The 72,089-nt window shown below is 43.7% G+C and overlaps 1 protein-coding gene across 1 annotated transcript; it reads right to left on the bottom strand.

Moving 5' to 3' along the window:
* Positions 1-20,392: 20,392 nt before the first annotated feature.
* LOC147606638 (NAD(P)-binding Rossmann-fold superfamily protein) lies at positions 20,393-66,481 on the bottom strand. Its single transcript, XM_086791665.1, has 9 exons — positions 66,175-66,481; positions 44,835-44,924; positions 44,673-44,740; positions 44,469-44,564; positions 44,268-44,348; positions 30,370-30,432; positions 30,073-30,246; positions 29,198-29,293; positions 20,393-20,781 (listed from the first exon to the last, which is right to left on the bottom strand). Exons 1-9 carry the CDS (start codon positions 66,401-66,403, stop codon positions 20,710-20,712), a joined length of 969 nt encoding a protein of 322 aa, XP_086647791.1. The 5' UTR covers positions 66,404-66,481; the 3' UTR covers positions 20,393-20,709.
* Between the last annotated feature and the right edge of the window lie 5,608 nt (positions 66,482-72,089).

Genomic DNA, 72,089 nt, shown 5'->3' with positions numbered 1-72,089 from the left:
TCCCTGTGCATGTTCACATCATCACTACATGGGGGGATTTGTGGTCATTTTTATGGTAGTGATATGTGAACGTAGGCTAATAATGGGCCAGTGCACTTTTTCCCTCCTTAGGAGGTTTATTCTCCCATGTGTATGTACACACTCTTATGAGTGTGTGTAAGTGACCTTATCATGTCACTTCACTTGTATTTACTTATTCTCATCAATATACTTTGAGTGTTGTGATTCTCTCTATCTATTCTTTCTTGTTGCATCTCTCTGTGTGTGTTGCTGCCTTTATCTCCACTCCAATATGAATATCCTTAGCTACCAATGTTGTGCAAGAATTAATGACCATCATCATATGTGAGATGAAAGAGGAAGATGCTAAAATCCATGTTTTATTTTGGGAATTGCCACAATGAAACAATGTGGATATTCCCCTATAGATTTTCATGGTTTCATAGCTGATGAAGCTAAGGAAAATTGGATTGATGTGAGAATTAATTTCAATGGGGTTCCTGACAACGTAATGATTTGGGAGAGAATGCTCATGTCTCTTCCATTCAAAGTAAAGATTCCATAAGCACACAAGGAAATTTGTTAAAGAGGATATGAGAAATGAGCATATCACCATGTGTGAGAATTAGACATTATGTAAGACAAAGCAATAATATGCCAATCAAGATCAGCTTATTCGAAAGTGGTGGCATGAAGGAAACATCCTTGAGGAAAACATTCCTTCAAAGGATATATGGTCTAGTTAGTAGGGGATGTGTGGATATTTCTCAATGGGGGAATCTCATGAGCGTAGTATAAATAGAATTTTCTAGATCAATGTAATAAGCCAATTTTAATTAACTCCTTTTCTTCCATAGTAGGTAACAAAGAGTTTCTTGGATGATGAGACATATAGACTCCAAGATCAAACGTGACTGAAAGCATGCATGGTAGTTAGCTTGCTAGAGAAGGGTTAAGAAGACAAAGATACACCCTTGTATGATTATTATGTGCACTTATGCATTGGCATGCATGTTTGGGATGCCCCTAACTTGGAAGCTTTGATTTAGAGAGTAGTCTCAAGGAGTACATCTTAAGTTTCATATGAACAAAGCATGAACTGATTGCAAGGACACCAAAGTATAAAGAGCCAAGACCATTACATGGGGAAAAAGTAATAGTCCAAAGGAAAAAAGGCAAATTAAGCATTCATTTTTCCAATTGATCACATAGGCTAGAGCTCCTAATGGAGACTAGAGAGCTTAAGAAAAGAGGAAAATCAAGAAAAATGAGATTTCAGACACAAGGTGGGGGTTTGGGTTGAACGGAGCAGTAAGACATTTGATGCCCATCAAGCAGATGATAGGGGTTTCATAATGGAGAAAGGTAGGGCATAAAAAATGGGAAAAGGTGGTGTTAAAGCGGAAGCTAGGGCTTCAACATTGGGGTAATGTGGTGTTCTGAATGAGAGCATGCCCACTAGGAAGCAAGGATTTCTTCCTAGCGGCCCCTCTATTGTCAAGGTTCCTATCCAATGTACCTTTTGGCGATTTTAAGGACTCCAAAGAACTCTCAAGTGAAGTGTCTTGGATTAATAGATGGAAAGGTTAAGTGTAACCAATATATATACAAAGCAGTTCATGAGGATTAGTGTGGACACACCCTATTTCTACTCCAAAAGAAGGTGGCATCTAGGGACAGAAGGACCAAAAGCACAACGAATATGGTTTTTTCATGATGATATCACTTATACATGGCACTCAGATTATAATCTAATGCATGTTCCTGAACGTCCATTAGTGTGGGTGGTGGATGTGGAAATAAACATCACTAGTGAGAAGATAGGTAATCTCCTCAAGGTTGGTTTTCGATTATAGACAATGGATCAAGCCCATGTGAACTAGCAGACTAAATGCACCTCAAGGATTAGCACCAATGCCAACCAATGAAGTGCATGGAGGATCAACACCACCAATACCAACCCAATTTTTGTGGAGTGCATGGAGGATCGGTATTAACTCCATAATATGGTATGGGCCTTTGTATTGAAAGTATTACATAGCTAGCTATATGTATTATATTTTTGAGGACTCTTGCTCTTTGTTGCACCATGGCTTCAAATAGAGAGGCATAGTCTATGGTTGAAGCTTGTTCAGGATACCCATAGGGATTATATTACTATTGTCTTGCTATTCATAAGACTTATAGATATCTTGTTCTTTTGTTCTTATTTTTTTCATTAGCGTCACTGAGTATTGTTGTATTGGTGTGTAGTTCTCGAAGGAACTAGTTGAGGTGGTAGTACCAAAGGTGAATATGGTAATTTTGGGGATCTATACATAGCTCTTGTTGGTAAGGGGTTTTGGTAGACATGCATTGGATCTTGTGCCAGCAATTGGGGAGCGACTAATGGGGTTGGCAAAGCTAATGGTTGCCTTATTATATGGGGAGAATCTGTGGTGGTGGCGGTGGTAGAGTCCATCACCACCCTACTAGGTAACAAGCTATGTCATGGTTCCTATGGTGTTGGCAAATGAGCACAAAACTGTTATTGTCTAGGCCTTAACAATAGACACTCTATACTTATATGATTTCAATGGAAAATCGCACCAACCTCAAGGCCATCCCAACCCCATCCCATTCCTAATTCTAGTTCCTTAAGCTAGAAACCCACACTTATTTCCATGGAGAAATATGGTTTGGTGTTGTGCCTGCCTTGGGACACCTTGGGGTTGGTCATTGCTAGCCCAATCAATTAGGAAACATTTTTGCCAACTCTTGTCTATGCTCATGTCCTTGACTAGGAGTTTAGCTCGTGCTTGCAGAGGGCACCCTCGGCTATTAAGGCTTTGGATGATACATCCTCTATCTCTTGGTTTAGGTGGATGACTTCTATATCCTTATCTTGTAGATTGTATACTAGCAACAATCATCAAATATGTAGTGTCCTGTCTAGAATAGTCATTAAGCCTCTTACTCTTGAAACTAATCATAACTTGACTGATGAACAAGAAGACATCTAGTATCTCATGGGGAAAAATGCATCTCATGTGGAGATACTTGGCTCTAGCAATAATAGTCATATGTTATGTCTCTATCCTTTTGCTTGAGGTTATAGATTTGTGTAATGGGGCTCCATCTCGTTTCATTAGGTGAGAATCCCACAATACATGTATATCTCAAGACCTCAAAGCTGACCTTTTAAAGTGGGTTTAGAGACTTAAACAACTAGCCTTATTTTCTATGCTATCAACTCATCATCAAAAGTATTATATCAAAGAATTTAGCCATTCATCACAGCATTGTGCATAAGTATTATTTTTTCTTAATATATGCGATGAACTATGTTATTCATGTATCACCTCGTGGTGGTATAGGCACATATTTCAAGAAAGGCCGGGTGAAGGGAATGAGATTATAGGACAAGATAGGAACGAGATAGATGAGCATATCTTGGATGCAAATCTGGAACCTCTCAACGTCAATCAAGAAATTATTATAGCTGATGAAGACATAGGCCTACCTACTAGAGAACTACATGATATTGACATATTATTACATGTAGGATAGGAAAATCACCTTTTTCATGGGTCTTGAGCATGTTGTAAGCCCTAGTCCAAGGATGTTTTTCTAGGCGTCATCTAGGTCTAGGGTCTATGTAACCCTCTTTGCAACTTATAGGCTTGTCCGCTTGCAAGAAAGTGGTCTTGTGGACTTACTTATATAAGTACTTTCCACATTGTAGGCTTACTCGCTTGTGGGCTTAATGACCTGCCTGCTTGTGAGATTGTTTATTTGCTAGCTTGCGGGCTTTTAGACTTGCTGGCTTTTATCAACACGTTAACAAGTGGGCAAGTCGGATTGGGTGGTTACTTTTACAAGCTTGCAGGCTTACTCACATGCAGACTTGGCAGTTTGCAGTCTTGTGATAGGCAAACGGACTTACGATACAAACTTGTAGACTTGTGGGTTTGTCATTATATGGGTGAATGGGTTTGTAGATTTATAAATTTACATTCTTTTAAGCTTATTTTCATGTAAACTCATTGGCTTCTTGGATTGTAAGCTTGTAGACTTGTAAACTTACTCTTCTCTAGGATTACCAGCTTGCTAAAAGGTGATCTTAGAGAGTTACTCACTTCTAGGCTGGCTTACTTCTCAATACATCAGCTTTCACACTTATTGGCTTTTGTGGGCTTGCAAACTTTGAGATTCTGAGCCATGCAGTTGGGGTTCCACTGCCCAAAAGCTCAACTTGCAAAAATTGAGGTGGTCCCCACAAAGTAGGAAGTGTTACAAAGAGAGCTGATGAAGAAAACAACCATCCTAGAAGATACAAGGTGGTTGGTGGCCCAGATTGGTATCAACTCTCCACCAAAGCAACCCCCAAAGAAGAGAGTTAGGAAGATACCTCACTGGCCTCTCTTTGCTTCCGCGTCCACATTCACACATAATGAAACACAAGAGCACCACGAAAGAATCCCCATCTCCCCACCCCCATCTTCTCCAATTAAACAAGATCCGACTATTCTCGAGGTGCACAAAGAGGCCCCACTAGGCCAAGCTTGCCACTCCAAGAGCCTGCCACCACCATAGTAGGTGAAGCCCAAGGCCAACCACCCAACATCTCTCTTTGTGTCCTCCAGACAAGAAAGAGCCGCTACAAAGAATATCTAGGCCAACAAGCCCTACAGCAATAGATTCCACGGATGGAATCTATATAAATTAAGGGGGGATGTTAACCCCATTTTGGGTTAACTTATCATCTCTCCATTACATATATGAGAGATGGCGCAATAAGTGTCATGAAACGGCACACTAAACTTTGTAATTATGTGAATAGTTGGCTATTCCACAAAACTATGTAACTTGTAAGCTTCTAATTCATCTTTCATTAAGTTTTAGGCACCCAAGTGTGAATAAGAGCCAGTTGTATAAATAACATTATTCTAATAATGCAAGACACAATCCCTCTTTTTGACAATTGAGTCTAGTCTTGTTGCTCTTTTGTGTGCGTGCGCGTGCCTTGTTGCTCTTTTGTGTGTGTATGTGTGTATGTGTGCGTGTGCGTGCCTTGTTGCTCTTTTGTGTGTGTATGTGTGCGTGCACGTGCATGCACGCGCATGTGTGTGTGTGTGTGTGTGTGTGTGTGTGTGTGAGCGAGAGAGAGAGAGAGAGAGAGAGAGAGAGAGAGAGAGAGAGAGAGGAGAGAGAGCTACATTCTTGGTGCATGTTTCTCTTATGCTTGTATTCTTGAGTGTGAGAGTAGAGAGGAGTGAATGTCCTTGTATGGATAATGATGACAACGTCATGGTGACAGCTTGAGGAGGAAGCAAGAGAGTGGTGCTACCTACCACTAGCAAAGCTTGGAGTCTACTAAGATACCAACTGAGATTCGGCAAGTTTCCTTGAGAAGTTAAGGTGAGCATTGTCCATTGCACTAGGAGAGGGACGGTGTAGCCTATAACACCATCCATAGAGGAAAGAAAAAGAGCAAAGTTTCAGTGCTCTCTAAAGGAAAATTAGATCCATGTGTCCATCCTCTCAAAGTGAAAGGACTCAATTGGTTGGAAGGAGTGGAGGATGATGATAAAGAAATGATCCTTGAGGAGAATCCAAATCTGGTTTCCCTATTGATGTAGATGTTGGATCAAAATCTATAGTGTTCCAATATGATATGGATCTTATGTTAATATAGCTAGTTATTGAAGTACCAATCATAGAATTGGGCACTAACAAACCCAGGGGACACGGTTAAGCAAGCTATCTAAGAAAAAGAGGAAGTTGAGATTCTGGTAGAGATTAAAGAACTGATTGCTATACAGAAGAAGCACATGAGAAGGTTATGCAAAAAAGTGGTCAAGCTCAGTGAAACTTTTTAACATGAACTTAGGGGATGAACAGAACCCTCAGATGGTCCATGTAAGTGCTAAACTTATAGAAGTATGGAGGAAAAAATTAGAGGAATCGTTGTCCACCATATAAGGATGTATTTGCCTAGAGCTATACAAATATGAAGGGCATTAACCCTAGTTTCTATCACACAAGATCAATATCAAAGAGAATGCAGTACCAATCTGACAATATTGGAATTATGCATGACAAGTCAAAGAAGAAATAGAAGGCATTAACCCTACTTTCTATCACACTATGTGATCAATATCAAACAAGGATGCAGTACCAAAGGTACCAAAAAAATTTGAATTATGCCCAACAAGTCAAAGAATAAATTGGCAAGATGGTAAAAGTGGGTTTTATCTATCCAATTATAAATAGACATTAGGGGAAATTTAAGCTCATTTTAGGACCCTCTAAGGAATGCCATGACATCTTTACTTTGAAAAAATGGGGAGCATGGTGAACCCTAGCAAGCTTTTATTAAAACCCCCTAATGTGACATATCGTTTTGGAAAGCTCTTGACATAGATCAACAAACTCTGACAAATTTGGAGTTAAGATATGGCTATCCTGCCAAAAAGTAAATTCAAAACTACTGACAGTAGATTCATCCTCATTTTTTAAATGAAATATTCCAAGAATCATAAAGGGCCCTAAAAGGCCCCAAAATGAGCTCAAATGTCCCCTAAATGAAATATTCCAAGAATCATAAAGGGCCCTAAAAGGCCCCAAAATGAGCTCAAATGTCCCCTAAATGAGCTCGAATTTCCCCTAATGAGCTAATTGGGTCTCACCAGTTATGATAGTCCCCAAGAAGAATGGGAGGTTAAGAGTGTAGATTACAGAAAATCAAATGTGGCTACAGTTACAAATCCATTTTCCACTACCTTTCACAGATTCAGATGAAATCGTAGCTTGATTTTGGACATGGAGGGAATCTGTGAAAAGATTTGTAGCTAGTCCAAAAGGCCATCTCCATCATATCTTTGAATGTTTGGAGATGCCCGGGGGGCATCCACCACTGGATGCACTCATAGTAGCCAAAGAGCTGCTTGAGGGTGGAGCCTTTGTTGATGTCGAAGGCAAGGCCTTGAGCTAGTAGTGGTGCCACTGTGGAAAGGCCTCCATAAGTGTGATAATAAGGTTGGAAAAATGTATGGTGGCCACGATTGCTAGGATCGAGAACCTAATCATATTTGGTAATGAATGCATGCATCTTAGAGAGTATGCTGGCCTCTGTGCATGGGCTCTGGGACGTAGGAGGAGCAAACCATGGCAAGTTGAAGTGTAATTTGGGGTTCTCCTTTTGCTCAGTTCAAAACAGTTCCTAGGCCCACCATCGGCAGATGGGGAGGTAAGTGGGATTAATCCGGAGTGCTTGGGGGGGCTTATAGTACTCCATCCAAAGTAGGGTTTAATGAGAGGAATGGGCGTCACCCCAAACCAAACTGCTCACCCATGAGTTCGAAGGTGATAGGCCGAGCATCGGAGGGGGGCCTGAGGTAACCTTCATGTTGGTGGTGCGAATGTTGGCGCTTCCAGGTGTCGTGTTTGGCATCGAGGTAGGGCCGGAGGACATGGATGTCCAAGCTGAGCTTGGTGATGGGTGCCTACTACTAGAGTTGTCGGAGGAAGATTTGGATGGCCTGCTCAAACTCTGTGTGGTCCAAAGGATTGCACCAACTGAGTGGGTTGAGGGGGGGATCCACCTCTTTTGTGCTCCTCTGGGGGTTGTGGTGCGATCTCGCCTTCCTCCAAGGGGTAGGTGAAGGGAAGTTGGTAGGGAGATGTGGTGGACGTGGAGGAGCAACTAAGGAAGAGGGAGCGGTGTCGAGGGAGGCATCGATGAGGAAAGGAGTTGGGCATGCCAATGTAGAGGGAAGAGGCGGTGGAAGAGGTGGAAGGAGGGAAACTGGTTCCCGAGAGGAGCTTGGTGTGGAGGGTGGGGGGTTCCAAGGAGCGTCGGTGGACACCAATGTGGGGTGGGTTGGGCGGGGGTTGAGAACTAGGGTTGGATTGGGAGTGGGGATGTGGTGGAGGGTGATGAGGAGGAGAGTGGGAGGTGGGGAGATCGGTTCCTACTCTACAGGTGGCTCATTGGTGTCTTCCTCGCTATCGTTGTCCTCCTCCTCCTCCTCCTCGGGTTCGCAGCATGAGCCAGCCATTTGGAGAAGAAGTTTCTAGCCTCTCGTGCCTTGTCGGTGGAGATGCCACATGGTAAGGCAACGTGGGAGTCATCAAACTACATGATGATGACTTACAGTTGATGGTAGCAACGATGGTAGAGAACTAGAAGACCATAGGGGGTGTAAGGTGGGAGGGCTCTGTGGCGAAGTGCATTGCAGACATAGAAGATTGTCGACCAACCAAGCCTTTCCAGGAAGCCAAGGGCAGCGAGGGATTTGGAAGAGCCGTATGGCTACGGGAAGAGTCCATGTGGAACAAAAAGATCAATAGTGGCATCATTGTCAATGGGGTGTATGGGAAGCGTAAAGAGGGTAGTGGGTCGGCAAAGGAAATCTGGTTATGGAAAAAAAGTGTGACAAGGAGGTTGATGGAGGGGCGGGGGAGTTTGTTGAGGAGGTAGGAGAGTGTAGAGGAGAGGGGGTCATTCAATGAAGATATTATGTTGTAGAAGGTTTAAGTGGAGGGCATGGTATTGGAGGTCAAGGAGTTGGGGGGAGTTTGCGGTGGGGTGGAGAGGGTAGGCAACTCTATGGAAATGTCCATGAGAGTGTCGACCTTTGGTTCCATGGCACTGGACATTTTCCTCATGGGTGCTAATGGGGGCTGGAGAGTTCACTCTTCTGCTACGCGCTTCTGCTACGCGTCCTTCTGAAGTAGTGTTTCTTCTGCCACTTGTTTGTAATTGTCAAAGGAGGCACACACGTAGTTACAACCATCCTCAGCAGCTTGGACTCTGCGGAGGTCCTGAGCTTCGTTTTGGGAAAGGGATAGGGCATGACTGGCTGTGTGGGCTTCTTACTTGGCCACTTGGAGTTGGTATTGGAGTTGGGTAGCCACCCACCAGGGCAGTGGCAAGGGTAGTCTCGCAATCTTCTAGGGTCAATTGCAAGCGTGTGTTAGAGAGGATGTCTTCCTGGAGATCTTTATTTGTTTATTTGTTGATCTGCTTTGGCCAGGAGCATGGCATGTTGGGCGACTGTCACATGTTCATGTTGCCGGTGTATGTAGTTGGTCATTGAAGTGACCAGCTCATGGGCGAGGTTTGAAAAGCCTTCCGCAAAGTTGGGAATGGCACTGTGGGAGGACCTAATTCCTTCTTAATAGGCTTGTTAGGAGAGGAAGCACCCCACGCGGGCCCAGCGTAGGGTGTCCACCATGGTGTGCCTCTGGGATGTAGAGGGTGATCCTGATGGGCATTCCTTAGGAAAAACAGGGAGCAGAAAAGGTAGGTGTTGGCTCCCAAGGCTAGGAATTTGGATGAGGTTTTCTTTGAAAACCTCAGTTGTGCAGTGAAGGTCCTCCTCCTATTCATCTTTGCGATTGGCTTCTTTTGCCTGCTATACGGTATCCACATGGTGGTGTTTGGAGGATGGCAAGGTTGGGGAGGGCTTGGGATCTGGGATAGCAAGCAGAATGGAGGTGGTGCTGTATAGGCATACAGGGTGTGGAAGGTCCTCCCAGCCTACCACGTGGTAGAGGACTTTGATGAGCAAGGATGATGCTGCGAGCTTGCCCTAGGAGTTTGAGAAAATGGCATGGTGCTCTTTATGGAGGTATTCTTTCCAATTGACTTGGACTCCTTGGTGGATGCGAGCGAGGGTTGAAAGATTGCACCAATTAAACCTGTCTAACCAGTGGATGGTGAGGCGGAACGAGAGGGCACGGGCAGGCATCACGATCTTCGGGTGAGTGATGTTTTGCCATTCAACTTCATCCTCAGTGGTGGGTCCCTAGAAAGCATTGCGCACATAGTGCATGACATGCTTGTACCTAATATAAGGTTGCTTAACTTTTGGGAGGTGGAGTGCATCCCTAACAAGATTGAGGCTAAGATGAAATGTATGTAGAGCACCCTCATTATCCAGCACTTGCCTCATGGCTTGGTTGGTGTCGTAGGTTTCAAGGAAATATAGGTAGTTAAGGAGGTCCGAGCCCCAGGGTTGTAGTGTGGGCAATCCGTCGAGCCCTATTTGCTCTAGGCAGGTGACTAGAGAAAGGTCTGTGATGGCCCAAACAAGGCTCTATGTAATAGAGCAGCTTGTGCTCAACCTTTTGGTTATTTTTCATGAGGCTATGGATGGCATGGCCTGCTTCATGAGTGCCTCACCCAAGTGGGAAAGTTGGGTGGGATGCTTCCCATATTCCTTAAAGCGGCATGCCTCCTCTTCTTTTAAGGGGTATGGGCAATCACCTCATAGGAGGAGTCAGAGTGTGTTGGTTCTACCATGAGAGCTGCGGGTGAGCAAGCAGGTAGGAAATTGTGAAAAATTGGGGGGGGGAAACTGCAATAGTTCGGCTAGAGGGAACGAAGAAAAGTGAGTGAAATGAATTGGGGTGGGCCCTTTTATAGATTTTCAAGGAAGGTAAGTGTGTGGCTTCACAGACGAACAAGAGTTCCTTCCTAGAGGAATGGTCGTGGCTTTGGAAAGGTATAGCCATGGGGGAGGAACAACCATGGCTACAGGAATTCAAACTAGTGAATGGCCGTGGCTTGATCAAGGAACGGTTGCGGCTCTAAGAATGAACGGCCATACATTTTGTGAGGGAACGACCGTGGGTTTCTAAAGGAATGGCCATACGATTTCTGAGAGAACAGCCATACTTTTAGACCTAAGTTTTTTTTTGGTCACCCTGTGAATGGGTTTTGTACCCTAAGACTACATTGTCAGCACCCGATAGTACGAGTTTTATACTAACCCCTTGCCGAATTGTTGGCAAGAGCAAGAAGATGGATCCAATTAAGTTTGGGCAAGGTTGGCAGCTCATCTCGTGAAGCTCTGGTGCTTCACAGGAGCTGAGATAAGGGGTTGCAGAGGCAAGAGGTTGAGTAGGGATGCAACAAGGGAGTCGGATGATAAGGGTAGATGGGGTAGCCGAGGTTGATGGGATATCACTGGTGGAGACAATGAGAGCAGGGGTTGCATGGCCTTGGTTGTGGCCTTGGCTTCTTGCTAGATCTTTGTTTTCCCCTTATCCTACAGAGTACTATAGTGGCAACACTGGGGTTAGCTTTGGATTCCATTGGAATTGTGCTGGAAGCTTAGGATCAGGGAGGGTGGACATCGGTTGTCGTGGTAACCAAATTTGCCAATTGCCTTCATAGAACTTATGGGCTGTTAGAAGAGGTTTAGGTACCCACTTGTAAGTAGGTGTGGGTTTGACGAGGTGGGTGGTGACAACTGTTTTGAGATGGCTAGGGTTTTCGCCAGATGTTCTCCCTGATTTTGTGGGCTTGTGGCTGCCATATTGGAGGCCGGCATGAGGTTCGGCCAACATGATGAGGGGAATAGGAGTTTTTGGTTTTGCCAAAGCTTTGGGTTTTTTGAGGGTTTTAAGGGAGAGATTGGGTCTTTGGGGAATCCATTGAGTTTGAGCACTTTCATTAATAACCCTGGGCAATGAGGATCTTCTTGGGTACCCAACAACAAGAATCAATGGGTTGGGTGGTATGGGGTGAGTTGGTATCTATTGGCAATTAGTAGTGTTAGTACAGTGAGCAGTGTTAGTGGGCTCACTTGGCGAGGTTCGAGTTGTGACGGAGCTAGGGATGCATGAGGCTTGTTGAGTGGATGGGGTATTCTAGTGAAGGAGAGGCCTCTTTTTGGGTGGCATAGTTCTATATTGGTTGGTAAGCAGGGTGATTGGGGTTGGTGACAGGGGAGGGATGACTTTGTGGAGGTGAGTTGGGTGGCTCTGGTTCTCCGTTTCCAACCACGTCCCATCCATCCATGTCCCATACGGATCTCTTTCTGCATTGTTCCTGCAAGCATGACATAGAACTTACCTTCCAAGGGGTTATTCCCAATGTGAAACAGAATTGTAATAACAACACCTAAACATTAGATTGAATGTGAAGCCATAGTAGTGACAGTGGGGCAGGGGTGTTTAATAAGGTTGGCCTCCTGAGAGAGTGCCATGTTTCATAAGACATTAAGTTTTAGTTAGCACCCATATCAACAAGTGCTAGTTTTTGTGTGAAACTTGTCACAGTGGTCATTCCTAATTAGGCGGACAAGTTTCACTTCCCAATCCTCTTCCTCGAGGTCAACTACTTTGGCCATATTTACTATGATTTGTTTGCCCCTAATATTTGCTTGTCATTCCCTGACTACCTGTTGTGATGTTTTCTTCATTTCATCATGTTTACATTTTTTCTCTTTTAGAGGTGTATTCCTCGTAGGGTGGTCTGCGTGAGTGGGCCATAGTAGCGTTTTAGTTTGCTACCATTGCAATAACCGGCCATCTCGACACCACCGCAAGAGTTTTAATGCGCACTATGCCTTATGGCGTTATTTAAATCACTAGGAAAGGTTCTAGCCCTCTGTATTTGAGTTTCTTTTTATGATTTTTTGGTGCTGTAGAGGAGGACCATGTCCCCCTCATTCATCTCCTTGTCCTTGAGCTGGTCATGAGACCATCGCTTGTTACGGCGTAGTTTTTTTGAATATCATACAATACACAGCTCTTAGACGTGTTTCATTAAGCTTCTCAAACTCAAAAAGCCAGTTGGTCAGGACATTGCCAGTGAACCTTCCCTATACAGCAACTCGTAAGCTTGGCACCAAGAATTCCATAGGCATAAGTGCTTTGGTGCCGTATGTTAAGTTGACGGGTGTTACGTTAATGGCCACTTTATATGTGGTGCGATAAGCCCAGAGTGTAGCCGGCAACTTCTGTTCCCACTCATTAGGACTTGCCTCTACGGTCTTAATCAAGATAGCGCATAGGGTCTTGTTTGTGCTTTTGGCTTGGCCATTGGCTTGGTGGTAATAGGGTGAAGATTTTTGGTGCATGACCAAGAATTCTTGTAACAAGAATTGTATCACTTCATTAATGAAGTGGGTGCCATTGTCACTCACAATCCCAAGAGGGCACCCAAAGCGAGTGATCATGCACTCGTAAAGGAATTATGTCGTGGACCTTGCATCGGCCTTTCTTGTGACCCAAGCTTCAACCCATTTTGTGTAATAGTCCGTGGGGCCACTATGATGAACCGGGCTTGGGTGTGTTGAGCAGCTGGACTAATGGGTCCCACAAAATCGATGCCCCATTTCTCAAACAGTTGTAAGGACATGACAGGGCTTAGGGGCATTCTATCCTTATTGTGTGGAATCGCTATCCGTTGGCATTCGTCAAATCGTTTGACATATTCATTTGCATCTCCAAGCAAGGTTGACCACCACAGGCTTACCAGTAGGATCTTCCTAGTAGTGGTATCTCTGTTGGCGAAGTGCCCTCCTATAGTTGTAGAGTGGGCTTGCTCTAAAATACATATGTATTCATCCTCATGGACACAACATCGTATGATTCCATCCTTTCCTTGTTTGTAGAGTTATCTTGCAATCAACTGATAGTAGGGAGGAGCTTTCTTGATGAGGCATCTTGCTCGGTCCTTGTTGATTGTTGGTGCTTCTTCGGTGGGTAGGCCATTAGCAAGGAAGTGTGCGACTTCCTCCCCCTATTCATGAAATCAAACATAGTTGGAACAGGGGGGCATCTGGTAGGTTATCATCAACACCCACCGGCGGCTCTCCATTAGGTATGCGCGACATATGGTCAGCCAATACATGCTAAGAGCCTTTACATACCATGACTATAGTCAAATTCTAGTAGAATTAGGAGCCATCTGGTGATTTTGCCTGTGGTACAAGGTTTGTTTACTAGATAGAGAAAAATCTTGATGGTCTATGAAGAAAATGAATTTGGCCACCAAAAGGTAATGGTGAAACTTCCTGATGGTATAGACTATGGCCAACCCTTCTCTTTCCGTGGTGGTATAGTTTTGTTTTGCTTTGTTTAATTGGAAGCTGGCAAAGCTAATAGGGAAATCCCTATTGTGTTCTCTCGGTTGAGCCAGCACACAACCAATTTTGCAAAGGCAAAGGCATCTATGTGGATGTGGAATATGATTTCCCAAGTAGGAGATCTCAAGATGGGAGCACTTGTTTTGCTAATGCCTTTTTTAGGGTATCATATGCTTGTTGGCACTCCTCTGACCACTCAAAAATCACCAAGAGTCCATAAAGGGGACGAGCAATGTCAGGATACATGAAGATGAAACGTCCGTAAAATAACCAACATGTCCCATGAATCGTTGGACTCTTTTGAAGTTGGTCGGGGGTGACAGCTCAAGAATGAGTCGCACCTTGCCGTCATTTGTGGAGATACCATGTTCTGAGATAATGTGTCCCACGATAACTCCATGCATAACCCAGATTTGGTATTTTAGAGGGTTCAGAGAGATCCTATAAAGTCGGCATCTCTCTAGCACTTTTCTCAAACACCACAGATGTGCTTTCCATGTAGAGTTGACACAAAGGTCATCCATGAAGACTTCAAGGAATTTTCGTAGATATTCCTTATAGGTTGTGCACATTAGGCGTTAGAAGGTGCTTGGGGCATTGGTCAACCCAAATGGCATGACTCAATATGCATATGTGCCCCATTCGGTGGTGAAAGCCGTTTTATATTGATCTTTTGGGCGATCAACACTTGATTATAACCAAAAAATCCGTCAAGGAAGTTGTGGGCTTCCTTTCATGCGACTCGCTCGAGCACATGCTCTCAGTATGTGGTGACACATCGTAGATTTCCATGTTGCATGATAATGTGTCAAACCGAAACCTTGAATGAGGTATTTACACGTAAGCATAATAGTATGCCACATGTTCACTCCTACACATGATATGTGAAATGTGGCCTGCTATTCTGAATTTTTTTTAAAAAAAACCACGAAATTGCATGCGTTCCTCTAGTACATTGTTCGCATCATCCACCACGACCTCAAGTATTACAAAAAGATTATTAACCGAAATTGGAGAAACTAGTATCACAAGATATATTCAACATTATGGGTAACATTCCGGTGGACAGCTTATAAGGTTACAACAAGCTACACTCCTTTCTCATTAATGTATGGCCTAGAAGCTTTGGTGGTGCCTATGGAATTTATTATTCTCCTTTCTCATTAGTGTATGGCCTAGAAGCTTTGGTGGTGCCTATGGAATTTATTATTCTCCTTCCTCATTAGTGTACACTCCTTTCTCATTAATGTATGGCCTAGAAGCTTTGGTGGTGCCTATGGAATTTATTATTCTCCTTTCTCATTAGTGTATTCCTAGTTTTTGACTTGCGGTGACTTCCAAACTCTACCTTGAAGAGTCGGTCAGCCATGGCTTAGAGCAGTTTACTCGTGGTGTTGAGGGAGAAGAGACTTCAGAGTAGCTAGATTGTTGATGTTGTCTAGAATCACGGGAAGCTCTTTGTGGATCAAAACACTAAGTTCAAGATTTTTGATGTGGGGATCCAGTTTTACTGTCCAACAATTGGATGGGTGTGCATCCAGGTAAGCTCAAGGTGCAGTGGATCAAACCCTGCCAAATTTCCATAAAATTTGGCACTAATACATTCGAATCGACATCATTGGATGGTGTGAAGTTACCAAAGCCCATGAATGGGTTCCGGATACCCTATTTTGAAAAACTTTCAAATACCATTTTTGACACCTCTACTTGACAATAATGTGAACCCATCTGGTGTGCATGCATCAAGTAATATGCAATATCCCATATGCATAAATGCTTTATTATGCTATGGGATTTGCTTTGGTTACTTTAGTCACCCTGTCATCTCAATTCACATAATTCTGGATTTAAGTAATCATAACTCAGCATGTAATCTTTTTGCTCTCATCCCTTTTTCTTAGTGTCAAGGGTTTTCTCCCATCCTCATTTTGCATTCTCACCATTTCCCTCGAGAAAGTTCTCACCCTTCACTTCCTTGCTTAATCACATACCCCTCTCATAGCTTACATTCATCTCAAGTTCTTTTAGCAACCATGGTGGAGTTTGAAAAACTCACAACGGTTCTTGATGTCAACACATGACCTTCAACAATAGATGGTTGGAAAAAGTTGGGTTGCTGCAATTTGCATCTCTAAAGACTGATGATTTCTTGGTCCTCTGTAAACCACACTAGTTACATATGTAAACCAGCTCTGGGCACTTAGATTCGTATGTTTTAGTGCATTTCTAATCTTAAGTGGCCTTTCCTTTAAATTTAAGTTTTTCTATCAATTTATTATTTTATAATTTCAACTCACTTTTATTTTTCATGTGAACATTATTTTTAGTTTTAATATTAAATTTATCCATATTAGGTTGTTGGTATGTAAATTTAAGTTTAATTTTAACCTTACACAGTGTAGGTGTTAATGCATGTGAATTTAAGCTAGTTGTACGTACTCTTGCACCCTTATGGGGATATTGTGAACACTCTAGCCCGTTTATCTTTTGTATGTTTCTATTTGACTAGATGTGTGCACTCTCATCACATATGCGGACCAATTGTGACAACTCTAGCTATATTCAGGTTGTTTTATTTAAACTACTTATGTGCACTCTCATCACATATGTGGACCAATTGTGACTACTATAGCTCTATCAAGCTTGTTTTACTTAAACTAGTTATGTGCACTCTCGTCACATGTGGACCAACTGTGACTACTATAGCTATATTCAGCTTGTTTCATTTAAACTTAGTTATGTGCACTCTAGTCATAAATGTGCGCCAATTGTGAACACTTAGTTTCCTCTATTAGCTTCATTTTAGCTGGATGTGTACACTTTGGTTACGCATATGTACACTCTAGTTACGCATGTGGGCCTTTGTGAATAATATGGTCCTCTACATCTATTTTCCTTTGGCTAGATGTGTACACTCTGGTCATGCATGTGGGCCTTTATAAACATTCTCATCCTCAACATTTGTCTTATTAAGAATACTTGTGCACACTCTAATCACCTATGTGGCCTAGTTGTGAACACTGTAATCTTTTGGTATTAGAGATAATTCTGCACACTTTAGGCATGTATGTGGGCTAGTTATGAATACTCTAACTCTTGTCCCTTATGCTTGATACCTTTATCCGAAGTACATATTTGAGCCTTCATTTGTTCATTGTTTCTCACTAGAAGAAGTGCACAAATTCGGATCAAGGAAATCCTAAGTGCTTTGTTTGATAAAATGCCCCTCAGTTATCATGTTTTTCACCACATATGCATACATCTTAGAAAATGCCTACATTAGGTTAAATATTGCACATAGAAGTATAATGTTATGTTATATAATCCAATGTTTTGTTTTGAAATGCTTACTTTGCTATTGAAATTTGATATTAATTACGATTACAATTTTGATTTGACTTATTTATTTATTATGGTGTGTATTTGTAGATCATGGCATAGTCTTGAGTACTAAAGAAAGAGTTAAACAAGGTTAAAAGATGTCATTTAATAGAAACAATTATGTTATACTCAGCAAGCATGCCTGAAGAACTTTTGATGCCTTTCCCCATCAAAAGAATCTAGTTCCTTTGATTGAAGGCTTGGAATAAAAATCTTTTAAAGGTCTTTGTGAAAAGTGGCCCCAAGCTCTTAGACCAAACATCCCTTCTATTAGTGTGGAGTGCTTGAGACGCTTGGGACAACTTCATGTGGCTGCAAAGCACTACGATCCCAAGGTAAACAACCAATTTCATGTGGCTACAAAGCACTACGATTCCAAGGTTAAGAGCCAACTTGGGTTTAGAGAGAGAGTTGCTTTGACAATGAAATTGCACACAACTTTTAAAGCTAACTCCCCAAGTCTCCACGGTTGTGCCTCCTCTCAAGAGAGATGGATTCCTCACAAAAGAGATGCATCCAATGAACGCATTTCCCATCGTGGTATCAACCTATCATTATCTACAAGTACTTGAATGGAAATCTTGATACATGGTTATATTTGATGCATGTACATAGCAAATATCCCACACAAAAAGTCTTCCAATATATTCCAAGTGAGCTAAAGGATGCTTTTTTTCTATGTTATCATGTCCAAACATCTGTTGTTGACAATGTAAAGGTTCATGAAAAATGTGATATAAAAGAAATGCAAACAATGTTGACAATGTAAAGGTTGGTGAAAAATGTGATATAAAAGAGACGCATACAATGTTGACAATGTAAAGGTTGATGAAAATTGTGATATAAAAGAGATGCATACAATGAATGAGGCAACTCGACTACACATTTTCCATCACGACGCAAGGAGCGACCTATCATTATCTACAAGTATTTGAATGGATGTCATCTTGATAGGTTGTTACATTTGATGCATGCAAATGGAAAATATCCCACCTAGAGAATTCCAAGATATTCCAAGTGAGCTAAAGGATATTTATTTTCTATGTTATCATGTCAACATATATTGACAATGTAAAGGTTGATGATAAAAGTGATATTCCTTACTTGGTCCACAATATTTATAAGACTTGTTGATAAAGGGCTTTCTATTTATCATAAAAAAGACCCCAGGACCATGAAATCTATTTATAAGACTTGTAATAAAGGGCTTTCTATTTATCCTACAAAAAGATCCCAAGACCATGAAATTTTAGGATCCCTAGTTGGTGCCCAATGCTTTGGTGTAGCTATTTCTAGGATGAATACGCTTATTCTCTATTGTAATTTTGAGATCTATAATGATGCAATTTTGAAGCCTTTGAATCTTTGAAACTTTCAATGTCCAGTGAATTTTTGAAACTTTGCTTTCATTCAATGTCAAGTGTGAATCTATAAATCTTTCATATTAAGTGTGAGTCTTTGGATCTTTCAACGTAGTTGCCGATAATGTTATGGTATCTTTGAAATGCATAATAGCTTGAAATTATTATGTGCACTGAATTTGTAACACATTAATATATGATGTTCATAATTTGTCACCTCTCTAATATTATTCTTGTTTGAAATATATACATCGTGAACATATTGATATCTGATGTTCATAATCTATCACACCTCTTATATTATTCTTGTTTGAAATATGCATGTAGTGACAATATGGCACAAGACCAAGCAAAATGTAGGAGTATCACTACTAGTGCCATCACCACAAGCCAAATACATGGATATTACACATAGGAGGGCCCACTAAGGGAAGAGAAGAACCTTCATCCAAATGATTTTATTTGTGACATATTGCAAGTCTTTGGAGGCATAGGCAAGCTACCTATTTCATAGAGAGTTCTCCTGAAGTAATAATACAACTTGAGGCACGGATTAGTGAACCTGAATAGCATCAACTTGAAAGCTTAGGGCTGCTTTCAGACAGGTCTAATTAACATTAATGACAATATAGAAAATGCATCTCAAAATCCTATTAAATCTCAAGCACCAGTAGAGAATGTAACCAAGTAATAGACAACCAAATGTAATCTTTTTAACATGTGACCTTCCAAAGATACCATGATCTTTTGGCATTATACTCATGATGTAATTTCTTTGACATCACACTCATGATGTAAGAATATTTTTCATCTAATACTATTTTTAACATGATATTTTTGGTGTAACTAATTTCCATAAAGTGTTATATTCATTGTCAAGTCTATTATCAACTCTCTGTCCATAAATAAAAATACAAATACAAAGACATTTATAGTCTGAACTACAATTTGAAACGTTCTAATGAACTTTAATACAAACATTATTCTTCAACTAGTATAAGCACCAAGCTGTTAGCTTCTTCCATCTCATATGAATTTGAAGTTATTTCCCACTCATCCTCATTTTTCTTTGCCTCTACCTTCTGCTACTACATTGTGTATCCATCTAGAAGACATGCATATCATTCTCATATTACAAAAAACATGGACAAAATCTAAGCTCTGAAACACATTCTATAACTCTAAAAACATAATAATACCAACTTTGAAAGTTCAATTATTGCAAAGTTAAAAGCTCTCACATCAAAATAATTATGCACACATAATATACAATGAAAAACACAACTACTTTCTTTGATACAATATAAAAACATTTTTATCTATTAAAAACATTATAACTTGATGAAATATTAATATACTTCAATTTCGGTTTACTAGCTACGGACTGTTAAATCATCTTGGAATCTTCTACATATTATTCCTTACACTGCAAAGAAGCTTATCACACTTGGGGAAATTGAACATTTTAGCCTAGTGAACATTGGGAAATGTGGCTGGGACACCCTAATACACAAGAGGCTCAACAGTAATGATCTGAAGAACTTGTTCATTTGATAGACAACTATCATCACATGTATGCAGCTTGGTTTCATACATCTTACATACTTGGCAACAATGGCCCCCTTCCAGCATGAACTTCAAAGGCTGGTACTGCCATGTTGGCCTCTGAATCACATAAGGTCCTAAACTACTACACCTTCCAACAAGACAAGCAACAACGCCAGCACACTCCTCTTCAAAAAATCAGGTGGAAGGATCATGGTCATTCAAAGACATGTGCTGGAATTCCAAGCTGAATCTTTCTATTCAATTTATTTGACTGTAAAAATATATATAGCAGACAATCATAACAAGACAGATGCTGTGGCTCAACTATTAGGGACTTAGTTTAAATAAATTATCAGACAAATGCTATTTTACTTTGAAAGACTGCAAAGTTGTGAGAACTATTTGCTTATAGGTCGGCAGGTTCTATCCTTGCCTGCCAATCTTGCACGTTGATTCACAACACAACTTGGTTTCATTTGGTGCATATGCGGTGCCATTAGCAATGGGCAGCTTAGCACAAAAAGTCACTTCCTACACCCATCCCAACACCATCAACCAGAGCCGCCATTTAATGATTCAAAAAGTGCATTCCAATCATCTACTGAGTTTTCTCCATTTGCAACCTGTGAATTGTGAGCAGCCAGCTAAGGTTTCTCTCTCGGTTTCTCTCTCTCTCTCTCTCTCTCTCTCTCTCTTCGTGCACCAGGTGGACTCTTCGGAGACATATGCACTACTATTGGGGTCAAACAGCGTTGCCCACTCTCTCCTAGACTCTTTGGTCTATACATTGATGAGATAGAGGCCTATATGGACACCTTTGGAGGCCAAGGCTCACCATTCGCTCATGTAGTGGTGCCCATATTGCTGTATGCAGATGGCATTGTCTTTTAAGCCGACGAAAACCCAGTGGAAGATGAGGTGCACTACATGCTTAGCTGCCTGGCCTACCATAAGATAGAGGGGGGGGGGGGGGGGGGGGGGGGGGGGGAGGGGGAGGGGAAATCATCTTCCATGAGGGATTTGGTCCACCCGCACAGGTGATGCAGTTTGATGAGCAGAGATGCCTGGGCATGTACTTTCTGGAGTTCAGACGTCATTACTGAGATGGCATACTGAGAGGAAGACCCAACACATGAGGGTCATTACACATTTCTTCAGTCGACATGCATCCACATCAGAGCCCACTTCCCACACTAGCGGTCCAACCCTCTGCCCTAGAGAGGTCCTCAGTGATAGAGCTCAAACTATTTTGTAGGCCATAAGCCCCCGACCCAGAGCATCACAACCCTCCACTGGACAGATACGGATCCAGGAGGTTCTTTGACACCATGACATGCTTCCATCACAGACGCTAGATATTCTCTCGGCCATCAGATCTAAGGAGGGCATCATTATTAGTCGATAATGGCTAGTTTCACCCGTACAGGGTTGCATGTTGATATCACATCTGTATACACTAGTGAGAGACGTTTTACACTAGCGGTCTGGCCCTCCGTCCTAGATGTACTCAATGATGGAGCTCGATCTACTTTTGTGGGCCAGATGTCCCCAACCCAGAGCATCACAACCCTCCACCAGACGCAGATCCAGGAAGTTCTTTAACACCATGACATGATTCCATCACATATTCTCTCGGTCATCAGATCCGTATTGGCTAAGGAGGGCATCATAGCTAGTTTCTCCCATACAGGATAACTCTTCCTTTTCTCTCAGTTACTTTTTCCATGGCTCAGTATATCCATGGTATCATTGTATCTCATAGACCCTTGTAGACATTAATCTCTCTCTCTCTCTCTCTCTCTCTCTCTCTCTCTGTGTGCACAAATGATCACTCGCTAGGGTGATCCCTCGGCCTCTAGTACTGCTCCCTGCTCCATAAATCTTGGCCATGGCATGGCCAATCATGATGGTCTGATATTACTAGGGTCCATGATGCAGCCTCTTGCCTTAGAGATTGGGGCAATGGTGTTAGTGGTCTAGGAAGGGGTGAAGCCTTTGCACAAAACCCTTTTAAAGATCTGCACAAGGAGAGAGGCCAAGATGCCACATCCATGTGCGAAATCCTTCATGTGGAGGTCCTCGTGATCCTAGGCTCTACCATTTTGCAACTTCAAGAGGGCTTTGATAACATTGGTTGTGGTAAAAAGACTAGAGAATGTGGGTCATGGTGTGTGGGATAACTCAGGTGCAGGCCGATGTAGGACATCTTATAGAGAGCATACATAATATTCTCATATAAGAGGATTAGTTCTCAAGAAGGCGCCAAGACTCCAAGTTGTCCTCATTTTTTTTTTTAATCGATATAACTCATCTTCATGTTTAGCCAAAAAGCTCGCTTCTTTTGGCAGGTGAGGCCCTGGCAGATCTTTGGATTTGGCATGCAGAGATCTGTTCACACTCCTTTTCCTAGAGGGACTTGTCATCATACCATCCATTTTGAGGCTGTATCCACGAAAGGTTTGGCGGTGGAGCAAACAGTCTGACGCAAGCTGGCTTGGGTGGACTCCTTAATGATAGAGGTAAGCTGTGAAGTGATGGCGATGAAAGCTCTAGGCTGGCTGTGTAGATATGTGTGTGTGTGTGTGTGTGTGTGTGTGTGTGTGTGTGAGAGAGAGAGAGAGAGAGAGAGCAGTTTTGGACTGATATTATTGCGTCCCTTCCAAACTTGGATTCTTGGATTATTGGAGGAGATTTCAATAATCTTGAATCTCAGGAGACTTGAGGGTACAGATCTACATGGAGGGAGCCAAGAAATGGATTCTTTTGTTGGGATTGCAGCGTTTGAGCAGGAAGGTTGGGATCAATTGATGTTCTCGGCACATTGTTTGGATAGTTGGCATGAGACCTCCTTTCATGGGCTTTCTGGCAGTCTAGCTTTCTCTTGGGACTTTAGGCGGTAGGGCAACAGGCAGCTAGAGAGATTGGAGAGAGAACCTAATTGTGCGTGAGTCTATCACACATACTCATCATCATGAGTTCACTTAGGTATCTGCATAGAGGGAGCCAGGCAATGGATTCTTTTGTTGGGATTGCTTGGATAGTTGGCATGAGACCTCCTTTCACAGGCTTTCTGGCAGTCTAGCCTTCTCTTGGGGCTTTACGCGGCAGGGCGGCTAGAGAGATTGGACAAATAACCTAATTGTACTCCACTCTATTACACACTCATCATGAGTTCACTTTAGTATCCCCCACCTTAGATCATGTTAATTGTGTTGTCATTAGTGTCGGATTAGGCTTGATTAAGTAGAGATGTTTGTCTTTAGGAGAGCTCAATCCATGATTCTCAACATGGTATCAAAGCCTAGGTATAGATCCCCTAGCTTAGTTTTCGTTCATAGCTTTAGGAAGATTAGATTAAATTTTCTCCTTCTCATCAATTAGGGTTTGTGTTACTATTTTTTTTTGCCATTAGGACTTTATTAGCGTCGTAGTACAAAGCTCACAATAGTGTCTCCAAGTAGCTAGCTCTTAAAGCAATCAACTAGTTATCTTAGTAGACGTGAGAAGGCAAAGAGGAGGAAGATAACAGTCAACACTGTGGGTAGTAGATTGAGCAGGAACATCATCAAATGCCTATCCAACTTGGCCAACATAAGCCTTGAGAAGCAAGGCCACATAGCAACGTGGCAGCCAAGCGAGCAAAGAAAACATTGCATAGCTATGTGGTTGTTGTTGGGCAGAGCAAGCAGCGTAAGAGACAAAGAGCCTGCACAGCTCACAAGATCAATACAGAGGAGATTAGCATTGTGAACCGCAACGTAAACCAACAGGTGGCAGTCGCAGCAATGCAGGCAGCCGTCATTGTTAGCTTGAGCAGAACAAACAGTGAGATCTTAGCAGCAGGCCGCCCCGCCATCGCCAAAGTCGTCGGCCGCAAGCGCTGGTGAGGAAGTCAGCAGCTCGTCCAAGGAGTGGCATGAGCATTGTCAGTTGTAGAGGAATATCTACCTTCTCCATTGTGCTGGAGAAGAGAGCTTGAGACTGCGAGAGACAGCCACCCAACGAACACACGCCACAAGGTTAAAGAGATAAGGTTGTAATTTAAAAGAAAGAAAGAAAAAACTTTGTTTTATTTTTTTTGAAAATTCTAGTGTAAGGTCATAAAGGGTGTTCACATGGGGAGGCTTCCGAGGCATAACAACAACATTATAAGGATATTTATCTTGTGGTCTTCATCAAACACTTCTACATCTACACCAACATAGCCATCGGCAACCTGACTTGAATCAAAAATTTCTTTTGATAAAACCTTTGTAAAAGTGGCCAAACAAGCACGCTAGTGTATGTGAAAATGAAGAGTAAATCCTTTGTAAAAACGCTGCAACCAAATGAGTATGCAAGCGTAGGTGTGCACAAGCAAAGACCAAAGAGTCAACAAGAAGAAGAAGACGTCATCGACAAAAAGAAAAGAAGTAGAGTCAAGGTCATAGCAACCAAGAGGCTACCACAACATCGACATCAACATGAGCAACAAAGGAGCTACCAACCACTACCCTAACCTAAGTCATATGTTGTAAAGCCACCAAATGAGTATTGAGAACACTCGACCACCAGAGAGTAGCCAAAGTGGCACCCTAGGGAAGTGAAAATCAACCCAACCATCTCTAAAAGTAACCTCTGAGCTAGAGAGTAACCAAGCCAAAGAGCCTCTAAGTTATCCAGCCAAGTTAGGAATGAGGGGAGGGGGGTGAAAATATGTTATAACCACCTTGAGTAGCCAAAGATTTAGCACCAAGGAAGGGTGTTGAGAAATGTGGTGCCAAAGAGCACAAGCAAGAGATAGGGAGTGAGTTGAGTAAGCCAAACAAGAGCAAGTCTAACATGAAGACACATGAGCAAAGGAGATTATCCCACATATGTACAAGCCCAAGGGTGTATCTCCTCATATAAAAGGGGACCATTTCAAGCAATGGAACATATCACTTGCACACATCTGAAGCCTCTTTATGAGTACAAGTCTTAATCTTGTAACCTAATTGTGCTTGAGTCTATTACACATACTCATCATCATGAGGTCACTTAGATATCACCCACCTTAGATTAATCATGTTAATTGTATTGTCATTAGTGTAAGATTAGGCTTGATTAAGTACCTGTTTGTCATTAGGAGAGCTCGATCCACGATTCTCAACAGATCTAAGTTCCAATTTCACTCTCCTCCTTCATTCTGGGTCCGCAAGGAGCATCGAATGAACAAAGAGTTTTTCAGGACGCGTGGACCACGACCTTGTCAACATCAGCTTATGGCTTTGAGAGATTGTCAGGGCTCCGTCCGTACAGCACCAGATGAGGTTTTGGAGGTGGCCACTAAGTTCTACTCTACCTTGTTCTCTATTGAGGCAGATTCTCCACACGTCGAATTTGCTAGACAGAGTCTGGAGTTGCACTCCCAAGGTGGTCACAGACGAGATGGGTAAGCATTTGATGGCCCCTTTCACAGCTACTTTTGTATCACAAAGTGCACACACTTGTCCAAGTGAGGATGGTATCTCTCGAGCCTTCTTTCTCTCCTTTTGGGAGTGGCTCGAGAACCCTCTTCTTTTGTCCTTTCAGAGGATTTTCTACTCTGACAGGATGCCACAGAGTGTGATATCCGGCTTGATTTGTCTCCTTCTTAAAGGGGGTGACAAGCTGGAATTGCGACAGTGAAGACCGATCACTTTATTGTCTCCTATAAGGGGTTGGCAAAGTTGATTTGCAGCAGACTTCGCTCATTCCTCCCAGAGCTTATTCATGACACTCAGACACGCTTTGTCCAAGATAGGAGCGTCTTGGACAATATCTTCACCTCCTTTGAGACTGCATAGTGGGCTCAGCAGAGCAAGCAACCTCTGGCCATTTTATTGTTGGATTTCGAGAAAGCATGTGACAGAGTCGACTGGTCTTTCTTGGAGGAAACTCTTAGTAGGCTTGGCTTTCCGCAAGAGTGGATTATGGGGGTGTCCGGCCTTTATTGTTGTACCAGCAGTAGAGTGATTATTGGAGGCCATATGGGTGATTCTTTTCACTTGCAGTGGTCTATGAGACTGGGATGTCCTCTTGATCCTTATTTGTTTTTGTTCTTTGCCAAGGCCATGTCTTATTTTCTTTGAGACGGCACTACAGGGATTCATGGCCTAAGGTTACCTTTGGATTTACCTAAGGATCTCCTTGATGCAAAGTATACCAATGATACAACTCTGTATGTAGAGAATAATGCCCAGGTCTTGGAGCATTTACGAGTTGTTCTTGATATTTTTTGCTTGGCAGCAAGAGCAAAGGTAAACCGGAACAAGTCTTTGGGTTTCTTGACCGATCCTCTAGCTTCTCCTACTTGGGGTTACCAGTGGGATTTACTTGGATTGGTTGCGGGCACACTGCTCGATATTTAGGTTTCTAGGTAGGCCTTGACGTATCGGCAACCCAGTAGTTTGTTCCAGTGATCTCCTCTATCAGGAGAAAGTTGGCTTTTTGGAGTTTAGCTAGACTTTCTTTGGCTGGCTGGGCCTTGGTAGTTAATCAGGTTCTCTTGGCCATGGCTTGATATGTCGCTTCTTGTTGGTGCCTTTCATGCTCTCCCATCTCTCAACTTCAATGGTTGATCCGAAATTATTTGTGGGTTGGCTCAGATGGCAGTTCGGATACGAGAGCTAGAGTGGCTTGGGATACAGTTCTTCTACCGACACATGATGGGGGTTCAGGCATCATAGACCCTGAGACATGGAGCAAGGCTTTACTCGCGAAATTCATGGTTTGAGGGCTCACTCTAGGAGATCACACCTGGAAGATCTTACTTCAGGATGGTGTGCGTCATTGTCACCCTCGCCTTGGTGGAGATTGGAGGCCTTCGATCATATGGATTTTCAATGTTGTCAGCTATCAACCGCCTTGTTCAGCCTTTCTTCGTAGTTTATTGCGTGTTTGGCATTCTCTCACACGATGCCTCATTCACCCAGAGCCCACTCTTACAAAGGAGATTGAGCGACAGCCTATCCTATGGAATCCCCACATCAGAGACGCTTCCGGACACATGATTGGTGAGCGATCTTACGTCTCTTGGGCTCATTGGGATGCAGGTCCTACTCGCTCTGTGCAGACTTGGAGGTCTGCATTCAGTGAAATAGCCGACCCTGATCTTGCCCAACACGTTGGAGGAGGTCTCACTTCCGTGCATGCTTGACGCATCGAGATTGACGAGGCTATTTGTTTACACTGGCTGTTCAAATTGGATCATCACTTTGAGGGGGATTCCGAGCCCTTATGACAGGCCAAATTCTCACTTACAGAAGTTCCTCTCATGGTTACCAGAGGAGTTGTTGGTTATGGCACCTCCCTCTTACTTCCGAGTGGGTGACAGAGGCCAGTTACACAGGATTGATCATCCAGTCCCAGAGATTGATACTCTTAGATGGCAGCGGATTAGGGTGGTTGCCTCTCGCGGCACAGGGTGGTTTATTGACCCTGTGTTGAATGATTCCAGTTTATGTGAGTACAGACTGTGGATGTGGGAGAACCGACCTTTTGCAGACTTAGATTGGGATCCAGGTGAGTCCAGCATACTATGAGATTAGAGGCCGCTTTCATTGCCTATTAAGAGAGGGATTGGGTCCTCTTCATCAAGTCATTGTAATAAAAGAAGCAAAGGTGTACTGCACTCTTTCTGCATAAGATACAGAGACAGAGAGTAACTTGTGTAGGAACAAAGTAGGCAAGAAGAACAGAGTGCCACACACATTACATCTTTCTTCCAGATCATTGGAAAGCTACAAGCCTGAGAGCAAGATGACAAGGAGCAAACACAAATGCACGAGATCAGGGCACGCATAGAGAGCTTGCAGCCACAATGAATTTCCATCATGACGTTCAAACACCTGAGGATGTTAGATGACCTAGGACATTGACACCCAGAACACCCAAAGCTCAGCACCCCTCATGTAACGCCACACCTGGAAACACTCCTCTAGTATAGAAGACCATATTATGGCAATCCAGATCCCCATAGTGTCCATCACCGAAAGAGGTCTTGAGACAGCTCTCAAACCATATATTGGTATATCATGCCTTCATTGCCCATCAGTGTCTTTTAGGCATACCTCACAGTTTCCATCTAGTTTCATTTTCATTATGCTTTGTTAAGGTTATAGGGGATACCCTATGCATCAACCACCATGGAACTCACAATTGTACCATCATTGGTCTCATGGGCCGTTACATCCCTTTGTAGACGTTTTTAAACCTTTCTTTCTTTCTTTTTTGGGTATGCAGTGCTTCCAAGCACACTTCCAACAACTACAAAGGAAGTCCCTTCTCTTTAAGATTGACACAGGGTAGCGAATGACTCTCGTGGCTGGCCTTATCCTCATCCCCACGAATCTTGCCTTAAAACGGGTAGGCAATTCTTGGTATGCCAATGCAACAAGGTGGATGAGGGCACAAACTCTCACTACATATGCTCTTCCACCATTTTGGTACCTTGGACCGGCTCATGCATTATCGCGGCAGAACTAAATAAAGTTATTCGAGATGACATTTGGTAAAAATTGAACCATCACACGCATGGATATAGCAGAAGAGGTATTACTGTCAAGGATGAGCCTGTACCAACAATCAGTTTGATGGCCAACCAGGCTAGTCAGCACATTTGATTGCCCTTAAGAGCTTTAGATAGCCACCTTGTCTTCCTACTTTCTGTCATCACTCCTTCCTCCACTACAATTAGAAAAAATGGCCCGCCTTTTCATGGATCTACTACCCACCTTCAGCTTCACTAGTCCCCTTCCATCTTCAATTCTTAGCTCTCTCTTGCATTCACCAATTTACAGTATTCTTAACTTATCTAAGTAGTGCACCTATAATTGTGATTGTTGCATTATACACCATTCACACTTTCATGCGAAACTCTAATTCACACCTCATGACTCCCTCTGTGCAGCTTTTTGTAAGCTGCAAACTCCAGGAGGCATTGTATCCCTAGAAACCCTGCTCACAGGTACTCATCAGAAGAAACCAAGCAATCATGCACAAACCATGGTTTGGAAGCTTTATAAAATGATTACCTACCTCAAAAAGTAGAGCTTGCTTAGGAGGGAATTCCAGAGCCTTCACGCAGATCATAGCAGCATCTTCTCTACTTATCACACCTTTCCGTGCACTTCCCTGCATGATCAAGGCATCAAAATGGAGGTTTGGGGAGAGAGAGAAATAAAGAAAGAAAGAAAGTTATATTGTCTTTAAAAGACCCACAGGGTCTATGAGACCGAAATGATGTGTATATGCATATAGTGTCCATGAAATCTCGTTATGGATGAAATAAGAAAAAGCAACAGTAAACTAAAACTGAAAACTGAAAGCTAAGACCTCAAACTCTGAGATTATACAAGATGAAAAATCTAGATCCTACTATGCCAGGTATAGGGTACAATAAGTAATGGGATATGGGAGAGCTAAATAAAAACAGTCAATCAACCCCGTATGTCGGGCAAGGGCCAATCGAGGATGTCCATCATGGGTGATACAAGAGGGCTAGAGATGTCGATAGTCTACTGTGAGGATGAAGCTGCTCGATGGTGGGCCAGGATATCCTGAATCCGGGGCTTATGAACTGGGGGTGTGTCGGGGTCTGACGGCGCCTAGCAGTGTGCTTGGAGGTTTGGAGAGAGAGAGAGAGAGAGAAGGGGAGGGGGGGGGGATGGGGGGTGTTGGTGGGTGGACAAGCATCAAAAAACATCTTCTCATATGACAAACTTGTGATGCACAAAACCTGAGCATGTAATCAACATTGTTATTCCATGATTCATTTACTCATGGTTCATTGTAACTTTTGGTCTCATAGACCCTTGCGGTCTTTTGCAGACGATAATCTCTCTCTCTCTCTCTCTCTCTCTCTCTCTCTCTCTCTCACACACGCGCGCACGCGCGCAGTTGTTGCCTTATACCTCTTCAAATATGAAACCCTTTTGACCTCCTGGTTGATCTTGCAATGCTGCAGACCTTACTATTGTACAAGGAATACCAAGATCCCTTATGACTGCCTCATCTTCTTCAGCCTGCCGCCTGGCATTTGCATTTACCAGTGCAGCCAAACCTCCAACATTGCTATAAGCAGCAAACTGTACATTTATTAGCACAAGCATACATGCATAAATTTTGGCAGCTGGCACAGTCAAAAGACTTTCCTAGCCCGAAATCAAGATACAAAGACTTTTCTTAGATAACAAGGAGATTTGAGAAACCTGAGATAAGAAAACAATGTGCTCTATTCCTGTCATGATCTCTTTGTCAGCAAGAGCCCCCACCTGAGAGATACAGTGTGAACAACAGCTGGGCTTAAGGTAAGTTGCCTTTCAAAACAGGTGTGAAAATCATCCCTTGTAAGTGCATGCTTCAATGACATATTAAGCTCCTAAACCAGACGAAAACAGTCCTTGATCATCTTCTAAAAGCACCCTCACCGCATGTAGCTTTCAAAGACAATTGAATAACCCATGCGGCTTCCCTTATTGATGCACAAAGTCTTTACCTAAACATGAACACCTGCAAGCTTTAGCACTATTATGATCACTAGCTTTGAAAAGAAGGCCCCAATTTTTATTTCCAAAGAGCTCAAACGCATGCACAGACTTGTACATTTATACATCTTCCTTTACCCCCCTGCGTATTTTTTTCAAACATAGACTTAACTTTGCAAACAACACAACATAAAAAGGAGTACACTACAAGCCTATCAAGTGCACATCCCATACGTGGATATTCCACCTGGACATGACTACCTAAGGCCAGACTCTGACACACCTCACCCTATGGTACATGCGGACAGCCTGTAAGGCAGGTCGGGCAGCAAGAACACATGCGCGCAAGTCTGTGGGCTGCATAAGCCTTAAGGATAGGCACAGGTGCCACCTGGTCGGCAGCAATAAAAGCTGGTCGTGAAAAATAAATGCAGGCCCATAGTAGTTTCTACTGGCTGACTAGCACATTGGTGCATATATTTATGTGCATAAGGAAATCGTCATGATCATCTGCATCTCTCCCTCCAGCAACTGGGGCCTAGAGTGTTTCTCTGGCGTTAAGGGTTGGCCAACACTTCTTTCTTGTACACAATACAAAACCGTAGTTCTAGGACTCTCGTGTGTGGTGTGTGTGCTTGATTCCACTGCACTCTACTCTCGAACCCTATCACATAGACACGAGTGTTCTACAAATGGTATCAAAGCCTAGGGAATTGCCAAAGTTTCTCTTTTCATCACCCATGTGCATAGACTGCCTGGGTAGAGAGAGCCCTAGTCTCCAAGAGTGCAAAAGACGGGGTTGGAAAAAGTCACTATTTGGATTCTTTCTCCTATTGCCGGAGTATTGTTGCTTCCCTGCCCCACAGTATCCCACCCATCCTTCCTCAGTGTGAAGGATTGCAACCCTCGCAGAAGAATCGGCACTCTTCTCGGTATTCTGCTTAGGACATGTTCTCCAATAGTAGCCTTTCTTGCCACAATCGTTGCAGGTGCGCTCGGCCTTCAGTTTCTCACGGTTTGAATCAGGCTTCTTCTCAGAAGACTTCTCCGATGAAGACTTCCCTTTGCCCTTATTGTTGTTATTACAGCCTTTCGACCGCTAGCCAGTCAAGGCCTCTGAACCTCCACCCTGTGGAGGGTTCGTAAAATGCTCTTCTTGGTCCAAGACCATAGACACAAGCTCCTCCCACGTGATGGTATTAAGCTTGCCACTGGTGACCAAAGAGGAGTATAGTGCTGAGTGCTGAGAGGGAAAATGAGACAACAACGTGATGGCCATGTCCTCAAAAGATATCTCTTTCCCAGCTTGAAGAACCTCTTGCTGAAGAGCCTACAACTTGATGATGTGCTCTCGCATCGTCGAAGACTTTGCAGGATTCATCACCCGCATCTACACTTCCAAGGAGATTTGCTTCATGGGTGATACCCTATTATACAGAGAAGCCAAATGCTGCCAAATCCCTCTGGCCAGCGTCATATGCTTTATATGATTAATCACCTGTGGTGTGCAATTAAGGAAGATGAAAGAACGCACACAAGCATTGACACGATCCCACAACTGTGCCTGAGCCTCCCGCTCTTTCCGCGTAGAGGGTAACAACTCCCCGTCCTCCAACTCCGACTGTGGAACACCAACCACAATGAAATCAGCCAAGTCATAACACTCCAAGACAGACTCAATCATTACCTTCCATATGCCGTAGTTGTTCCCGTCCAACTGTCGATCCACCGAGAACGTGGGGAGTGTAGGGATCTTCACGTGCTTCTCAGCCATCTCAAGCAAGTCTGCCATCTCAAGGGTTTACAAGGTCTTGTGAAGGGAGGGTGGGTGGGAAAAAAAATGAAGAAGAGGCTGCAAATAGTATGCAAGGTGGCTGTCCAACGGTGATGGCCGCCTTCTACCCGATCTCCAACTCTCAAACAGCCCAAGCAATCTCCAATAAGTACCACAAATCAGCAAACCCTCGAGGTTCCACTGTCTCCAAGCTTCAAGCCACTTGGGGCTCGATACCATGTCAGAATGCACAACGGAAATGAAGACAATTGCTGTAGAGAGCAAGGCCAAGTCCTTGTCACCTACTTCATATCTTGCTAGCTTTCCCTCTGTTCACTAATCCAAAGTGCTCTCTGCTGTGGTCAACTGAGTTCTCTTTGCTGCACAAGTTCACTCATCATGGATTTGCCTAGATCAATCATCACCTTCCAAAAATTCTCTGGAGTAAATTTTCCAACATGGCAAACCAAAGTGAGACTTATCCTCATGAGAGATGGTCTATGAAACATAGTCAAAGGAACATATGAGAAGCCCGAGGGAGCTGCCACTTCTCCAGATGTCAAAGCATGGGTAGATCGCAATGACAAAGCACTTGCCCATATTGGTCTAGATCTTGCAGATAATTTGATACATCACATCGACTTCGACAAAACTTCAAGGGAGGTATGGAACAAGTTGGAAAATCTATTGGGCAATAAAATTAATAACTCCAAAGTGTTCTTAAAACAAAAATACTATACACTAAAAATGAAGGAGCATCACTCACTTCAAGAACACTTGAGCACTATTGGTTCTTTATTACAACAACTTGATGCCCTCACTACCAACATTGATGAAGACAACAAGAAGGTTGTCCTCTTCTCTAGTCTCGAGGACATAGACAAATTTGAAGAAGTGCCTAGAGAAATGACTTACAACAGCATGATAGCAGTCCTCCTTGATGAAGACAGGAGGTTACAGGACCAAAAAACAATGGTCCTTGACATGGAGAAAAGCTTCTTCTCAAAACAAAGAAGCAAATTCACAGGCAAGGCAGTGAAGGGTACGTATTGCCGAAAGCCAGGGCATACTGAAGACAAGTGCTTCAAGAAAATGGCCAAGGAACAAGAGAAGAACCATGCAAACTTGGTGGCAGAAGAAGATTCAGAGGAGGAAGAACTGGAGAAGCTAAAGACTTCTACAGCAGCACCTAATAAAGCCCTCTTTGCTGAACTTTCCGATCTATCTCTTACAAAGATAGATACCAGCTCGGCTTTCTAGCCGATCTTCATCTCTTTATGTATTTGAGTTGCGGGATGTCCCCCAAAATCTGAAAAATAATCTGCCTAAACGTTTGTATCGCCTTCTGTTATAAAAGGCTTTGTGATTTCCTCGATTACTCTGTTATGAGTCAAGGGGATAGTCTAGAAGGGTTGAGGAATCTTACGAGTGGTCAAGCTCCATTTGCAAGCTTAACTGTGATCTGTCGTATCACGCCAGGTATGGCCGTTGTGATCTTTTGCATCACGTGGTGCCAGTGAGCCCAAATCACCATAAGTATGAAGGCCACTTCATAAGATACCACCTTTGCTCCAGAGGGTTTGTTGGGATTCAGAGTCGTATGTGTGTGTAACCATGTCACCAGTGGTGGTGTAAACACTCACTTATGTGTTATGTGCGTGTTTTTGGTGTGAACCCATTCTTATAGTGGGTCACATAATATCTAGATATTTATACCTGCATGACATCATTGCTTATGTCATGGAGAAGAACCTTCAAAGGTTATAAAGCATGTACTTGATGTACTTCAAATCAAGCGATCTAATACTCCTTGAGTCGTGCATACACTTGAGCATTATTTTCTTCTCTCTCTCACTATGTCTCTCTACACACTACAAACTACACTATGGAGCACTAGGAGCCACAAGCCAAGAAACCTCTAAGGCTATCCATGAAACCAAGGAACCCACATGTGTGACATTTGTCATAAGTGTTAAAAAGAAAGTTCATTCTCATTGCTTGGGTAAGAACAATGGGAACCCAATGAGCCAAGGAGGATCGGAAGATGAGGCAATGTCCAGCACCTCACCTACTGCATTTGAAAATCAACTCCAAGAGCTGAATTCGAATACACTACCGAAATAGTATTGTCCTTTGGTGCAAAGCTCTCCTGTTGCATGCGCAAAAGCCTTCTTGTACTGATCCACAGCCCTAAGCATGATTAAGAACATTGATCCTAATTAACACAAGATTAAGACAAAGGAGAGAGAACATGAGAGAGATTAGGTGTCAGGTTTTCTTTATTCATATGGTACAAAAAGATAGCTTATGCTTGTACATGGCTGAGGCTTGTGGTCAGCCCATAATGGATGACCTCGTCCCCTTCTACATGAGTTCTATTGATTATTGCATGAATGAATGATGAGCTAATGATCTATCTTTTGCTGAAAAAAACAATGTGATACTTATATATGTTCCAAGAGTGCTGGTCAGCCAGCTGTGCTGCTGTCTGCCAGCAAAGGACAAGCAAAATATGCTTTTTTATTCCTTTATTAAATGTTGTACTACCTCGATGCCTTATCCAAGCTGTTACACAGCCTAGCCGACTGGCTAGTAGGATGCTCCATATGCAGCCGACTGGGCATCCATACCCTCCATGGTGATGTTTATGATGAAGATGATGGAATTGTTGATGCTGCCAACGATGATGTTGATGATGATGATTCTAATGTTGATACTCATGGTTCTTCTGATGATGCTCACGGTAATGCTAATGAAGATGTTGATGATGACTGTGATGCTACTGCTCTAATCAAGGATTAAGACAATTCATGCTGAATATTAGCCATGGCACAAGCGTGCACATGACATTCCCTTCTGCTAAACTTGATGACGAGGTGGAGACTCTGTCATCCTTCCTCCCTAGACTTCTACTGACCTTGAACTGCTACTGCTTATTGACTTTAACTTCTACTGACTGACTGATATTTTTGGTTTGAACACCTTCACTCCTGATCTCCACTTCCATGTCTTTGATGAAGAACTGAGCGTCTGTTCACTGCTGTCCCCATGCCTGCTTTCCCTTAACCTTGACACAGTGTTGGGTCACCCACCGAAACTGATCATGCCTGTTGCTAGGCCTTTGGAAATGATCTGAGAGCTTAATGAGGTACTGGGTATGCATACCTATTACCTACTCTCAGGGAATGCTTCCTCTATAAGATTTTTTTCCTTTATTAAATGTTGTACTGCCTTGATGCCTTGTCCAAGCTGCTACCCGACCTTCTGGGCCTAGCCGACTGGCTAGTCGGATACTCCATAGGCAGCCGACAACACTAGGCTGCTGACTGGGCATCCATACCCTCCATGGTGATGTTTATGATGAAGATGATGGAACTGCTAATGCTGCCAACGATGATGTTGATGATGATGATGGTTCTTCTAATGATGCTGATGGTAATGCTGATGAAGATGTTGATGATGACTGTGATGCTACTGCTCTAATCAGGGATTAAGACAGTTCATGCTGAAGATTAGCCATGGCACGGACATGCACGTGACATCTCCCCTTCAGGTTCCTTTCATTGTTATGCCACATTCTCTCCTCCGTCATCACCAGTGTTGTCGTCATAATCATCCCCATCAGAATCACCCTCAGAGCAACCCTTAGAATCATCATCTTCCTCACCCCCGGTAGATTCCGTCTCACCTTCCTCTTCATCATCTTCTTCCTCCTTTTCAAGTTCCAATGCCTCCTCTACACATCGGAACTTGGGAAGAATTGTATTCCATGGTACCTGCCAAGTTTGCTCTAGGAACCTCATCAAGTCCTTCCTCATCTCCTCAATCATTTCCTTGACCAAATTGGCATCAATATACAGGCATGTGGCCTTCGGGTATGCTTGGGCAAATTTTTGTTGTAAAGCCCTTGTCAGATTGACCAACTTTGAGATGTCCTACTGTTGGATCTTTGCTAGTTGCTCCAATTGTACTAATTCATATCTACAAAAACCAAGCAACTACTCCACTTATGGAGGGGCCCCTTCAATGGGTCTTGGGACCCAAATCCTGATCATGTGTATGGTGCATACCTCTCTGTATTGTGCACTGAGCACCATCTGATACTCAGAGATACCACATACATTGTACATGGTTTTGTCTCATAGGCCAATTCTCTTTGGCCTGAGAGAGACATTAATACAATCTTTCTTTCTTTCTTTCTTTCTTTCTCTCTCAGCAACTAGTTTTTATTTTTTCATGTTGTCTTGACATCCAATTTACTCATGGATCGCATAAAACATCTTTGTGGTCTCATAGACCCGAAGTAACATCTTTGTGGTCTCATAGACCCTTCGGGTCTTTCATAGATGTTAATAACATCTTTCTTTCTTTCTCCTCTTTGCATGTGAAGTTAAGTTAAGGGGTTCTAATATAAAAGGCTAACAAGTAAGGTCTACAAAGCTTCTACATGTTACAATTCCTTTTCTTAGTGTTGGGACCGAATCCTGATCATGTGTATGGTGCATACCCCTCTCTCTCTCTCTCTCTCTCTCTCTCTCTCTCTCTTAGTTGTTTTTAGCTTTTCTTGCACAGACATTGTATCAGATCCACCAATTGTTGTAACCTTTTTGGTCTCATAGGTCATTTTGGCCTTTTGAAGACGTTAATATATCATTTCATTTCATTTCATTTCTCTCTCTCTCTCTTGGCAACTAGTTTTTTCATGTTGTCTTGACATCCAATTTACTCATGGATCGCATGTAACATCTTTGCGGTCTCATAGACCCTTCGGGTCTTTCCTAGATGTTAATAACAACTTTCTTTCTTTCTCCTCTTTACATGTGAAGTAAAGTTAAGGGGTTCTAATATAAAAAGCTAACAAGTAAGGTCTACAAAGCTTCTACATGTTACAATTCCTTTTCTTGTGGTGGCATAGAAGTTGGTCAATGTTAGCTATTTTGTATGCATTGTCAATGCCGGTGCTCGGGGAGATGTGTGCTTAGATGGGTTTGCATGTCCATGTGGAGCATTTTTTACAATGTGTGGTTCTTGCCTCTCTTTGTGCGTGCGTGCGTGCGTGCGTGCGTGTGTGTGTGTGTGTGTGTGTGTGTGAGCGTGCGCATGTTGTTCGTGCATGCAATGTAGAAATCTTTTGCTTAGATAAATGGGTGCCTTGTGCATGCATGTGGCATGTGTGCACTTATGTGCATGTGTGTGTGTGTGTGTGTGTGTGAGAGAGAGAGAGAGAGAAAAGAAAGAAAGAAAGATTTTATTAACGTCTTCTAAAGGCCAAAAAACGGCCTATGAGACAAAACCTGTGTACATCATCATGTCTCAATGGACATTCAAAGGATACAATGAAAAAAAAAGTACGAAGTACTCTATAATGTAGAAATAAATCACATACAAGTCTCTAGTTAACTACTGTGGGGTGGGTGGGAGGGAGAGGGGGGTAAATACATCCAATAAAGCATCTAGCTCCAACCGGTGCCAATGACTGGGTGTAGGATGTCATACATCGGGTTAGGGGCAAGATATCTCCCAATCTGTGCTAGATCAATCTGGAGTTTGTCCTCTCTGCTATGTCTCCTCAAGATCTCATCAATCTCTGTCTGGTGGAGACCTGGAGGGCGAGGGCCAAGTGGGCAGGGGCGTCTCCTGGATCGTAGCTCTCTCGCTCGGGCTGATGTCACTCCTCTACTAGTAGATGTAGAGAGAGAGAGAGAGAGAGAGAGAGAGAGAGAGAGAGAGAGAGAGAAGGGGGGGTGAGAGAGAGAGAGGAATCGTGTGTGAGAGAAAGATAATAGCTGACTGTGTCTAGGGTTTCTGGCTAAGGCCCGCATAACTGTGTAGCTCCAACTCGAATCAAACAAGAGTCGAATCAAACGGGAGTTCGTATGTGCTCTTGGAGAGAAGGCTGTCTTCGCTTCTTGTTGGGGAGAGGGTGTGCATAAAGTGTTCGTCTGTGCTCCTGGAGAGAAGGCTGTTGCTGTTTCTTGCTGATTGAAGGCTGCCGCCTGTTCCTATTGTGGTCAATGTGGAGGGATTCGGCCTGTACCTGCTTTGCAGCATGGGACGTCGCCTGTACTTGTAGAGCGTCATTGACTATTGTTGGCTATTCTCTGTACCTGTTGCTCATCATTCTTTTCCTACTGGTTGTCGCTTATTCTTGCTGTCTGCAACTGATCTCTTCCCGATTGTTGCCTCTGCTTCTGCACAGCCTCTAGGCTTGTCTACGTGCATGCATGCATGCGTGTGGGTGTGTGTGTGAGAGAGCTCATTTTGGGAAGACATTACGGCTTTTAGCTCGGATTCCACAACGATATGCCAACTTTGGGGTATTCTTTGCGTGGACTACTTTTTGGGCATTGTGGACAATATGGGAAAATAGAAATCAAATGCATTTTGGACATATTCCTCTGGATCAATACATCTACTTACGATGCTTGTTGAGACAGTCTCTACATGACTACCGAAACTTGCACCAAATAGATGATCAGCAATACATGGCCTTCTTTGACTGCTTCTAGGCAGTCAATTCCATGGGCCCTATATAGGGACCTCAATTGTATAATGATGTTTTGTTTGTGGGTTTTATGGGTTTTCACCTTGCAATGAGGTTGCCCACTGGTAATATAAGAATTACTAAAAAACAAAAAAAGTAAGTGTGTGTGTGTGTGTGTGTGTGTGTGTGTGTGTGTGTGTAAGAGTGTGCGTAAGGAGTGAGAGTTTGTCAGAGTGGTGGATTCTCTCTATTTTTCATCATGGGTGATTCTAGCAATCAAGTTTACTCACATCATGAAGGAGAACACAGGAATAAGCAGCTATGTACAGACAATACAGAAGTGGTTGTTTATCCCAAAGAGCAGTTTGTTTATGATGCACTTGCTGAAGATTTTGCAGATAACAGAAAGCAGTGGAAACATCCAGTGCCTGCGCATCACTATGACATCCTAGTGCCTTCGATTGTCACCCCTCTCAAGCATTTTTCTGAACATGCAATGGTGATTTTCTTCCTTGGGAAAATGCCTCCGGCTCAAGAAGTGCAGCAATGGTTGAAATCAGTCCTACAAGGGGGTTTTGTTGATGAGGTGTACTAAGCCTCTCGTGGGTTTTTTGAAGTACTTCTCTCAAACAACATACATCGTACTACGCTTTTGGAAATGTCACTGTTGATGTATGGCACTGTAGGACTGATTTTCTTCCTTGGGAAAATGCCTCCGGCTCAAAAAGTGGTGCAATGGTTGAAATCAGTCCTACAAGGGGGTTTTGTTGATGAGGTGTACTGAGCCTCTTGTGGGTTTTTTGAAGTGCTTCTCTCAAACAACATACATCGTACTATGCTTTTGGAAATGTCACCGTTGATGTATGGCACACAAATGGTTCATGTATTGCCCTGGTGACCTAATAAGGACTATCACAATGTGATCAAGCATAAATGCCCAACGTGGATGGAAGTGTTGCACATCCCACAAGAATTCAAGGCTTATCTCTCGAGCATAGCAACATCGTTGGGTAAGGTTATATGCCCACCTAGACCCACAATAAATGGAAATCATTTTTGTATTTTGTGGGACACTGATAAACCCACTATCCCTCACATTTCTATTGGGGCAAGCAGACCTAGAATTGGACATTTAGCTATTGGCAAAAAATATTATGAGCTTTAGTTGGGGCATGTTTGTTGGAACCTATTTCCAACGTCGTAAATTTGGGCACATGGCTTTGCAATGTCCATCTGTAATACACCAACCCCCTCCACAAGATGTATCTCCACCTCAGCAAACAGGAAGCTGTGCAACCTATCAAGAAGGTGGTTAAGATGCAAAAACTGGAAAGGAAAAAGTAAAAGGGAAGGTTGACAAAGATGGATTTGTGACTCCAAAGAAAACAGCTAAGCAACTACCCCAGTCTACATATCATATCCGGAACAAGACTGACCCACAAATTGTACGAGGTCAGAATCAAAATCCTTTCACAAATGTTGTGTCTAGAGATTAGGCGGAAGTTTGTAAAGGAGGCACACAAATTGTAGATAAAAAATGATGTTATGTGGCATGTATTACAGGATGCTGGTGGTGACCACAGCATGGATGTGAATTAGCTTTCTTTTACTTTTTTTGATTCGAGATGTCAATGATTCCAGTAAGTTTGTGGCTTACAATGTTCTAGGCACTGTGATCCAAATAAATGGAGGCATTTTTGGCACTATGTAAATAGAATGAACCCTGATGTGTTGTGTATCCAAGAACATAATCAGCATGAATTTGGTGGCTAGTTTGGACACTTCACTGGTTATGATATATTTTATGCGGGAACCAATAGTTATTCAGGGATTGCTTTCCTTGTAAGGCATGAGTTGCAACCAGTGCTTGAATTCAATGATCCTCATGGGAGATGGATGGTTATGCAATGTATGTTGCAGGGAGAAGTATATCAATTTGCAAGACTTTATGCTTCTCAACTGTCTTTTGCAAGACAAAGGTTGTGGTGAACTTTTGCCTCCTATCCGTGGCTCACACATGCTTTTGTGTATGGGGATTTCAATAACCCCCTAGAGATGAAAACAATACTTCCCATGCATCTCATATGCTAGTGAATAAAAGACATAAATGGCAGAATTTCATCCTTCAGACAAATGCTAGTGATATGTGGTTGGCCAATATCGTACATGTACTTGGATTTACTTTGAAACATAAGGTTGTCAATCACTATTGGGCATGTCTTGATAGATGGTACATGCTAAATGCTCGGTAGTATGATGCATTCACATGCAAGCTATGGGTGGATTATGCTACTCAACTGTCTGATCATGTACCTTTATGGATGGGCTTGTGTTTTCAAATGCATGTCCACGAACCTCCATTGCAGCTGTAACACGCGGAAGCTCTGGGAGTCTTCTTTCAGCCCTAAACACTCTTGGAAACCATCTGATGCAAAACGCAGATATAGAGAGAGAGTAGAGAGAGAGAGAGAAGTGCTGGAAATTCAGTATATTGATATGGTACAAAAAGGTACTTCTACTACAGCCCTAGGCTGTCTTCATAAAAGGGTGATAAAACACCAAAATTCTCGTCCCTACTTGGACCCTAAGGACCCAACTCCTAGAGAGTTGAATGCCCAAAACAATGAGCACACTTTGCTATTTATATAGTTCTTGGACACTTGTTTTACTGGCTGACTGCTGGTCAGCCAGTCATAAATTCATTAATGCTCTTTAACGCAGCCCCGACTGGATCTCCTCCTTGATCATGATGCGCCTGCTGCTGCCCCTGTCCTCTGGTTCAGCTGACCTGTTCTGTGAGCAGCCGACAACCTATGTTTGCTTCTAACGCATTGTCAGGACACCTCCTTCATGCCCTCTAGGCCTTGCTTTGAGTCCATACATGTCAACTTCTGTATCTTGTGCTCCAAACCCTGTCTCTATCTGGTTCATACTAATTATCTGGCTGCCTCTTCTGGATTTAGCCCTAAAAATGTCCATGGCATTTATCATGCACATGACATCCCCCTCTGCTAAACTTGATGACGGGCTTCCAACCTGTTCTTGGATGACTGTCATCATCCCATACTTTTTCCCGAAGTCCCTCTGTCATCCATCCATCCCTGGCAACCCTTTTTCTCTGAAAACCCGGCCTGTTCTCCAAACCACTCTGACTCTGACGAAGATCTATGCATCTGTTTCCTCTAGTCCACAATCCATTCCTGCCCCGACTCTGAACACTGTCTCGGTCTTCATTCTTGAGAAATGAGTCTAGCACTCTCACAGGGTGATAAAACACCAAAATTCTGGTCCCTACTTGGACCCTAAGGACCCAACTCCTAGGGAGTTGAATGCCCACAATGAGCACACTTTGCTATTTATATAGTTCTTGGACACTTGTTTTACTGGCCGACTGCTGGTCGGCCAGTCATAAATTCATTAATGCTCTTTAACGCAGCCCCGACTGGATCTCCTCCTTGATCATGATGCGCCTGCTACTGCCCCTGTCCTCTGGTTCAGCCGACCTGTTCTATGAGCAGCCGACAGCCTGTGTTTGCTTTTAACGCATTGTCAGGACACCTCCTTCATGCCCTCTAGGCCTTGCTCTGAGTCCATACATGTCCACTTCTGTATCTTGTGCTCCAAACCCTGTCTCTATCTCGTTCATACTATTTATCTGGCTGCCCCTTCAGGATTTAGCCCTAAAAATGTCCATGGCATTTATCATGCACATGACAGCAGCATCAACACTTTTTGATTGTTAACAACAGCTTCGGGTCAAGTGATAGAAGATTTGGATGTAGCTTGGTATTGCTTTGCTCATCGCACGCAGACTGTCATTGCAGACTATGGTAGATGGTACATGGGAGAACAAAGGCAAAGAGTGGATGATGCAAAACAACCAGTACAATTATTGACAGAACTTAGCCATTGTCATGCATTATCAAATATACAGCATATAGTATTGTGTGAGGCCCGTGCCATGGCTAAATATCTGCAAGAACGCCTTAATCCCTGACTAATCATCAGCATTAGCATCACAACATTCTCATCATCATCATCAGCCACATCAGCATAAGCGTCAGCAACATCATCATCTACAACATCATCATTACCATCACCATCAAACCCTCAGCATCATCATCAAGTTGGAGGATCTGGATGACCTGTCGGCAGCCAACTAGGCTGTCTTACAACCGTCGGCAACCAGCCAAAGAAAACCCTCCCACGACTCTCTTCTTCTCTCTCGTCTATCTTAATCATGTTTAAATCAGCATCTTGTTCTTAATCAAGCTTAGGGTTGAGGATCAGCACAACAAAGCTCTGGTGCATGCAAAACCAAAAACTTGTATCACTCTGGATGACCAAATGAAGATACAAAAATGGTAGGTAAGGGCACACTACAAACAAATAATAGACAAAGGTTGCTCTTCCAAAGCCTTCTTCAAAAGTCTACATATGTGGATAGACGAAGACACAAGATCGCTCGAACTAAAAAAGCTAATGGTCATTGGACGAGCACAAAAGCTGAGCTAGCAAACACGTGTGTGCAACACTTCGCTCGGATTTTTGAGCATCCTTCACAAATCACAGTAGGTGTTCAAAATGCAAGGCGTGAATTCTTGGCATGTGTAAACCCTATAGAAGACAAATAACGGATTATATTGCCGATGCCTATATCGCTATGGAATATGCCAAATATACAAAAAAGATGTGCTAATCATGTAGGTGGATATGGCGAAGGCATTTGATACAATGCAATGGGATTACATAGCTGATGTAATGGCTGCTCTAGGATTCGGGACAAAAATGCAGCATGTACTCTATTGGTTGTATAGGGATAGCACTGCCCAATGTATTCTGGGTAAGGATCTCTCCATACACTCGACGTAGAGAGAGAGAGAGAGAGAGAGAGAGAGAGAGAGAGAGAGAGAGGAAGAGTTGTAATTCTTTAGTTTGAATCAATGGTTGTGTGCTTGGTTCATGCATATGTTGTATGTGTGTGCACACACGAATCTTTCATTTGGATAAATTGGTGTGTTTGGTGCATATGTGCATGTGTATGCACTCATGGTGCACGCACATGCATGCAAATGCATTGTATGATTGTGTGAATTTGACTTAAAGGGACATGTGTGTGCATATGCATTTTGTGCTTGTGTGAATTCAACTTAAAGGGGCATGATCTCCTTGTAAGAGTATTGCTAGCTTGGGTGAGTATGTAGATATGAATTAAGAAGGCACAGTTCACTAGTCTTTTTCCTTTAGAATATAGTCTTGACCATGCAAAAAAGGGGCTTGACTCAAGAACTGTCCCTAAGACCTATCCAAGAGCCAAAAACTAGTTACAAATGTTAAGAAAGATATCATTACACAAGGTGATACCTTTGTAGGGCACAGGACCGCACGGACATCTTTTAAGGCATTCTTTAAGCTTTTTCGGTCAGCCACATCACCTACCACTGGCTTTACACCACATCTCACTGTAAGTTCTCACAAAGCACTATAACCACAGGGCTCAAACAATAATTAAAGGTATCTGAAGCACAAATCTTAGATAAAAGTAGCTTGACTTGGCAGAGCTACCTCCACATAAGAACCAAATGCTTGAATCATTTCTTTTCCATCCTTCACAAGAGCCCTGATTCGAACCCGCTTGAGAATCAAAGATAGCAGCACTAGCTACAGTCCACATTCAAACATTTGCTTTGTTCACAAGATTAGAAAAAATACTGCAAGAAACCCGTTAAACCATGCATATATTTTTATGTTAACCAAAACAGCTTTTACCTGGCCAGTCATGCTATCAGCATCCGTAACAAGTATCGCATCCCGGACCTCATTTTGCATTTGTGGTTCTGCACTGCAACACCATCTTTGCATCAGGAAGATCCCATGGAGAGACGCACCAAAAACAGTTCAAACACAATGTTGTAAGGACAGAGAAATAACCTTCATCTGTTTCTCCTGCTAATTCAGAGTCCACACCATCTTTTCGAATCTGATCAGTAGCTCCATACCACTTCCTCAGCTTTGGCCCTCCTGCAGAAGCTAAAAAGTCAAATAAAACATGACAAAGCCAAATCACAAAATCAAGCATGGACATACTTGAGCCCCACAAAGATACAGAAGTACCCTTGATTGACATGTCTTTCTCCAGTGCAAAGTTGTGCATGTGAGAGTACGCCTGCACAAGTGTGCGCACACGCGCGTGTAAGTGTGTGCACACGCGCGTGTGCGTACACCTATACAAGCATGCACGTGCGCACGCGCGTGTGTGTGTGTGTGTGTGTGACCAAGATGTGCTCTTACTACAAGTTGATGTAGCCAAGGCTTTTGACACAATTCAGTGGGATTATATTTCTATAGTTATGCAAAAGCTTGGTTTTGGCACTAAAATGCAGACTGGCTGTATAAAGATAGCACAGCTCGATGTATCCTAGGAAAAGGATTGTCTTCACAATGGGTATTGGGCCACTCATTAAGGCAAGGATGCCCCATGAGTGCATTATTGTATGCTATTGCTACTCATCCTCTGCTTGTTTGTATGGATGTGCTCTCTAAACAAGGTCATCTTCATGGCCTGAAATTTCCTACTGGAGGCAATCTTATTGCTCAAGCCTATGCTGATGACTGTTTCTTTTTTCCAAAAAACACGAGACAGGATCTGCAATGTCTCATGCAAGCATTTCATTTGTTTGGAGAAGTAGCGAGGCTTTTTATCAACTTTCGGAAGTCTACTTTGTTGCCTCTCAAACAAGCAGACTGGCATGCTCTCTTGTGGCCGGGAATTATATGCCAACCTCATGAGATAGTGCAAAATTTGGGTTATCCATTGGGCTGGAATATATCTTTTAAAGATGCCAGATATTGGGTTATACAAAAACTTCATGTGAAGCTGCATTACTTCTACATGGCCTTTGCATGTTCACCTCACAATTGTGCAATCAATTCTTATGGCATACATACAATTTTTCCTCCCACTCTTGGTGTGGACAAAAATGCAGCCTAATTCTAAGTGATGGAAGTCTTCTAAAAAGACTTCTTTCTCACTAGAAAAAAGGCCCAAGTCTGCTGAAATCTAATTGCATCTGCTCCCCTAAAATGCATGGTGGGCTGAATATTCTCAATATTCATTATCATGTCCTAGCCAGAAAAGGCACTATGCTTTCCACATACCTTGCACAAAGTCAACCATAGACTTTGATGATCTCTAACATGTACATTTAAACCAATTGTACGAGCTACAATTTCTCACACCGTAACTTTACAATATCAAAACTCTAAGGGATAACAAAGATGCTATATTATTTGCAGTATCGTCCTTAAAGCAAGCTAGAGTCTCCAAGAGTACGTACTGCTCAGTCATCACCACCCATCCAATAAAATCCTGTTTGTCTTAGGAATTTCAAATCTTTAACCAAACATAAGCTCACTAGCTAAGTAAAATGGGTAGTAAGACCGACACACCTTACAAACTCGTCCTACTTTTTCTTAGCTAACCACAAGGGGCTCAAGCCACTAAAGGGTGTAAAGATTTCAACCACCTAACATCAAGGAAAGCATGTCCACAAAGAAGGCTAGCTTACGCTGGGAATACACCTTGTCATTATCTGAAGTTTATGCAAGGCGTATTACGATTCCCAAAGTGTTGATGCTTCCAAGCACTCACAACCTTGTACGTCATGCTCTGACAAAGCCGCATAATATGAGTTATGAATCTTCACTAATACTCCAACCAAAAAAGCATGATATAGGAGCTCTTCTCCCAATGGTTCTGGGATGCAACAAGATATGCTAAATGCTTCTCCCGTAGTACACACGTGGTACATAACCACTTACTTGGGGTTGCAACAAGGGCCAAGAAGAAGCGACTATACCACAACATTCTACCCATGAAACCACTTTCAAAGGGCCACTATTCATTAAAAAGAAATGCCAAAGGCAAGCTTCAGGCTATAGGCAAGCCCATAATTCATTACCTTCAATGACACGCTATTTGTGCAACACAAACCCATAAAGGCAGTATTTTGAATAAGCTACAACAACTTACACTCTTGAAATCTATCACAGCGCGTCGCACTTTTACCAGAAACACACATAACAAAAGGCTACTCATTCATCCTCAAAGAAAACCTTTCAAAGGTTATGCATAGCATGCATAGAAGATAGACTTACTATGACATTTATAAGGATTTGGATTTCACCCCCATGTGGGTATTAGGGTTACCACAAAACTGAAGCGGCCGCTATGGGGGATCAAACATATCCATGCTGTGTGTGTGTGTGTGTGTGTGTAGAGAGAGAGAGAGAGAGAGAGAGAATATGTGCACGACTCGATGATATTAATTAATGTTATAAAGCTTCAAGAAGTACACTACTTTTTATATAGGCTTAAAAGCCTGGTCTTTGACACATCACACTCACTAGGACTAAAATGTAAGAAAACATAATAGCGGAAGTAGGGTCTTCACGATGTAAAGCACTAAATTGCAAGAAGAAGTGTAGGTAAACTACCTCTTGAGTCAAACACCGAGTCGATCAAAATGACGCTTAAGCAAATCTCTCCCAAGAGCCTTTGTGACAATATATACACATTTCTTTGTCGTTGGACAATAGACAAGCTCCACCTCTCCATCCATGATAAGGTCACGCACATAGTCATTGTGCTTCATGCGAACCTGAAACATAAGGTTCGTGGTAATTGCCATGCAATATCATTATCGCACAGTAACATTGTCCTCCCTTTTGAGCAACACCCATGTCTCCTAAAATACTTCTCAACTAGACTGCTCCAAATGAAGCAAAGCATGCTACCTTGAACTCAACCTCTGTAGAAGAGAGTGCCACTTTAGGCTACTCCTTGCTCGTCTAGGATATAATTCCAAACCCAATAAGAAAACAATAACCACAAACAGATTTTAATCTCCTACCCAATCTGAGTCACAAAATCCAATTAAGATATTACCCAGTGTGTAAGTGATGCCTGTTAAAGTCACGCAACAGCAGCATGCACGCCACCCTAGGGCACTGAGCAACATCGCGGGCTGGGCTCCCATCTCCTAGCCGTTGCTCCCCCCCAAAAACCCGGCCGGAGGAGATATCTATGACAAGGTGCCACCGCACCCTATATATGGCTCTTTGACTTCCCATGCTCTTGCACATGGGATAATCCACCACAACTTCTAGTCATGCGATAGCCCGAGAGTAGCTACGAGAATTGCCACCTCCAACACCCTCCGTCAATTCGAGCACCTCGATCAAACAGAGGTTAGGACTGCCCAGGACCTGACAAGCCGAGCCCTGATACCATGTCAAAGTCACACAGCGCAGCATGCACACCACCCTAGGGCACTGAGCAACGTCGATGGCTGGGCTCCCATCTCCTAGCCGTTGCTCCCTCCCAAAAACCCGACTGGAGGAGATATCTATGACAAGGTGCCACCTGTTGGAAATAAGTGCACACTAGGTGTACTATTTCTCTAGTCTAGTTTCAGTTGAGTCTTTGTGTCTTGAGTCTAGTGCCATGTGGCACCTCTACATTTATCCCATAAGTGAGTCTACTCAATCTTGTACTTCTCACCTATAAATTGTAGGTGTCACATCAATAATCAATCAATCTTGTGTCTTGTCTACACTCATCTCAAGGTAACTCTTTGTCTTTCATTTTTGTTCTTGTTTCATTTCTAGTCTGCTCTAGCTTTCATATTTTCTGCATGGTATCAGAGCCATGGTTTTAGGGTTTCCCTGTTTTTCCTATGAGCTTTCGCCATTCTCTCCAAGCTGTCCCACTCAATTCAGCGCAGCCCATGTGTTGCCCGCCATATCTTCAGGCCGCCGCCTAGCTGCATCTGTTGCCCTGCGTAGACCTGCACATGCTATCCAGCGTTGAGCTACACTTGTTGTGTAGCGTTGACTTGCAGTTGTTGTCCAACGTCGCCTCTTATAGCTGCATGTGCTGCCCTTGCCAGATTCACAGCATTGGGACATAACTCGACCTGCTCCTGCTGTAGCAATCCGCCAGCCTGAACTTGCTATCCGCCCTGTTCAGGCTCATACAGCTCTACTGTTCTCTCTCTTGGAACTGCTACAGCTCACTGTACTGTTGCTGCTTTGGCTGCCTTCTTCATCAACTCAAGGGTGCGCATCATCTAGAAGCAGCTGCAGATCGACTTTCCTCCTGTTAACGAGCTATTTGCTGCATTCAGTTCTGCCATTGTTTCCTCTTGAAGAGTCTACAAGGTACTGTGCATTGTATCCTTCAGTTTGCTGGTCAGTCCTTTTCTTATCCTCATATCTGCAAACTGCTAGTTCCTCATGCTTCGATGGGCTGTCACATGCTATGGCCTTGACAAGTGGTGAGAGAGCCGGCTTCTAAAAACAGTTTGGATTTCTTCTTTCATTCATTTCTGCAATCTTGTAAGGGAATAGACACTGCCCTTGCATTTTAGCAAGAGGTAAGACCTTCCCACATGGCCTCTTCTACTCATTCTCTCATGTCTATCGACAAATTCAATCATCAAGTGCCATCTTATGAAAGAAAGTCTTTGGGACGTTGTTCACCATGCTGCTCCCGAAGATTCCGACATTGAGCCCAATTACATGCTCCAATCAGAAAATCCCCAATTTTTATGCACTCCAATCGCTTCAATGTGCATCTAATTTGCCAATTTCCTCAAAAGCCCCAAATTTCTGCAAATGTATGAGCTTCAATTTGCCAATTTTGACCTCAATTTTGAAAACCCCCAAATTTCTGCAAATTAGAGAGGTTCAATTTGCTGATTTTGACCTCAATTTCAAAAACTTCCAAATTTCATCTGCAATTTTCTTTTCAATCTGATTGCACAGTATTTATTGTCTGCAAAATCAGCATATGACCTGCCCTGCAATGGTTGCAGATTTTGTATTTGACCTAGAAATTTGTACAGAAAAATACCTCCAGGCAAGGGCAGCAGGCTTGGAGCAGACAACTTGAAAAAGAACTTGGCGATGGAGGAAGTCGTTGCAGGTGGCGAGCAGGCGGAATGTTGAGTAGTCAATTTAGGTTTGCAGGTGTTGTGCAGGTGTCGTGCGGGCAGAACGGTGGAAGCAGCAGGGCTTAGGCGTCGGGCGAGCAGGCGCTGAAGGTGACGGGGCCCAGGCGGAAGCAGCACGGTGCTTAGGCGTCGGGCGAGCAGGCGCTGAAGGTGACGGGGCCCAGCTGGAGGTGTCGAGCGAGCAAACACCCGCCTGCAGCACGTGAAGGCTGGTGCGAACAGCGCTTAGGCGCTTAGGCGTCGGGCGATCAGCACGCGAACAACATACGGGCAAGCGAAGGCGGGCGGTCAGAGCAAGGCGAGCACTGGTGCGTGGAGCGAAGAGGCGACGACGTGGGCGGCGGTTCAAGACGGAGCACAGTCGGCCTGAACGGAGACGGGCAGGAGCGACGGAGTCGTCTGCCGGCGGCTACTTCGACGGAGTGCAGGGCGACAACTGGGACGTCGACGGAACGGAGGGGCGACGGGCCTGTGCTGACCGTCGACTGACGGGACTACGGCGGCTATTGACGGCGGCTGTAGCGCTGACGGAGCTGGGCGGCGCTGGTGTGGGTCGCCGGCTTCAGGGCGGTGCCGCCCGCGAGGCTGGGCGGAGGTGGTGGGCTCCCCACTAGTGCCGCCCGAAACTGGTGGCCGGACGGCTGAGCTCCGACGGACGGAAACACAGCGGCGACGGAATCCGACGGACGGAAAAACGCAAGCGACGGAATTTTGCAGCCTGCGGACGGAATTTCACAGGATTTTTTCCAGCAGCAGGTTTCCAAGGCCAGCTCCCAGCTCCCTGCTCTGATACCAAATGTTGGGTGCTGGACTCACACACTCACACACACAAACCTGCACATTAGGGTTAGGTGCAAGGTTGAGAAGCTCACACACAGAAATGAGAGAGAGAGAGAGTGAGCCAAAAGTGTGGTATCCACAAAATGCAAGTCAACCCTTGCATGTGTGCCACATCCATATAATATAGAACTACAAAATATTATATGTGTCCTTTCACACTTGATGTCCAAGGGGAAAAACCACATGGGAAAAAGTGCCCTTGGTTAAGCCCTGTTCACACATAGCACTACCATAAGTGAGCATATGCCTACAACAACTTGCATGTAACCTCGAGAAAACTAGAACCTGTTCACATGAATCTAGAGACATGCTTTCCATATGAAACCAAAGACCTGTATCCGATAAACCATAGACTTGTATCCCATAACCATATGCATGTTTCCTCGAAACCAAAGTCCTGTTTCTTCTCGAAAACCAATGTCCTGTTTCTATGACATATAAACCACATATATGCACCATCCAATCACGGTGCCAAAAACCTAGAGAGAGAAAGATAGAGGACGTGTCAAGCAATCCCTGAATACACATAAGTCCAAGATGAAGAGCAACAACACATCTCTTCCAAGAACATCATCATGTGCATATGTAGCTTGATCCTCTGCATCCTAATCTCGTAAACAAAACCTGCTTGCGAAGAGAGAGGGAGAAACCCCTCGGCTGTTAGCCCCTCGGTGCCTCCTTCAGCTCGCCTCCTTCCAAGAGAGAGAGAGAGAGTCATGCTGTCCAACCCAACAGTCACCTGGATAAGTCTCTACTAGCTGCTTCCACACACGCAACCCGCCTGCATCCGCCTGGCTCCCATTGCTGGCTGCAGCCCATATGCACAGCCACCTGGTCTTCCACACGTGCAGCCTCCACCTGAAGCCCGCCTGGCTGCCCGACTAGCAACAGCCCCTATGCACAGCCACCTGGTCCCCTTTTGCTGGCAGTAGCCCATGCGCAACCACCTGCTCGCCTGCCTGTAGTCCATGCGCAGCTGCACCCGCCTGGAGCCCATGCGCAGCTGCTGCACCCACCGCTTAAAGCCCATGCGCAGCAGCGCCTTGCTGTAGCCCTTGCGCAGCCGCCTGTAGCTGTATATACCACGCGTAGCGGCGCTGACTCCACATGGCGACCACCTCAAGGGGATGCGCGCTCCTCCATGCGCCACCCTTCGCCTTTTCAAAAGAGGTGATTCGCTTTTTCTCAAAAACGCCAAAAGCAAAGATTAAAAACGCATGCTTTCAAAAATAATAATATTTTTATCATCAAAGATTATTAAACCTTATAAACAATAAAATCCCTTTTGTCCCCTTTCACACTTGGGCTGGCCACCATATATGGGTTTCCTTTTCATATCCAACTTGATGCCGTTCACACTGTCCATCCCGTGCCCGTGCCCGTGCCCGTGCCCACCTCTTGTTGTCCAGAGGGAAAAACACAAGGTCGTAACGACTGCTTTTCGAGCATCTATTGATTTGCTTGACTTCTTGGGATGCTTATTGGATTGACACATACGCCAACCACCTTCAACAGAAGATGACTTGATTTTTCTCGTGTGTGTTAAGGACATTTTGTTGTTGGCTTCATCAACAATGTCCTTGTCTTCAACAAGCCTAGTGATGACACCATGCTCATTGAGATCTCCTGCAAAAAAAAAAACCAAACAAAAAGGAGAACCTGTCAATGTCTTCACCCAACGAAGTGCAAGTTAACTGTGGGCATAATATCTTTTTTTCATCATATTACCTTTGTCAATGGAGTTGACATGGATCCGAGAAGATCGAAGCGACTATGTTATGGCTGATACCAAAAAATGTACAACAGCTTCAAGGTTTTTTGGGTCTCACTGTGTTTTACCAACACTTTGTGGAGCATAGTGGTTGCAAGACAAATCCTCAAACAGATGCCACAAAGGATGATTGGATATTTTACTAGACATCACTAATGCATGCTTGTTTTGAGAAGCTCAAGGTACTTGTGTCATCGACCCCAACACTTTAACGCTTTGCCATTGCAAATTGGACAAACCCTTCACAATCTTCTCTAACACCGAGAGGGAGCAATGTTGTAATAGCATGGGTATCATGTTGCCTTTGAAAGTAGGAAAGTTTAAGGTGCCGAATTACGATATTCCACCTCCAATTGGGAGTTTCTTGTAAGGTGATGTCATTCACAAATGGCAGCAATACTTGATTGGAGCCCAGTTGTCAATTCGCACCAGCTACCTACCAGTCTCTTCAGTATATTACTCACATGGTCTCAGTATGATTGTCTTGGCGACAGATTTATTGGTGGCATTTCCTCTCTCAATTCATGTTTTAGTGTCACATGCACTCTGCACTCAGTGCATGGTGACAAGATGGCTCATCATCAGAAGTGCAACAGTTGTACAGTTTTAGAACCCAATAGGATGATAATCGTCGTACGCCGTGACCCCATTGTACATCCTCAGCGATAAGTCAGGCACGAGCTACGTAGGTCATTCCTCAGCCTTAGCGGGTCAGTCAGTCAGTCAAGTCCCTTAACCCACTTGGAGAGAATCATTCATGCATGTAGAGTCAGTAGAAGCCTTAGGGTTTGCATCAGAAAGCACTCTACATCCTGCATAATATGCATTCATATGCCTGTGCATCATTTAGAACATCCCAGAAGTCTTAGGGAATTTACTAGGATTTATCTGGTATTTTTTCCATATTTTATAGTATTTATTTAGCATTATTTGCATTATTGGGCATTTATAAAATATAAACTTTATTAAATGACCAACCTCCAGTTAGTATAAATAGGCTTGCATAGGGCTTAGTTTCTCATTCAGTCTTCATTGTGCTAACACCTCTCCTCCTCAGCCCTAGGAGTATCCTTGCCTTCAGCCCTAGACTTATCCAGTCCTTGGAGCTCATAAGCTTGCTTCTCCAGCCCCTTGAGAACCCCTTGCTTCAGCCAGCCCTAGGCGCCTGCCATCAGCATCAAATCAGCCTGCATTCTGTCAGAATACGCAACGGAGATGATGACCAGATCTGGGAACACGAGCAAAAAACGCATGCAGAAAAACAGCACAAGAGAGAGAGAGAAGTAGGCGTGTAACTCTGCTCTGATATACACAAGAAGATCTCGAATATGATACAAGTGTGGTATGGGGGCTGGGGGCCTATTTATATGCCCCCACATCAGCAGTTGGCCTGCTGTAGGCAGCCGACTGGCCTTGAGAACTCCACGACCAACACACATCTCCAGTCGGCCAGATCATCAGCAGTCGGCCACCTCCCAGATGCAGTCGTGGACCAGTTCAGCAGTCGGCCAGCACATGGGCTGCCTCCCAAGCCACAGAAAAATGGGAAAAAAATAGGGGAAAAATGCGGGGAGTGAGGAAAAATGATAAAACACCTGATAAGGGCGGGCACACCCACAACAAAGGCCCTGGTGTATAAATCTAGACAGGAGATGACTTCTAACACCCCCTCTCAGCTCCTGGTTGTGAAACCAACCACTGGGAGCTGGGGTGCCGCCTGAGCAAATCCTGAGAGAGCGACTTCGTGAAGAGGTCCACCGTACTGTCCTCCGTCGAACAGAACTCTAGCAAGATGTCATCAGCAACGATCTGTTCACGAACAAAGTGCCTCTGGATGACCATGGGTTCCGCAAGTGGAAGCCCAAACCTGCCATGCAACCTCTGCATCTTCACCACCTCACAAACAGCATCACAAACAGCCCGGTACTCTTGCCTCTGTTCTCGACAAGGCAAAAGATGACTGTCTCCAACTGCTCCGTAAAACTACTCCTGGGCCTGAAGTAGATCCCCTCGTGTCCGGATCTCCTCCCCAAACTGAGTCACTCCAACCGTGGAGTCGGACTCCATCCAACAATCACCCTCCTGTGTACAAGAGTCCCTGATCCTTCGCATGCCGTAGAAACCACAGGAAACGCAATCCTTCCTCCCAAAGAGTCATCTGCAACCATGAGCTCAACTGCCTCATCAGAAAGCTCCCGTCCAATCTGGTGTCCATCAACCAGATCAATGAACCATACAGCTTCTGAGTCACAGAGACATCACACTGGTCACAAGGATCAGCACCTGTTACGGTGCACAAACAAGTCCTGGAAACCTGATGAAACCTGTCAACCACCCCCTCTGAATCCGGAACCACAAAGCCTGGAGAAACCACCTCCTTCTGCAAGTAAGCACCTGCCACCTGCCTGGCTTTCCGAAAGGTCCCCGTGGAAAGAACATCCTCAACTACTGGAGGTTCTTTGTCCCGAATACTACGAGACATCAGAGAATAAGTGAACTGTTCAGCTTCCTCTGACTGACGAACACAAGAACTATCAACATCAGTACTAGAAAGTTCCTGCCAACTGCTGCCATCTACTGGCAAGTTATCCACCATCTGGTCCCGGAAAGCCCGCACCTGCAGCGTATCCACACTTAAGTGGCCATTACCAGACTGCCACTCATCACAAACCTGAGGACCTGGGAGAGAGAGTGCTGAAAGCTTGTAAACTCCATTCTCCACTCTGCCTTCCCAAACCACCTGGCCTGTTGCTTTGTCCCGAAGAGCAACAAAATGCTCATCAAACTCCACCCGTACGCCAATCTTGCAAACCTGATGCACTGACAACAGATGAAAACCAAGTGCTAGAACATACAACACCTGGGAGGAATGCTTCCCCCCTCTGCCATTGGGAACTATCTCCATCCTGCCCTCACTGTGAACTGGGATAGTGGACGTATCCCCAGTAAGAATATGACCAGAAAGCCTGCAGAGATCCTGTAAACCGGAACCGGAAGGAGTCGTGCCTGGAAGCACCACTATCGAGAATCCACCCCCGAGTATCCATTGCGGAGAGTCCTCCAATCTCCTCCCTGCCTGAAGAAAATGAAACATCGGTGTCCATCACCTCCAGGTGCACAAAAGCCGGAGTCTTCATGATTGCTACTGAGGAATCTTCACCCTTCTCGGTCTTCCGCTTGGGACACTGCCTCCAATAGTGGCCTTTCTCGCCACAATCATTATAGGTCCTCTCTGCCTTCAGTTTCTCGCGGTCAGCGTCGGACTTCTTCTCAGAAGACTTCTCCGATGAAGCCTTCCTTTTGCCCAAGTTACGGCCTTTCGACCGTTGGCCAATTAAGGCCTCCAAACCTCCACCCTGAGGAGGGTTCGTGAATCGTTCCTCTTGGTCCAGGACCATGGGCACAAGCTCCTCCCACGTGATGGTGCTGAGCCTGCCACTGGTAATCAAAGACGAGTAAAATGCTGGTACGAAGAGGGCAAATGTGACAGCAACGTGATGGCCATGTCCTCTGACGATATCTCCTTCCCAGCCTGAAGAACTTCCTGCTGAAGAGCTTGCAGCTTGTTAATATGCTCCCGCATCGTCGACGACTTTGCAGGGCTCATAACCCGCATCTGTACTTCCAAGGAAATCCTCTTCATGGGCGATACCCTGTTGTAAAGTGAGGCCAAATTCTGCCATATACCTCTGGCCAGCGTCATATGCTTTACATGATTGATTACCTGCGGTGTGCAGTTGAGGAAAATAAACGAACGGACCTTGGCGTTGACACGATCCCACACCTGTGTCTGGGCCTCCCGGTCCTTTCGGATCGACGGTAACTCCCCTTCCTCTGCTTCCGGCCGTGGAACACCAACAACGACGAAATCGGCGAGGTCGTAAGACTCCAGAACAACTTCCATCATCACCTTCCATATGCCGTAGTTGCTCCCGTCCAACTGACGGTCCACCGGGAACGTGGGGAGTGTCGGGATCTTCACATGTCTCTCGGCCATCTCAAACAAATCTGCCATTGCGGGGATGTACTCTGAAAAAGGTGGGTGGGTGGGAACAAAGAAGAACTAAAACCTGCAAGTGGCTGTCCAGCAAATCAGCCCGCCTTCCTCTTGCTTCTCCTCTTCCCGAACGGTCCAAAACAGTCCACCAATCAGCCACAAAACAGTCCCCCCCTTGCTCACACAAATCCCAAGACCTATCTAGAGCCTAGGGCTCTGATACCATGTCAAAATACGCAACGGAGATGATAACCAGATCTGGGAACACGAGCAAAAAACGCATGCAGAAAAACAGCACAAGAGAGAGAGAGAAGTAGGCGTGTAACTGTGCTCTGATATACACAAGAAGATCCCGAATATGATACAAGTGTGGTATGGGGGCTGGGGGCCTATTTATATGCCCCCACATCAGCAGTCGGCCTGCTGTAGGCAGCCGACTGGCCCTGAGAACTCCACGACCAGCACACATCTCCAGTCGGCCAAATCATTAGCAGTCGGCCACCTCCCAGATGCAGTTGTGGACCAGTTCAGCAGTCGGCCAGCACATGGGCTGCCTCCCAAGCCACAGAAAAATGGGAAAAAAATAGGGGAAAAATGCGGGGAGTGAGGAAAAATGATAAAACACCTGATAAGGGCGGGCACACCCACAACAAAGGCCCTAGTGTATAAATCTAGACAGGAGATGACTTCTAACACATTCAGCATCACTTCAGGCCTTGATTCAGCATACAGATCAGCCCCAGTTCAACACCAGGTTTCAGCCAGCAGACCTGCGTTTTTGACCAGCCGTACAGCAGTACTCCTGCGTTTCTGTCCAGCAACATCAGTACCCCTGCGTTTCTGTCCAGCAGCATCAGAATACCTGCGTTTCAGTCCAGCAGCATCCCTGTAGGTCTGCGTTTCTGTCCACAGCAGTTTCCAGCCCTGAATCAACAGTTTGCAGGAGTGTCCAGCCTTCTGTGCATCATCCATTCATGCAGCAGTCATCTGGTGAAGGTAACACAGCATTCATAAGTGTTTTCAGCATTCTAACATAGTGTAGAACAGTCCACCTTCTTCTTTTCTCAGCCTGGGGTGTGCAGCCCTTCCTCATGCCCTTGGGAAGAGTGCATAGGCTCGAGATCAGTTCATCGAGGTGTTTCTACAGCCGTGTACAGATCAGCCAATCTCCGATCCTCCGAGATCTTGCGTTTGGCTTATCTACAGTCCACAGTCATTCTCTCTAAAGAAATAAAGCAAATACTATCTCATTATCGGGATAGGGGGCCCTTCAGTGGGTAATTCGGGACCCAATCTGGTGTACAGTTCTCATCTCTCTCTCTCTCATCTCTTTAAAGTTTGAAGTATTGAAATGGATTGCTAAACTCACAAAACTCAGGATACAGAAGACGGTGTGAGCATTTGTGTGACAGGATCTTCCAATACAAAGACTTCCGCTGCATATCACATTGGTATCAGATTCAGATTGTCCACACACACCGTATCCTAGCGTGGGGGCATCCTTGGATGGTTAGATTGCGTTCCGGCACGACCACCGACTTCAACATCATGTCTACAGGAGAGAGTACTCATCAACCGGAAGACGTCTCCCCCGAAGGAGACCTCGTTCTTCCGCCTACAACAGACACCATAGCTCTTCTTAGAGCTCAAAACTAGTTGCTCATGGAGCATCTCCAACTCTTGGAGGCAACAGCAGCACGTCCTTCTACACCTCCAGCAGCACCCGACTACATCTCCCTCTTCTTTCAGATGGAACAACAAAGGAGAGAGGACGAGGCCCAACGGAAAAGAGAAAAAGAAGAAAGACGGGACTATGAGGAAGCCCAACGCAGGATCAACGAAGACCGGCGTCAGGCTAAACTCGCCGCTCGGGAACACCAACGTGAGCTTGATCGAGAACGTATGTTACTCGAACACCAACAGGAAAAGGAGGCCATACACTTGAGGTATCAGCAACTCTCCTCAGTCTCCCCAGTCATAGGTGTCACCAGCCAGCAGCCCGCAGCAGCATCAACCACCATCATTCGCAGTCAACCAAACTTCAGTAAGTATGATGGTAAGTGTGATCATTCATCAATTAATCAATTTATTCATCAGTTTAATGCTCATTTTCCATTAGCTAGGATCACAGACCCACAAGACAAAGTCCACTTAGCGGCTCCCCATCTCACTGGTGAGGCAGTCACTTGGTGGCAGCATTGGTCTAGTATTCATACAGACCAGGAGAAGGACAGCAGTAATAGCTCCAGTTCAGGGGGTAAGAAGGATAAAGAACCTAAGAAAACCCCTGATGAAAAGGCTAAAGCAGGCATTACTGGAGGTTATCTTCCTCCAGAGGAGCAAAGGAAGTACCAGTCAGAAAATAGATGTTTTTTCTGTCATATTATAGGGCATGGTAAGAAGGATTACCACAAATGGCAAGCAGCACAAGCCGCCAAAGCTCCTTCTGCCACGGTTGCCACAGCCTCCCCAGCTCCTCCAGCCCCGTCTACTACCTCAAATGCAGTTCAACTTTTACCTTCCATGCATCCTATGCCATCCGTGGTATTTGATGCTAAGCAGGAGGGTGAGAGCGATGCTGCTCAGAAGAGCCTCATCCGAGCTTATGGCTCTGCCCAGGGCCGACAGTTTGTAGTCCTTTTCGATATGGATAGTTTTGAAGACGCCATCTCTCCCCAGTTGGCTAATAAATTGAACTGCACATTAGTTCCATATCATCTAGATGTGGACGGGTTTACACCTGGTCTTCGCACCCACATTTCCCAGAAGGCACAGCAATTTGCGTTTGAAGTTCAGAAGGCCTCATTTCAACGAGATTTCATCGTCTCACCTTTGTTGGGGTGTGACATGATCTTAGGAATTCAGTGGTTCCGTAAGTATGAGCCTATTCCCAATTGGAGGCAGGACACTTTTACTATTTGTAAAGGTTTTCCTGAGCCTGTCATGATTCGGGGGGATAGAAGCATTCTTGGCATCCCATTGATTTCACATCTCCAGGCCAGACGAGCTATCCGTAAGGAAGCAGAAGGAGCACTCCTTTATGTTCGTGCTCAAACAGTCCCTCCCTCATTAGTAGCATCCCTTACATCTTCAATCCCTCAGTTAGCAGACATCCTATCCAGACACGAGGACATTATGCTTAGGGACGATCTCCTGCCCAGTCTCCCACCCTCTCGCCTTGAGGACCATCACATTGATTTGGTCCCTGGATCAGATCCTCCTAGCAGGTTTCCCTATCGTCTTTCCAAGACTTTAGAGGGCGAGTTAGAAAAGCAGTTATCTGAGCTTCTCCGAGCCGGATTCATTCGGCCTTCTTTCTCCCCATTCGCTGCACCTATCCTATTTGTCCAAAAGAAGGACAAGTCTGCACGCCTTTGTGTAGACTACAGGGCATTAAACAAACTCACTATCAAGAATAAGTTTCCTATGCCCAAGATAGAGTACATTTTGGAGTGTTTAGACGGTGCTAAGTTTTTCACTAAGATCGACCTCAAGAGTGGTTACCATCAGGTCCGCATTTTTTAAGCTGACATTCCAAAAACAGCTTTCCGGACAGAGCGTGGTCACTACGAGTTCGTAGTCATGCCGTTTGGGCTTACAAATGCACCCGCAACGTTCAATAAGATGATGTCTAGGATTTTTGCAGTCCACATTGGGAAGTGTGTTTTCATATTCCTTGATGACATACTAGTCTTCTCAGCCGCTGCGGAGCAACATGAGAAAGATGTGGAGAAAGTCTTGCAACTTTTACGAGATAACCAGCTCTACATAATCACCAAAAAGTCTATCTTTGGTGTTAAGGAAGTTCAGTATTTGGGCTACATCATCGGTTCCGATGGGATTCGACTGGACCCATCAAAGGTTCAGGAGATCTTAGATTGGGACATTCCTAAGACCGCCCAAGAAATCCGTTCATTCGTAGGTCTTTGCCAGGCCTATAGCACACATGTCCATCAGTTTTCCAACCTTGCAGCACCTCTTACCGACTTGCTCAAGGGGGTGAAGACTCGCAAGCAGAAAGTCTCAGTTACAGGTAAGGCACTTGATGCATTCCGTGCACTCCAGAAAGCTGCCTCAGAAGCACCTGTATTAAAGTTAGCATCATGGGACGAACCTTTCAAGGTCATCACCGATGCCAGCAATGTAGCCATAGGTGCAGTCCTCCAGCAGGACAATAGACCCGTGGCATACTATAGCAGAAAGTTGGATGTCGCCGAAAAGAATTATTCGGTATATGACAAAGAGCTTTTGGGTGTGATCACAGCGCTCAAACATTGGAAGCCTTTTCTTTATGGACAGGCTTTCACAGTGAAAACAAACCACCAAGCACTTAAGTGGCTTCAGACTATGCCAAGTGCCCAGTGGAGTGATCGACAGGCCAAGTGGAGTCAAATCTTCCAACAGTTTGGAGGTATGATTGAATACATCCCTGGTAAGCATAACCCAGTAGCAGATGCTCTCAGTCGAAAGTCCAGCATCTAGGCAGTCCAAGAAGCTACCATTCTCGAAATCACGGGGAAGGACTTGGATAGTATGAAAGACCAATATGTCGACTCCCCTGAGTTTGGTACTCAGTATAGTTTGGCCCTCACTTCTGAGCCTGGCCACTATTCAGTACAGAACGGTTGATTGTTCTACAAGAACTGTCTCTGTGTTACTCGGGAAAAGCGTTCCGCTCTTCTCCACAATGCCCATGACTCCTTAGTTGGAGGACATAGGGGTATCAACAGTACCCTCGAGAAATTAGAACGGTCCTTTTATTGGCCAAAGATGAGGCGTGATGTCTATGCACATGTACAAGCCTGTAAGATTTGTCAAAAAGTCAAGGTTCCCCATACAAAGAAGGCAGGTTTACTTCAACCTTTGCCTATCCCCGACGGCCCTTTCCTCTGTAGTCCACACAGAATCTTAGCGTTCCATCTTTCTTTTTCTGAAAGAGAACTGGCGTATCCCAAGGTGAAACATTGGGTCGTACAAACCCTTGTTCTAACAGCTGTCTAAGCTGTTCCTTGAGTTCGATGGCTTTAGGAACTGGCATTTTGTATGTGCGCAGGGCTACTGGCTGAGCTCCGAGGGTCAATTCTATCTCATGATCTACTTCCCGAATCAGAGGCATCTCTGCTAATTCTGCTGGGAATAAATCATCATAATCACTGAACCATTCAGGTTCTTTGGCTTTTATCTTTGTGTCTACTAGATTCATTTTGACCATTGGTCCAAGCTATCTTAAACGACACTCATTCATCCACTGTCGGACGAACTCCACATGAAGCAGCCTTTGGTCGCCGTTTTTCTTCTCTTTTGACGAGAATGGTGTCTCCATCTTTAGAGGCTAATAAAACCACGGAAGCATTTTCCAAGATCATTGAGTCAGTCAAGGACCGCTTGACCAAAGCTCAGGAAGCATATAGCAGACACTGAGACAGGCAAATAAGTCTAGACGAGATGTCCACTTCAAGGAAGGGGATTGGATCTATTTGCGTATCATGAAACAGAGATTGAAACAAGTGGACAAACGTTGTCCCAAGCTTTCATTCCGTAGTTTTGGCCCTTTTCCAATAGTTAAGAAGTTAAGTGATGTCTCCATGAAATTAAAGTTGCCTGCCAGTTGGACAATGCATGATGTTTTCCATGTTTCTTGGCTAAAACCATATGTTGGTCCAGAAGTGTTTGATGTTTCAGATGAACAGCAGCCAGACGTGGTAGACGAGGCAGAAGTTATTGAGCCTGAACAGATCCTTCTTCATCGATGGAAGCATGGTTCCGGTCGACGGATTCGTCAATTCTATACGAAAAACCGAGATCAAGGCACCCACGTAGCCGTATGGCTCGACGAGGAGTTCTTCCAGGAGTACCCCCAGTTATTGGCGGACTACTTGGAAGCCATGAACCTGCCGCCAAGCTAATCAGGAGGGAATGTCACATGCACTCTGCACTCAGTGCATGGTGACAAGATGGCTCATCATCAGAAGTGCAACAGTTGTACAGTTTTAGAACCCAATAGGATGATAACTGTCGTACGCCGTGACCCCATTGTACATCCTCAGTCCAGGACAAGTCAGGCACGAGCTACGTAGGTCATTCCTCAGCCTTAGCGGGTCAGCCAGTCAGTCAAGTCCCTTAACCTACTTGGAGAGAATCATTCATGCATGTAGAGTCAGTAGAAGCCTTAGGGTTTGCATCAAAAAGCACTCTGCATCCTGCATAATATGCATTCATATGCTTGTGCATCATTTAGAACATCCCAGAAGTCTTAGGGAATTTACTAGGATTTATCTGGTATTTTTTCCATATTTTATAGTATTTATTTAGCATTATTTGCATTATTGGGCATTTATAAAATATAAACTTTATTAAATGACCAACCTCCAGTTAGTATAAATAGGATTGCATAGGGCCTAGTTTCTCATTCAGTCTTCATTGTGCTAAGAGCTCTCCTCCTCAGCCCTAGGAGTATCCTTGCCTTCAGCCCTAGACTAATCCAGCCCTTGGAGCTCATAAGCTTGCTTCTCCAGCCCCTTGAGAACCCCTTGCTTCAGTCAGCCCTAGGCGCCTGCCATCAGCATCAAATCAGCCTGCATTTAGCATCACTTCAGGCCTTGATTCAGCATACAGATCAGCCCCAGTTCAACGCCAGTTCAACGCCAGGTTTCAGCTAGCAAACCTGCGTTTTTGACCAGCCGTACAGCAGTACTCCTGCGTTTCTGTCAAGCAACATCAATACCCCTGCCTTTCTGTCCAGCAGCATCAGAATACCTGCGTTTCAGTCCAGCAGCATCCCTGTAGGTCTGCGTTTCTGTCCACAGCAGTTTCCAGCCCTGAATCAACGGTTTGCAGCAGTGTCCAGCCTTCTGTGCATCATCCATTCATGCAGCAGTCATCTGGTGAAGGTAACACAGCATTCATAAGTGTTTTCAACATTCTAACATAGTGTAGAACAGTCCACCTTCTTCTTTTCTCAACCTCAGGTGTGCAGCCCTTCCTCATGCCCTTGGGAAGAGTGCATAGGCTCGAGATCAGTTCATCGAGGTGTTTCTACAGCCGTGTGCAGATCAGCCAATCTCTGATCCTCCGAGATCTTGCGTTTGGCTTATCTACAGTCCACAGTCATTCTCTCTAAAGAAATAAAACAAATACTATCTCGTTATCGCGGGATAGGGAGCCCTTCAGTGGGTAATTCGGGACCCAATTTGGTGTACAGTTCTCATCTATCTCTCTCTCATCTCTTTAAAGTTTGAAGTATTGAAATGGATTGCTAAACTCACGAAACTCAGGATATAGAGGACGGTGTGACCATTTGTGTGACAGGATCTTCCAATACAAAGACTTCCGTTGCATATCACATCTAGATTAAGTTTTTATCCAAAAAACAAGAATATGGTTGTGAATGTCCTTGGCAAGAGCAATCATGCATGATGCACTAGTGTAACATGCGTTGTGGAAGCGTGTTCTTGATTAACGCTAAGCAAAGAAGATTAATGCCCGTCTTATGTTTAGCAAAGACACAGAAGAGAAAGAGAGATAGACCTAATCTACTATATATTGCCAAAACATGCTATATATACAATGATCTTGCTGATTCACAGCTTCATGCAAATGATCTTACTGATTCATAGCTTCATGATGCATACCAAAGATCGCAGCAGCCCTCTACTTGCAATTGGACAAGAGAAGCTCCTACTGATCCACCACTATGTCCTTGTTGCCTTGCAGACTCCGACAAATGGATCATCTTGATCTTTGAATGATCATTCTAATGAATGCCTAATGATCTTGTTTATAGGGAAAAGGTATGAATGCGTAATCAAGTCGGTTTTGCCTATTTTTCCCACAAAACATTGTCCAAAAAGTAATATTTTGTGTCCAAACTATGCCCAAAAGGTGTCCCAACCACTAGGCTGTGCCTTGAGCACTTCCGGGAGCCTGTAGGGCTGCAAAATCCACCCTAAATCTGCCCATATATTTGCTAGTGCGAATATACATGTCTACAAGCATCAGGATTAACGAATGCACATGACATCCCCTCCTGCTAAGCTTGGAGCACTAAGGTAATCCATACACCTTTGCTTCGATTTCGATTCCGTGACATGTGTTTTGATGGACGGGTCGAGCGGTTCTAGACATAGACTTGATGTGGACTGTAGACTTTTTTTTTTTTTTTTTTCCGGTAGAGAGATCCTACTAATAGTTAACATTACAACTCGCTCAACGTCCCAGCCACGCTGGTGTCGTGAGCTACAAGATCATCTACGCGGCCCTCAGAAGAGGGCGACGAGCACACTCGACCACAGAGAGCGGAGGGGCTACACTGGAGTCCTCCTGGGAAAGGCGGCCAGAACACGATCGACGCCGAAAGGGAAGCTTATGGAGAGCGCGGATGAGAGGTGCCGCCGAGGGGTCCAAGCAGGGTTTGAACCCAAGACCTTTCGGTCCTAGGCAAACACTTTACCACTTGGACTATCACCTCTTTGGCTGTGGACTGTAGACTTGATGATGACCGTTGAGGCAAATGCGGGTTAGAGGGGAGGTTCACAACAGATAGGCCTACGCATAAGTGACGATGGCAAGGCGTCTGTTGTAGGCAACATGCAAAGCATACAGCTACTGGAGAGTGATGCGCACATAGTCTGGACTGAAGCAGGTTTAGCGCAGTGATGGCGAGTTGTTGTGCAGGAGCTCAGTGCAGTGTGCACAGCAGAGAGGATGCTCACAGTCGGGCCAGTATGGTTGGGCTAGCTGGATGCTAAGAGTGGCTGCAATAGCAAGTGGTAGGTGGCACAGCTCTGATATCAACTATTGAATTATGGCCTAGGGTTATGCTTGCACACAAGCTATGGTGGCTTGTATTGAAACATGGATATGGCATTGGAGCAGAGAGAGAGAGAGAGAGAGAGAGAGAGAGAGAGACACACAATGCACAAATTAAGAGATAGATGTGCACGACTCAAATGATGTGACTTGTGTTGTATTTCTTCACTCAAGTATGATGCTTTAATGCACAAATTAAGAGAGAGATTTGCACGACTCCAATGATGTGATTTGTGTTGTATTTCTTGACTCAAGTACAATGCTTTTATAGGCTTAGAGCCTCTCCTCTATGACATCACTGCTAGGTCAATGCGAGTATATTTAGGTGCACCCCTCTAATAGTGGGTTCACACACTATCTAGATATTTAGGTGCACCGCTCTAAGAGTGGGTTCACACACACATATGAAGCCTTTTTAGAGGCTGTTCACAGACACTTATCACTTGTTACTTGGACAAGGCTTGTTCTATGCTTTGAACTGAGATTTTTCAGTTCCGTAAATTAAGAGTAGGCAAAGTTTTGCGTGGTGGGTATGCCATCAAGGTTGGGTTAACCAAAAAACAAGAACGTGGTTGTGAATTCCCTTCGCAAGAGGAGTCATGCATGATACACTAGGGCCTTGGTCTCGCAGGTAGTTTTTGGCCCTGAGGGGCAAGTATGCTTTGAACTCAGATTTGACAAAACAAGGGTGATAATGCGGCATACGCTTAGCATTGTAAGGTCAGATATATATATGAAGGGGTGGTTCCTCCCCTACAATTATAACGTACACAGATCGCGTTTCTGCATGAAGCTCTGACGATAACCAAAAGAGAAAAGCAGCAGAAGGAGTAGGGATACCTTCGATATAGTCAAGCAGTTGGTCCCCGAAGGATATCTTGTCCCTGTTGGAAGCAGCGATGGGGGAGAGGAGGCCTCTCCGCTGGGACGCCCACGGGTGGATGCAGCCCCACCTTCTCCTTCGTTTGGTGGCGAAATGGTGAGAAAACCAAGGGATAAACGCAGGACTACAAGTAGCAGCAGAAGTCGTAGCAGTGGACGAAGCGGGCAAGTGAGAGAGCGCCATCATCCGTGAGAACCTTATCACTCTCCTAACATCGCACCTGTATTTATGGTAATTGGAGATGGACAAAGCTCCTCTCTCTCTCTCTCCTTAAAAAACACTTCTTAAAGTAAGTTTGAAATTGACAAAATCATTTTGTAATGTCAAAAAACCCAAAAAAAAAAAGGGTGCCAACAATAGCCTCATTGGCCAAGCTCTCTAGGGTGGAATAAAGAGTGTGCTAAGTAAACTCATGACAATATTTTTTTTAGCAATGTCGAAACCACAATAATCTTAAGCTCGCCCGTCGAGAAAAGAGAGAGATGCATAGAAGAATTAAGTGTTCTCAGCTTGCTTAGCTTCTTGCTTAGAAGCTTTGCAGTGGCTGATCTCTCGTGGGTGTTGTATCATACTTTGATACCATTAATTAAATCACCTTTGCATTTAAAAAAAAGAATTAATTGCTATTCAAGGGAGGCAATCTAGAGCAAGTACCAATTAAGTGCTATTCAAGGGAGGCAATCTAGAGCAAGTACCAAATAAGATAAAGACAAGTAAAAGTCTCAAAACTTGCAAGATGCATAGAAGAAGATGGTGCAATTCAAGGGACGCAATCTGGAGCAAGGTCCAAATAAAATAAAGATAAGTAGTAGTTGCATAGGACTCAACAAGGATGATAATCATGCTACATATAATTTAGTTTGGATGAGCTTTTAGGACAACATCAAAATTTGTAGTCTCTCTTTGTCCTACTTTACTATTTCGTGGTGGTCCTTAAAAGGGGACTCCACACATAGTTACTCATTAAACAAAGTAGTTGAAGAATAAAATTTTCACTCCTTAATCTGGAAACCCTTTACAAAAGCATTATCACTCTAATGTATTGAAAGAACTATTCCAGTTGTTGCAAACTAGATCCTCCATAGTTTCTGCACAAGCTCTATTTTGTAGGATAAAGAATGTGTAGATGCATCAAGGGTAGTAGCAAGATATGTGTTAACACTACCTGGACCAAACAATATAGATCAACTTATCTATTATTCCAATTCAAAAATGCATTATCCAATAACAAAAGAACAAAGCTTTGGGAATAACCTATGTTGTGTAAAAGCATAGGCATTAGCCTTTGAGGAATAAGTTCTCACTTTATGCAGATTATCAAGCAAGTTTTACCAAGGGAGGTGCATATATAAAAGTGGACAAGACAATTCACAAGATACAATAATCAATGGAGGAAATTGTGGAGCAATACACCCCAACAATAACACTTAAGAAACTACGTGAACTAAGTCCCTCAATTAGTTAGGAATCGATTTAGAAAGAAGGAGATATGCCTAAAAATATCCAATCAAGCCATTTTCATAGTTAGGGTAGCTCATTAGAGAGAGGTCCAAGCATTTAATAGTGTGGAGAATGTACTAGTGGTGATTTAATAGGACAAGTTTCTCATGAGCTTTGTCATTAATATTCCAACTCACAAGTGCTCCTACCCATTAATTATAAGGTGATGGCGTGGCAAACACGATCCATGATTAGGGTGGTGATAAGTAGTTTGTTCTCTTGGGAGAGCACCTTTACCAAAAGATTTGTTGAGAAATAAGCTCGATAAGAGAAGATGCTAGTATGTGTGTAAACCAAGAACATGTGCCTGTGTGTGTACATGCATGCACGTGTGTGTGTGCGTGCATGCACGTGTGTGTGTGCGCGTGCATGCACTTGTGTGTGTGTACATGCATGCACTTGTGTGTGTACATGCATGCACGTGTGTGTGTGCGTGTGCATGCACTTGTGTGTGTGTGTGTGTGTGTGTGTGTGTGCACGTGCATGTGTGTGTGCATGCATGCACGTGTGTGTGTACGTGTGTGTGTGCGTGCGTGTGTATGCGTGCGTGCATGCACTTGTGTGTGTGTGTGTGTGTGTGCACGTGCATGTGTGTGTGCATGCATGCACGTGTGTGTGTACGTGTGTGTGTGCGTGCATGTGTATGCGTGCGTGTGCATGTATATGCGTGCGTGCATGTGTGTGTGCACGCACATGCATGCATACATTCCTATGTGTGTATATGTGTGCATACATGCATGTGGGTGTGTGTGTGCATGTGTGTACACACGTGTGTGTGTGTGTGTGTGTGTGCATGCGTACATGTACACGTGCACGCATATGTGTGAGAGAGATAAAGAGTGCGAGCTTGAGTGTTAAGTATGACTAGGATAGTTAAAATAAGAGTGATGTAGAGAGTTAGGAGGTCAAAAGGAAGCATTAGATTGGATGAGTGTTTTAAGTATGAGTAGGGTAGTTAAAATGAGAGTGATCTAGGGAATGAGGTCAATAGACTAATGTAAACAATGATGAAATAAGGGACAAGGCACATTGATGATAGCTTGCATCATCACCCACGTGGATGTGTACATGTTCAATGCTCATGAAGCTATATATTAAACATACTTGGCCTCTTATTAGAGAGAAAAATATATGCAATTGTCTTTTCTATGACCTTTCCTTTATCTTGATCTCTTAGTCTAAATTTGCTAGTTGTCTTTGACCTGCCATGAATTTGAACATAATATATTTAAACCTTGTAGTTAGATTACCAAGGAGGTTAGTTGTATATTTTAAAGTTTAGGATAGGATTGTGTCGACTCATTCTTTCTCTCTCAACACTAGAGCTTCATTATGATTAGAGTTAGAGAGAGAGGATTGGGTTGACTCATCTTTCTCTTTCTCATTAGAGCTTCGTTGTAATTTGAGAGAGAGAAAGCAAGATTCGTAGAAACTATGCACAATTTCCACTTTTAGCGCATAATCTTCTTAAAATTACCTACAACTATGGCAACTTGTGATAAACATTTGCTAACCAAGACATATCCAATGTACAACTACATGAGCTATGTCAAAGCTAGAGATCTTCTCTAAATAGCTTTAGCTATAGCCCTTAGTAAATTGACTTTAGCTCCTAGTGGCAGGGCACCAGTTGCTTCAACTTAAAGTAAGATGGTTAGCAGCTCACTTATAGTAGATACACTACCCAATGGCCCACATTTCATTGTTTGTGCTCCATGGATGGCATACATTTCTGAAGCACTTCCCAAGCTCCAATAATTCTACATAACTCCAAAAGTAGATTACCATCTTCTTCCATCTTAAAGAGTAGCAAGTGTAGGTGATATCATCATCCTTAGGTAGTATCATAGTTGGAGGTGAGGCAGTGAAGTGCAACAAGCTCGTTTTCATAACTCTTAGAACATTGTCTCTTGATCCCTTTATTTGCAGCAACTTAATGACCATAAGAGAGTAGATAGTTTTTCTTACTCTAAGGCCCTTTACGGTTGTGCTTTCTTAGTGTAAAAAGATCCTTATAGGTGCTTTAAAATTTTGAGGTGTTTCACATGGGGCTCATTTGCATGGATACTTTGAAATTCGTAGTAGTGACCAAGGGAAGTCCAATGTTCTTTGTGTGGTCATGGAGAACCACAAGGCAGATTGGAATGACATTTTAATAGACCGTGTTGAGCCTACATTGTGTTGCTCATGATGAGGCATTGAGTGGACAAGAGTGACATATGTAGCATGTGTTGAGTTGTATCTTGAATGAGGCATGAATAATAGGTGTTGTGTTGCCAAACTATTGGCATGTGTGAACGTGACAACACTTAGGACACCATGAAGTAGGAGTGAGGAGTTCACCATTATAATCGGGCGGCATGTATTCAAAGAAGTGGAAAGGGTTGTGGGAGGCCTTACCATTGTAATTGGGTGGGGTGTGTTTAGAGTGGAAAGCTGTTATATGCACATTATGTGTGCATATACTAGGAGGCTAACCCACATTAGAATTGTGAGCATGGGAGAATGGGAACAAGCTCTAGTGGAGCATGGGTTAGGACTAACCTTAAGTGTTAAGGTTAGGGTCAGGCATCCAAGGGTCACACATGGGAAATGGAGAGTCAAGAGTCACTTCAGGGTCCTCCTATATAATAGGGGCATGGGGCACACTCAAGGGGGGCTGGAGGGCTTGAGGCTTGGTTATGTTATGCTCTCTTGTGTAGAGGATCATAACTACTCACCTACCATTTCACACTATAGCTACATGCTATTAGATTGGAGTTATACCTCTTGATGGTATGGGACATAAAGGTAGCGGTATGATGTATTTCATTTATAATTCATGTGTGCATCCCTTGGGTGTTTGGGTGGTTGAGTTTATGCCTGATTTATGCATGTTTATGTATAACAATTATCTAGAGAGATCTCAGGGTTTTAACAATGGTATTAGAGCAATCTCTAGTTAATTGTTGTTGATTTTTCTTTGTAATTTTTTGCTTTTTTTAAAAAGTAAATTTTAATATTTACTAATAAAAATGATATTTTATTGATTTGTGTTGATGATTTGCACATGGATCATCAATATGGCAATTGGAACGCGTGTTACTACTATTCAATGGGGGGACGAATCGACGTTGCGGGGGAATTCCGTGAGTTTAATGCTATTTTTTTTATTTTGTATGGTTTAAAATGAGCATTAATAATTTTTTTCAAAAATAACACATATTTTATCATGGATATTTTTGGTAGAATGGATTTCCTAAATTTCTAGAATTTTTAGGAATTTTTAAGAAATTTTTTGAGCATTTTTATGATTCAAAATGTATTTTTTATACATTTTTACGGGTTTTTCCACGGGTATGCGATCAAATTTCTCTCGATTTTTTGCTGAAATTCAGTAGGGGGCAATATGTTGATGCATGGAATGCTCTCCCGTGTGCGTGGGACCCTCTTTATCTCTCAATTCTGAATTTTCTTCTATTTTCTCTCGCATTTATAAACCACCTCTTAAAAAAATATTTTTTATTAATATTAATCATAATTAAGAGTTAATTATGATTAACAAAATTAATCAAAAAATTAACCTCTCTATTAACAGAGAGAGAAGAGATGGGAGGAGAGAGAATGGAAGGGAGAAGAAGGAGAGGAAAGAGGGGAGAAGAAGGAGAGGAGGGAGTTTTCTCCCTCTCTCAAAATTTTGCGCGTTGACCCCCGGGGGAGGGGGGTTGTTTCGCTGCAGGTGGCGAAAAAATCACCACCCCCCCATAAAAAATTTCAATAATCTTTTAAATAAAGCTTAATAATATTGTTTTTTTATTTTTTTAAATGAGTTTTTTATTTAAAAAAACTTTTGAAAATGTTTCAAAAAAAAGCTTGAAAAAAGCCTGAAAATTATGAGAAATTATAGGATTCGAGGAAAACTCTCTGGAATTTTTTGAATTTTTTTTCTCTTAATTTTTTTTTGGCTTTTTATCTTCTAGAAAACTTTTGGCTTTCCGTTTTCTCGAAACCTTTTGGCTTTCCGAATTTCGGAAAAACTTTTGATCTTCCGTATTCCAAAAACTTTTGACCTTTCACACTTCGATTTTTTTTTTGTCTTTTCATTTTCCCAAAACTTTTGGCTTTCCGTATTCCGAGAAAACCATTGGAATTATGAAATTTTTTGACCGTTCGTGTTCTAAATGCGTTCGGGGTAATTTAAAATTTTCAAAAAATTCATGAAAATTAGTGAAAAATTAGACAAAGGTTATTTTAAATTTCGAGAAAACGTGGAGTTGGTGTTTGGCATGTGGTGTGTCCATTCGAGCACCCGTGACCATTCAAATTCCTTTAAAATATATTTTTTGATCCAAAAATTTAAAAAATCCATTAAAATTAAAAATTTTCATTGGAT

Source organism: Cibotium barometz, chromosome 57, assembly GCF_041138505.1.
Source record: "Cibotium barometz isolate CiBa-2024 chromosome 57, ASM4113850v1, whole genome shotgun sequence".
NCBI lineage: Eukaryota > Viridiplantae > Streptophyta > Polypodiopsida > Cyatheales > Cibotiaceae > Cibotium > Cibotium barometz.
The sequence above is the reverse complement of the archived record's forward strand: the minus strand, read 5'-3'. Positions and strand labels throughout refer to the sequence as shown.

What these genes read in the sequence shown, in the direction of transcription:
- LOC147606638 (XM_086791665.1), bottom strand. Translation starts at nt 66,403, where the DNA reads ATGATGGCGCTCTCTCACTTGCCCGCTTCGTCCACTGCTACGACTTCT. An exon ending in AGGGTTTCATATTTGAAGAG is followed by an intron (nt 29,294 to 30,072) that starts GTATAAGGCAAC and finishes TTGATCATGCAG; the next exon opens with GGAAGTGCACGGAAAGGTGT. An exon ending in AGCAAGCTCTACTTTTTGAG is followed by an intron (nt 20,782 to 29,197) that starts GTAGGTAATCAT and finishes CACAATTCACAG; the next exon opens with GTTGCAAATGGAGAAAACTC.